The sequence below is a fragment of the Salvelinus namaycush genome, chromosome 5, assembly GCF_016432855.1.
Source record: "Salvelinus namaycush isolate Seneca chromosome 5, SaNama_1.0, whole genome shotgun sequence".
Lineage (NCBI taxonomy): Eukaryota > Metazoa > Chordata > Actinopteri > Salmoniformes > Salmonidae > Salvelinus > Salvelinus namaycush.
In genome coordinates, this window is record NC_052311.1 from 29,007,450 (window position 1) to 29,079,538 (window position 72,089).

The following is a 72,089-nucleotide window of genomic DNA, read 5'->3' on the forward strand; positions in this document are numbered from 1 at the left end:
TAGAAACTCTCATTTTCGTTGTAAAACGTTTTTCATTGGCGTAAACTGTTTCTGTTAAAAAAACTTTTGCAATTGCAACAAACTAAATGTTTTGCAACAGAATTGGCGTAATGAATACACCCCAGGGTTTATGGAGGTATACAGTGAACCTTATTTATAAGTGTCCCAGATACATACTTTTCTATAGGTAGGTTCTGAATGTTGCATCATTGATGATAAGAAGTGAGGTCCAGGTAACAATAAATATAATGTTCATTGTCATTATTTATTGATGATCAATGAACGTTTACCTTGGACAACATAATCAAGCAAATGTATGCCTGTTTTTAATTATCCACTCATGCCAGTACGTCTACCAGTTATTACAGACATAAGAAGGCTCTCTAAAATGTTATAATGACAGGGAGGGTACCAATGCTGTAGAAATCACATGACCCGCATTTCAGCGGCATGTAGTTGGTATTAAAATGTTTCCAGGACCACCTTCTGTCCACTGCGTACATAGTGGCAATATTGCGAGAAAATACACATGTCCCTCGGCTCTTTTTTAACTAGCGTTATATTTTATGACATCGGGGCTCGGTCACGTTCCCGTAGAACTTAGCAATTAGTGGCCGTAGCTAGCTGTACCTTGCAGCTGTTATTATTGCTCCGATCCAAAAGTGACAGAGGCAGAGAACGAAAGTGCGAGGGGGACTGCGAATTCGCTGGGTTAGCTAGCTAAGTAGGAGGGCTGAAGCCAAGTAAGGCCTGTGACCGAGAGGATCGTGTTCCCTTCCGACAGAAACACGGCGAAATCATGGCCAACATCGCGGTTCAAAGGATAAAACGGGAATTTAAAGAGGTTCTCAAAAGCGAGGAGGTGGGTTATTTATTTTCTTATATCAACCGTGAATGCAACGCTAGGTAGCTAGCAACGTTAGCAGAGTTTGTGTCAAACACGATTGCCTGTTGTTGGAAAGTAGTGTTTTGTTAGCTAACAGCTAGATAGCGGTACCAGCTGTTAACAAAAGCGAAGGACAAGGCGCTAGCTGGCTTGCAAGCGAAGGCCAATGAAGGAAAATGTGACTGGCTTTTTGCTAACTACGTTATCGTTAGTTATGGCTGCTAGCCTACAGGAAACCCCCTGCCTGGATGCCAGCTACTACTATACAGATAGCGTTTCTAGCGAAGGTAGCAACCTAGTTAGGCCAGGGGTAGTGAAATAAGCCACGCAAATACGCTCACCCTGGCTTGATATGATTAGAGGTGAAGACGTTAGATATCTGGTTATTTAGCCACCAAGCTAGCTAAAAAGTATATTTGCCACACACCGCTAACGATATGTTACCACCAATGATTGTTATATACATAATTGGTTACCACCAGGGTGCAACTTCTGCCGCAGAGGGTTCGAAAGCTAACGTTAGTGTGACATTTTCTACCTGTCCTGTTGCAGGCTAGGTTGAAGAGAAATCATCATCAAATATTAGAACTACATGGTTTGGTTCAGGTGTTATACTTTGCATTCCATGTTATAGATGCTTCTCCCAGAAACGCAGAACACTTTATTTCATGAGGATAGGATTTACCATACATCTTATTTTCAAGTTATTGAAAAAGGTCCCGGACAGGTCCATGTTAATCCCTAGTCGATAAAGGCATCAAATCACCTGTCTGGATTCTTAAATTCAACATGTTTTGTCCAATATCTCAAGATAGGGTGGTCATATTGTTATGACGTCTTTTCAGTTCAAATGCTATATTATGTAAATGTGGCAGTACGGACACAGATGAACACTTCTCACCTAAGTCTGAACTGTAACACAGACGGTTCCTAGTTGGATAACATGGTTTACTTCTACGGTAGGCCTACATCCGAGTTGGGTTACATTGTAATGTTATTTTTGGTGTTGATGAGTTACTCTGGTGATGGGAGGATAAACTGCAGCAAATAGTTAGCCTAAGCACAGAACAGTGAGCTGCATGCAAGAACCAGCTGCACAAAAGACAAGATAGGACATATTTTCAATTCACTGGTATTTAGCTATGTTTTTATTGATTGTAGGCTGTAGCCACTGAATTCTGGTAGTTTTTACTTGAAAGAATAAAACCATTAATCACAAAATTTGCCACTGGCACAATACAGCCAATGACGCGCAGTGCTGCCGCTCTTCTGGCTCGTTGTCTCAGCGAACGGCGTAAGGCACTCCCCACACCGCTAGCACTAGTCATAGAAATGGGGGTGGCGAAATGTGATTTTGGACCAATCCCTCACAACCCATACATAAAAATGTAGATACGAAGCTCTACTTTGTAACCTGCTGTTTTCCCCCGTGTCTCTGAAAACATCTGAATGATAGAAGAAAAAAGTTTTACATTATACTCAACAAAAATATTAACGCAACATGCAACAGAGGCGTTAGAGGCTTATGGTAGAGAAATTAACATCAATTATTTGTCAACAGCTCTGGTGGACATTCCTGCAGTCAGCATGCTCCCTACAAAACTTGAGACATCTGCGGCATTGTGTTGTGTGACAAAACTGCACAATTTAGAATTTCCTTTTGTCACCAGCACAAAGTGCACCTGAGTAATGATCATGTTTAATCATGTTCTTGATATACCAAACCTGTCAGGTGGATGGATTATCTTGGCAAAAGAGAAATGCTTACTAACAGGGATGTAAACAAATTGTGCACAATTTGAGAGAAAAGCTTTTTGTGTGTATGGAAAATCTCTGGGATATTTTATTTCAGCTCATGAAACATGGGACCAGCACTTTACATATTGCGTGTATATTTTGTTCAGTCAAGACGTCCGTTGACCGTGAAACACCCTCAGGATTTTCCCATAGCTCTTGGCAATACAATGTCACATCGATCTTACTCAAGGTTGAGGAATACCCATCGCCATTATAAACACAACGATTTGTGGAGTTTCACTAAAAGGGTTGGCCCACAGATTTGAATGTTCTTGGCACAGTATTGGGATTTTTACTGCCACATTGTTTTCAAATGATTTATGTATTTTGACGACCACATAATTTACATTTTGGGTGCGTTCGTAAATTTGCACTGGCTATCTACTCCGATTTCAGAGCACTCTCGTCCGAGTGTGCCAGAGCGCAGAATAGTTGATGAATTTACGAACATTTAACAGCTGTTGAATATGGCCGGTGTCAGTAAATGTCACCAAAAAAGCTCAATTAAATTGCTGCCAGCAGCACACTTACAGTCACCAATGCTCTGGATAACATAAAAACAGCATAATCAGCTCTGCTAGGGCAAGTAAAACGGTCAGTGAGGTGTTCTCTTGTTTATGTCTGGAAGTAGCTAGCGAACGTTAGCCGGTTAGCTTGGATGCTTGACTACCGTTGTGAGGTCCGAACGCTCGGATCAACCCCACTCCTCGGCCAGATCGTCCAGTGTGTGCTCTGAACTCTCCAAGAGCGAAATGCTCTGACTTTACGAATGGACAATCTGACAACGCACTGAATTTACAAACGCCCAGAGCGCACTCTGGCACTCCAGATTGAATTTACAAACACACCTTTAGTGAAAACAGATTTGTTTACTGCAGTATTTTGTAGAATTATTGCATTGCGTCCATTGTTTGTTGGGTCACCTAACACCCAACTAATATCAACATTTATATTTAGTTTAGCAGAAATTATTTGCCTTCTATAAGTTAAGAAATATTGCCTGGTGTCTTGTCATTCTGTTGTCAAAAACCCACATCTTTAAGTTATTTTCTAGTTTCTCTCCCTCATGAGGAGGGAGGATAATGAAACTTCACAGAAATAACAAGTAAAGGTAGACCTACCAATTAGTTTGTTTTTACTGATACAAATGTGGTTTATGATTTATGAAGTAATTCAAATGCATTATTCTGTTACCAAATCGGTAACAGAATGACAAAAAAAATCTGTTAACAGAATGACTGCAAACTAAATCGGAGACAATGGAAGTTCATAGTCACAAACCAAAGGAGGTTGGTGACTCCATAATTGGGTAGAATGGGCTTGTGGTAACGGCTGGAGCAGAATGAGTGGAATGGTATCAAATGCAAACATATGGTTTCCATGTGTTTGATGCCATTCCCATTCGCTCTGTTCCAGCCATTATTATGAGCCATCCCACCCTCGGCAGCCTCCACTGCCGCAAACCCAGTAGTGTAGTGCGATCTTATTTAGGTGATGGAGCGCAATTTTTGTTTATGACGTTCTTTCCTTTTGTACCGACAGATGTAACATATTGAATAGCCTATCATTAAAGAAAATGCATCCTCCAATTGCAAATTGCCTATACCCACACATAGATTGTCTCATGTTTTCTATTTTTAATACCCTCCAATACCAGGTTAGGCATAGGCTACCTAATTTCAAAATAGGCCGTCACTGTCAATCGCGAATGATAATTCTTCACGTTTTACTGGTGACACGTCACCTGCGTCTGCGTGCAAATCCATTTGACTGATCTCATGGGAATATGCATTTAGATGCTCTTGAATTACTGTTTCGTGAGCAGATTAGAGCAGATGCGTTTTCTTGCATTTTGTTTCAGTCGAAGCATGTGTCCCGCCTAGTGGCGCGCTCGGTTGAGTTTTGGCGCACACCAGAAAAATGGACAACGGTGCTTCAGCTGACCATCGTAAAATCTCATTAGAAATGAGGTGTTTTTGGTGTAACAGTAATGTTCTAGGCCTGATATGCTATTGTAGTCGGTTCTGTTACGTAAAATGCTAATTAATCGTTGATCTTGCAAGACATTGATTAAGCTTTTATCTAACTTTACTCAGCACCATGGTGAGAAGTGATGACCTGTTTGTAATAATAAGTGATGAAGTAAGGACTATTAGGCGTAGCGTTTATTTGAAGCGGTTGGTGCTTAAAGGACGGCACCAGTGAAAGAGTGTGACCCGTCTTTAGTATTTTACCCGGCTCTATGGATGTGACTCAGTGACACCACCCCTGGTTAGAGGGGAATAACGCAGCCCAAGAGTTAACGCCCACACGGGAACTTTATTTAAACACACTGAGGAAGATGAACATGGGATGTACACTACATGACCAAAAGTATGTGGACACCTGCTCGGCGAACATCTCATTCCAAAATCATGGGCATTCATTTGGAGTTGGTCCCCCCCTTTGCTGCTATAACAGCCTCCACTCTTCTGGGAAGGATTTCCACTAGATGTTGGAGCATTGCTTTCATTCAGACACGAGCATTAGTGTGGTTGGGCACTGATATTGGACGATTAGGCCTGGCTTGCAGTCGGTGTTCCAATTCATTGCCAAGGTGTTCGATGGGGTTGAGATCAGGGCTTTCTGCAGGCTAGTCAAGTTCTTCCACACCGATCTCAACAAACCATTTCTGTATGGACTTTGCTTTGTGCACGGGGGCATTGTCATGCTGACACAGGAAAGGGCCTTCCCCAAACTGTTGCCACACAGTTGGAAGCACAGGATCATCTAGAATGTAATTGTATGCTGTACCGTTAAGATTTCCCTTCCCTGGAACTAAGAGGTCTACCCTGAACCATGAAAAACAGCCCCAGACCATTATTCCTCCTCCATCAAACTTTACAGTTGGCACTATGCATTCGGGCATGTAGCGCTCACCTAGCATCCGCCAAACCCAGATTTGTCCGTCAGACTGCCAGATGGTGAAGCGTTATTCATCACTCCAGAGAATGCATTTCCACTGCTCCAAAGTCCAATGGCGGCGAGCTTTACACCACAACAGCTGAAACTTGGTATTGCGCACAGTGATCTTAGCTTTGTGTGTGGCTGCTTGGCCATAGAAACCCATTTCATGAAGCTCCCAACGAACAGTTGTTGTGCTGACGTTGTTTCCAGAGGCAGTTTTGGAACTCTGTAGTGAGTGTTGCAACGGAGGACAGACAATTTTTACGCGCTTCAGCACTCGGCGGTTCCGTTCTGTGAGCTTGTGGCCTACCACTTCGCGACTGAGCCGTTGTTGCTCCAAGACGTTTCCACTTCACAATAACAGCACTTACAGTTGACCGGGGCAGCTAAAGCAGGAAAGACATTTGATGAACTGACTTGTTGGAAAGGCGGCATCCTATGACTGTGTCACATTGAAAGGCACGGAGCTCTTTAATAAGCAGGGCCCCACAGAGGCGGGCCAGGATGTCCCCTGTGTCCATGGCCCGGGAGGTGAGCAGGCTCAGCGGCTCCCCAACTGAGGCAAGCCAGGCCTCGGCAGCGGAGAGCAGGCGCGGCAGTGGTTCCTCCACAGAGGCAGGCTGTGCCCCAGTGCATGAACCAGAGGTGGACCCAGGGCAAGCCCCAGAGAAGGTCCCAACGGTAGACCCAGAGTTCAGGCCAATAATGGTGAGTCCAAGGCAGATGGTGGATCAGCTCAGACCCCAGGAGCAGGAATAGGTAGTGCCCCTGGGACAGGACACTGGGTGGTGAAGTCTGGGTGGTCGGCCCCAATGAGGTCTGTTGTGTCCCCCACAGTTGAGGGTTGAGTCCAGCAGGACCAGGACTGGAGCTGGGTCAGGTGGTGCACGCTGGGGACCCAGGGCTGGTTCTGTGTCAGGTAAAGCTTTACTATCAGTAGCTGGTGACACCAGTGTGGCTGTATCCCCCCCATGGGCACAGGTCATGGCTGGACCGGTCATCGGAGGTAGCAGCAGACAGGTCCGGTGCTGCTGGAGGGTCCCCTACTGCAGGGACAGAGTGTCGGATGGGCAGACAGGCTCGCCGTGTAGCTTTGACTGGTGATGATCTGGCGGCAGTGAGGAATAGGGTCCAGCCAGCGACATAGGCTCACTACCGTGTGGCGATGCTGCTGGAATCACATAGGAGAGGGTTCCCCCCAGACTCCACAATGGTGGAGGGGGGAATCGGGAATGACATCTGTTGTGGGCTCAGTCTCTGTAGCAGGCAACTCGGCGGGATCGGCGGAGGCCGAGGACATGACGTGTCCCTGCCCGGTCTCAGTCGCAGCCGAGCCCGACAACGGTGCCAGTACCGGAGAAGCAATATAGTCACACCCGATGGTCACAGTCACACCTGGCAACGGTGCCGGGGCCGAAGAGACACATTCCTGCTGCTGTCCTTCATATGACTGTCCCACGTTCTCTACTGCAACCTGTTGGAGAGGGCTCCCCTGACAGGATGAACCCTGGGATCTGGTCTTCTGTTGCATAATATTCTGTTCAATACGGGCGAAACTGTACTCCCTATGACGTATGCAGCCATGTCCAATGCACAGCAACTCCCTGGTACTCCCAATGTAGAAGAATAAGTCACACGCTGCGTTGTTGGGGACGCGGCCCTACTTGGTGCTGAGTAGTATCCCAGAGGTGGAGGAGAAGGGACCATGCCCCCAGAGTCATACTCCACTTGTGGTGTTGAAGGATAGCTCTGCCATTCGGCTTGTTCAGGAACAAACAACAATTTGCAGTATAGGCCTATGACTACGCTATAGCCTAATGTAAACACAAATACATAAAGCTGAATAATTGCACTGTTTGCAAGGAGAGCTTTAGTTGCGAGTAGGCATTTCATTGTATTGTGTGGCTTACACTACGCTGGAACATAAATAAACGTTGATTTGATTAGCTAGAACACCTTACATTATTTTATTCTGTAATAGGGTAAATTGTATTTGCATATATTAAACATGCCATCACATCTATTGACCATTACAACGTGAAATTGCAGGAAATTCATTTTAAAACAGCCAATTGATTGTTTATCAGGCTGTTTGTGTGGCGTATTCATGCGTCTTAATAAACTATAACCTAAATGCATTTATTCCACATTTCCAGTTGCCCACCCTGACATACCAAGCTGGAACGGACCCTGCGTCTCATCCAATAGCCAATATAGTGTAAATATCCCAAGCAGGGTTACAGCAACTTCCAGAGAGGGTTAGGCTGCTTGGGCTTTGCGGTGTCTACTGGTTTGGGTGTCCTCGGCAGAATGGTGTCCCCGTAACCGAGTGGTCACACACAGTTCTGGGTTCCACAGCTTAATAGTGTTGCACGGTATACTGAAACTTGGGTCGTTTTTTGATACTATGACATAAAAAAAAAAAAAAACGTTTCGGTTCAAAATTTTATTTTTTACTTTCGGTACTTCTGTCAAATGTGTCTCACGGATCAAGCCTGTCTATCAGCACAGCCGACCACTTATTATAGCGCACCGTGCCTGGTCCACTTACGCATTGCTAGGCTGCACTGGGAGTCTGGGATACATCATGTTAGCTCCCAGCTCATGCTGCACAGAAGTTAACACACTTGAATAATGCGACACGGCATGTAGAAATGTTCATAACTGTTTGCAAAATAATTTCTCTACAGGCTAGAACACTTCACGATGCAAGAAGATACCGGTAGCTTTTGGCCCTTTTGGATATCATATCAGAATCTATAGCACAAGTCACTACTTTCAAACGTCTCAATGTTGCTTGTGATCAAGGTATCTGTCATACTCAAGTGCAAGGAGACCGATCATGTGAAAGTATTAGTTCTCACTTTTCCGTGAGAATGTCTGTGTTGAGAGGTAGTTGGGATGAGGTACCCTCTGACGGAGACCCCTCCTTTCCTTACACCCTGGCCCGTGCTCTGTGACAGAACTAACCGATGACCTCTCTTCTCTCTGACAGACGAGTAAAAACCAGATAAAAGTGGACCTGGTGGATGAGAACTTCACAGAGCTGAAGGGGGAGATCGCAGGGCCACCGGATACACCGTATGAAGGTGAGAGGCCCAGGGGAGGTTATTGTCGTCTATTCAGACAGACCTGACTGCTTTACCTGGGACAGACTCGCCTGGGGTTTACTTGAGGGCTGAGGCAGACTACCTGACTTACCACAATAGGATTCAGAGCACTTTTACCTCGAGTGAGCGTGGTTCATGTCATGCAAAAGGATACAGGTTTCTTGCTGTGATTAAATATTTTCCCCCAAAATGTTTTCAGGTGGTAGATATCAACTAGAAATAAAAATTCCAGAAACATATCCCTTCAATCCACCAAAGGTAGGTGGGTGTGTGTGTATCAAACATATTCTGATGTTTGTCATTCAGTTTTGGATTTTGTCAACATTGACCTGAGCCAGGGTGAAGTCCTTGCTAATTTATTTGCTTGTTTATGTGCTTCCCGTGGCCCCCCAGGTACGATTTATCACGAAGATTTGGCATCCCAACATCAGCTCAGTCACAGGTGCAATATGTCTGGACATCCTCAAAGACCAGTGGTGAGTCACTTTATTTCAATACACTAAAATTCAATTATTTCTTTCATTGTCATGTCTTGGTTAAGGCTACTCTGTGTACCCTCCGTGTGTCTGACAGGGCGGCAGCTATGACGCTGAGGACAGTGCTGCTGTCACTACAGGCCTTACTGGCAGCTGCAGAACCAGACGACCCACAGGACGCTGTGGTGGCCAATCAAGTGAGAGGAACACTGTGTGCATGTGTGGGAGAGAGAGAGCATGCATAAGTATGCCTGGAATGTCTTTGTAGATTTTGTAATGTGTTTTTTTAGACTTGCTCTGTCTCCTCATTGTTTTATTCTGCAATGGGTTGGTCAAAACAAGCATTGTGATTGGTTGAGACGCGTTCTAAGCCAGCCATACTAGAAAAAATGTTTAGCACGGGTAAGCCTATGACGCAAAAATGGGTATCTTGTGTTCTGATCCATCTGAGAAAACTCTGCTCATCCACTGTCCCATCTGCCCAGCCAGCCAATTCATTAAGTTGATCTCCACTGTAAAACGCATCTAGACATTATTTGCTTCTAGCTTAACATTTGGTTTGCAACAAGGGGGGTTTGTTGCAAATGTTGCTGTCTGTCTCTCGACATTTGCAACATTGTGTTGATATTGAAATTCGATCTCCACTGTCCTATTGAGAATTAGTGTCAGGACTAGACGGACATCTTTTCTCAGCCAGTCAAAATCATGAATCAGCATAATCCTCAAACGCTGATTTCTCACAGTGCATTCTGAAAGTATTCAGACCCCTTGACTTTTCCCACATTTTGTTACGTTACAGCCTTATTATAAAATGTATTAAATTGTTTTTCACCTCAATCTACACACACTACCCCATAATGACAAAGAAAAAACAGATTTGTAGATTTAAAAAAAAAAAAATTGATTAAAAAAAATGAAATATCACATTTATAAGTATTCAGACCCTTTTGTTGAAGCACCTTTGTCAGCGATTACAGCCTTGAGTCTTCTTGGCAATGACGCTACAAGCTTGGCACACCTGTATTTGGGGGGTTTCTCCCGTTCTTCTCTGCAGATCCTCTCAAGCTCTGTCAGGTTGGATGGGGAGCGGTGCTGCACAGCTATTTTCAGGTCTCTCCAGAGATGTTCAAGTCCGGGCTCTGTCTGGGCCACTGGAGGACATTCAGAGACTTGTCCTGAAACCACTCCTCCATTATCTTGGCTCTGTGCTTTGGGTCATTGTCCTGTTGGAAGGTGAACCTTCGAGGTCCTGAGCACTCTGGAGCAGGTTTTTATCAAGGATGCTTTGCTCCGTTCATCTTTCCCTCGATCCTGACTAGTCTCCCTCTCCCAGTCCCTGTCGCTGAAAAGCATCCCCACAGCATGATGCTGCCACCAACATGCTTCACTGTAGGGATGGTGCCAGGTTTCCTCCAGATGTGACGCTTGGCATTCAGGCCAAGGAGTTGAGTCTTGGTTTCATCAGATCAGAGAATCTTGTTTCTCATGGTCAGAGTCCTTTAGGTGCTTTTTTGGCAAATTCCAAGCGGGCTGTCATGTGGCTTTTACAGAGGGGTAGCTTCCGTCTGGTCACTCTACCATAAAGGCCTGATTGATGGAGTGTGATTGTGGAGGCCAGGTAAATATGGTCAAATAGCCCTTACACAGCCTGGAGGTGTGTTTTGGGTTATTGTCCTGTTGAAAAACAAATGATAGTCCCACTAAGCGCAAACCAGATGGGATGGTGTATCGCTGCAGAATGCTGTGGTAGCCATGCTGGTTAAGTGTGCCTTGAATTCTAAATAAATCAGTGTCAATTCTTGACATTTCCCGAATTGACTGACCTTCATGTCTTAAAGTAATGATGGACTGTCATTTCTCTTTGCTTATTTGAGCTATTCTTGCCAGTATATGAACTTGGTCTTTTACCAAATAGGGCTATCTTCTGTATACCACCCCTACCTTGTCACAACACAACTGATTGGCTCAAACGTATTAAGAAGGCAAGCAATTCCACAAATTAAATTTTAACAAGGCACACCTGTTAATTGAAATGCATTCCAGGTGACTACCTCATGAAGCTGGTTGAGAGAATGTCAAGAGTGCACAAAGCTGTCATCAAGGCAAAGGGTGGCTACTTTGAATAATGTCAAATATAACATGTATTTTGATGTAACACTTTTTTGGTTACTACATGATTCCATATGTGTTATTTCATAGTTTAGATGTCTTCACTATTATTCTACAATGTAGGAAATAGTAAAAAATAAAGAAAAACCCTTGAATGAGTAGGTGTTTGGAAACTTATTTTTAATACATTTGCAAAAATGTCTAAACCTGTTTTTGCTTTGTCATTATGGGGCATTGTGTAGATTGAGGAACTTTTTTGAAATGTATTTAATCCGTTTTAGAATAAGGCTGTAACAAAATGTGGAAAAAGTCATCAGGTCTGAATACTTTCCAAATGCACTGTATACAGAGAAATGTCAATAGAAAAACAGGTGAAACGAAATGGAAGGCAGCTACAATTTTTCTAGCTGCACGGTTTGATGTGACTGTTAGCCGTAGTTGGCTGGCTGGCTAGCTAGCTAGCTAGCTAGCAAGGGATAAGAGCGTTGCCGGCCAGCATGGCAACGGAACATTTAGAACCAACGACTGGGATATTGAACAGAGTTCACGACTGGGTCGCGTCTCTGGCAGCTTAACCGATAGAATAAACGGCCAGCCGGCTTGGCTAGTAACCATAGATGCGTCGGGACTAGCCTATATTTTTGTTGAGGGATGATATACTAGCTGATGAATAGGTTGATAACCCGTTGTAGAAAAGCAACTGTACACTCGGTTGTGCAAGACAACTTTTTTTAGCACACAATAAGTGCTAATAAAGTAGTTTTAGCATGCCCTCTCGTCTACAATTGCTTTACTAAATTGTAGCGTAGTGAGGTTTTGTATACTGCCAACTCAGTGTTGTGTGTTCTCACCCTTTAGTATAAGCAGAACCCAGAGATGTTCAAACAGACGGCCAGACTCTGGTCTCACGTGTACGCCGGCGCCCCCTCCTCCAGTCCAGAGTACACCCGCAAAATAGACAAACTCTGTGCCATGGGCTTTGACAAAGTGAGTGGGCCCCACGTGACTAGCTCTAATGCTGTCTCAGCGGTCGATACCTTCATAACTCATTTACATTTTATTATGGTTCACCAATGGATCTGTTTTGCGTTTGAATACTGTAGCATAGTTATGACTGTGTTATAAACTTCCTTCTCTACTGTTTGTCCCGTCTCCACAGAATGCAGTAATAGTGGCGTTGTCGTCGAAATCCTGGGACGTGGCGACTGCGACAGAGCTACTGCTCAGTAACTGAGTCTCAACGGTCCCCTGGTCCCAAATCACCCCATCTGACCCCTCCGTACACACCCTCTCCTTCAGTCTCCCTCCATCTGAAGCCCTCCTCTGTTCCTCTGACCCCTCACCTCCACACCTGTTGAATACCCACTCTCAACCTCCTGGCACTTCTCCCCTTAGTCATAATCACCATCGTCTCTGCTCTGTACCACGCTCCAGCTTTCCTGCCATCTTCACATTGGCACTATACCCTTCCATTTCACATACCTCAATCAAATGACTTGAACCAAGTGCCCTTCCTCTGAAGCGCATGCTGGACCCCATTCACACGCTGGCTTTGTCCAAACACTCTTCACTGGCATCCTATTTAACTATACAATCCTTTTACATCAGCTATGACCTTGAAGAAAGTAAGGAAGCAATGCTAGATTGTTTGAACAGAGCCATTTTCTTAATCTCCTCCATCTCCACCCTTTTGGCACTTGCTAGGAAACATTACTGATTTTTCCTTGCAGTAGCCACATCCGTATCATGTCACCTGTCTTAAGAGTTTTAACTTCCCAAACCCCCCTCCCCAGCCCACTCCATCAGCAGGTAGCCCCACTCCCCTCATGATTCATAATCATCACTCTTTCTTCCCCCTTTTTTATTTGGTTCTGGCCTCCTACAGGAAGACATTTGGATTCCCATTTTTAAAAACAAAGAAAACAGTAAGCGGAAAACGCTCACCTCATTGTTCACCGATAACGTTACTCAAGCAAATTGAGACTGGAAGTTAAAAAAATGTAAAGGTTTGAAAAATATGGCATCCACTGAATAATGCCAACAGAGAAAAAACTGTCAAGAATTCATCTGTAAATAAAGCTATTAAAGTCTGTGTAAATTAATCCAAAATGTGTGGAATGTGTATTATGTGCTTTTAAGAAGAGGTTAATATTGTAGAATTATTTTTGTGTGTTTGCATTTGTGTGTGTGATTTAGTAGTCCTCCCTGTGTGTGTGTAAAACTCTAGGGTGAGAAGCAAAATGTATGATGCTGGGGAAACAAAGTCTAGTGGGAATTATATACCTGGGAAAAGTAGAACATGCATATTCATTACAATAGAATTGTGTGCATGTAACCATGCTGCATACATATGCATATTTATTTCAATAAGTGTATTTGTATGCACTGCACCGTCAGTGGCACCAAAGGAATAAATAAATGGGTTCAACCTGTCGGTAAAGATGATTAAAAACCAACATGCTGCTGGATCAGCGCAGGAGCAAGATTGACGTATCGAACAATGGGCTCTCAGTTGCGAAAAAGCCGCAGAGCAGATCGTCTGCGTAGTCAGGCGAGAGTTATTAGTCAGAACACAACCAGATGGCAGGGTAGGTAGCATGTGTCTGAGCCAGCCTCGCCAACAAGTCCATCTTTTATCACAGGAGTGGACCTGGCAGTGCTCTCTTTTACCCATAATGCAGCCTGCGTGCCTGCACTGGGAAGAATGCCCCTACAAGCGTGTGTGTATCAGTCTGTGTCCCTGGGTGTAGTCTATACTGTGTAAGTAGGCCTACACTCTTAGAAAAAAAGGTGCTACGGGTTCTTTGGTTTGTCCCCGTAGGGGAACCCTTTTTGGTGCTAGGTAGAACACTTTGCAAAGGGTTATACCTGAAACCCTCTATGAAGAGTTCTTCCTAGAACACTCTAAAATGGTTCTACCAGCCTTACCTGCATTTTTTTACATTTTTATTATACATTTTTTTTACATTACATATATAATACGGCTTTTCTTTCAGGGCCTACATTACTTAAACTAACAGAGGTCAGAAATTCCTGGTTTACAGGCCACATTAGGCCTGCAAGTCACATTATGCTGACTTGCAAAGTGTAATTCTTATTGGAATCCAGCCAGAGTGATGATATCCAACAAAAGCGGAGGTACATAAAAATGCCTCCATGCACTTACTACAAATGCCTTCAACAGGTTTGCCGTATTGTACATTGCTCTCTGTTACTCTGTTGTATCGTCATTAGCATAGTATACACAATCCCAATTTAAGCTCCAAGATGCAGGCAATTTGAAAAAACTAAAAAGTAGATTTTGCTGATTTTATTGGCGCATTGGACCATGTCGCGGGCCGTAGTTTAAAAACTCCATGGATAGTGGTAAAACCATGACGTCATATATGGATTCCCAAATCTTTATGCAACTTCGCCATTTTAACTTTTAATAACCTACATTCAGAATGACTGCCTGGGAGGGAGGATTGTTTATTGAGACTACCTAAATTATGTAAACTGGAATAACCATCTGACCCAGTAATGGGTGAAGTTACAAACAGATTGGATTAGTTTAGATAAATGGATGCTACTTATCTTTGTGTAGCATAAGATCAATCAATCAGACAATGTGCATGCAAAAACAGATATTGAAACAAACAATTCTGAAAATAGTTGGGTGTGGTTTTGAGTGTTACTCTGCACAGAGTAAAAATGACATAATCACACAACTCTGGTTATTAACGCCACCACGGAGTGTTCATTTAACTATTTACTAGTTAATTAAACTCCTGAATCAACACTATAAATGTTACACTGAAAAATCCACACTAGTTAACCCAGGCCAATTTGCTGTGTACCGTACAATACACTGCTGGTTCACTCAGACTCCCTTCTATTCTTCTACTCTCTGCTCAATGAAAATCACAGAAAATAGTAATTTGAAAGTTTGTCTTTGCCATGATTTCTTTCTATGTCAATACTGTACAAAAGCTCTGACAAAGTCCTTGAGGCCGATACGTAAAGCTTATTAAAGAGCAGTGATACTATCAAGAGCAGAGCGCGGATTATTCAACTGTTACTATGCACCTGCAACAAAGATAGCGCAAATGTGCGATTGCCTTTTTGAATTTTGAAGTACTGTACATGTAAAATGATTAATACCTCTTAAATGTAACTACATGTAATATTAAATGTACCAGTCAAAAGTTTGGTCACAACTACTCATTCAAGGGTTTTTCTTTATTTTTACTACCTTCTATATTTTAGAGTAATAGTGAAGACATCAAAACTATAATATAACAAATATGGATCATGTAGTAACCCAAAAAGTGTTAAGCAAATCAAAATATATTTGATATTTTAAATTCTTCAAAGTAGCCACCCTTTGCCTTGATGACGGCTTTGCACACTCTTGGCATTCTCTCAACCAGCTTCATGAGAAATGCTTTTTGTTCCCACAAATGCTGAGCAATTGTTGGCTGCTTTTCCTTCACTCTGCGGTCCAACTCATCCCAAACCATCTCAATTGGGTTGAGGTTGGGTGATTGTGGAGGCCGAGTCATCTGATGCAGCACTCCATCACTCTCCTTGTAGGTCAAATAGCCCTTACACAACCTGGAGGTGTGCTGTGTCATTGTCTTGTTGAAAAACAAGTGACAGTCCCACTAAGCGCAAACCAGATGGAATGGAGTATCGCTGCAGAATGCTGTGGTAGCCATGCTGGTTAAGTGTGCCTTGAATTCTAAAGAAATCACAGACAGTGTCACCAGCAAAGCACGCCCACACCATCACACCTCCTCCTCCATGCTTCATGGTGGGAAACACACATGCAGAGATCATCCATTCACCTACTCTGCGTCTCACAAAGACATGGCGGTTGTAACCAAAAATCTCAAATTTGGACTCATCCGACCAAAGGGCAGATTTCCACCGGTCTCATGTCCATTGCTCTTTTCTTGGTCCAAGCAAGTCTCTTCTTCTTTAGTAGTGGTTTCTTTGCAGCAATTTGACCATGAAGGCCTGACTCATGCAGTCTCCTATGAACAGTTTATGTTGAGATGTGTCTGTTACTTGAACTCTGTGAAGCACTTATTTGGGCTGCAATTTCTGATATCTTCTGCGTACCATCCATACCTTGTCACAACACAACTGATTTGCTCAAACACATTAAGAAGGAAAGAAATTACACAAATTAACTTTTGACAAGGCACACCTGTTAATTGAAATGCATTCCAGGTGACTACCTCATGAAGCTGGTTGAGAGAATGCCAAGAGTGTGAAAAGCTGTTATCAAGGCAAAGGGTGGCTACTTTGAAGAATCTCAAATGTAAAATGTATTTTGATTTGTTTAACACTTTTTTGGTTACTACATGAATCCATATGTGTTATTTCATAGTTTTGATGTCTTCACTATTATTCTACAATGTAGAAAATAGTCAAAATAAAGAAAAACCCTTGAATGAGTAGGTGTGTCCCAACTTTTGACTGGTACTATATATTCTTTCTAAATATAGTATAATCAAATTATCAAACCACTAACTATAGGATTTCACCTTCCTTATAACTGGAAAATACATATTTGTATGTTTAGTGTTGGAGAAAATGTGCATATTTTGTTAAGATCTCTCTTGATCAAAACATCTGTGAACATCACACAGAGCTCTAGCTTGGCTTCCTGAACTTGTTAGGAACTTGCCTTTCATCGCATATTCATCGTGTCCAACAATGAGAAAACAGAAAGTGTTTTTTGTTTAAAATCTATGAATTATTTTAGATGAATGGCTCTAAGTCGATCTCTGAATGTGCTATAGTGATGAAACCACTCTCTCCTGCTGCGCTACAATGTATTGCAGGCATGTGCTTTGTCAGTGGCTGTGACATAGGGTTTAGCCAGGAGTTGATGGACAGTCGGGAAGAACAAATTAAATGGTAGGAGGGACATCCAAGCTTCAAGTGGTTTCAGATTTCACATCCTATGTAAAACGGGGAACTTTACATCTAAGCGGTTTTTAAGGAATGCCGATACATGTACAAATATTCCCATGTAGGTACAGTTTAAAACAAACTCCTGATGTTTAAGTTTAAACAATGAAGTAAACACTAACGCTCAGGCACTATTTAAAATAAAGAACAAAATACAATTAAAAAGCTTATTCAGATTCAGAAGGGTTCTAGAATCCTTCTTTCCTTTTGTTACAAAAGCCCTAACCTAAAGGAGCAGGCGTGAAATAAACGCCTGAAACTAGATCCCTACATACTGGTCATGAGGAGAACAAAAAAACTGTTGGGGGAGGTTCTCTTCTGCACTGTTCAACCAATACAGTAAATGTGAAGGAGGAGTTAAGATGGAGTGTCGCCTTGTTAAGGTCCAAATGCGGAAGTCGTGTCACTGGCTCTCTTTCCATTTCCCCTGAAAACCGGGAAACATCCGGTTATTGGGGACTCGGAAAACCCCTAACTAGCGTTGTTTTCGTGCTGCTGTGCTGTTTGCTGCTACTTCGCTACCTGCCAAACGTTTTGCTTTTTTACTTTTAATAGCCGTTTAATCAAACTCTGTATTTAACAAGTTTACCAACGTCTTCATTTTTTTCCTCACTCAACTTTTTTCATTCAACTTTATCACCCCGGACAGGTTATCTGGAAATTGATCTGCAGGACCACCACCAGATAAAAAAGTTTGCTACAGTGCCTTCAGAAAGTATTCATACCCCTTGACCTATTCTACATTTTGTTGTGTTACAGCCTCGATTCAAAATGAATACAAAAAAATTAACAATTCTCACCAATCAACCATACACCATAATGACAAAGTGAAAACATGTTTTTAGAAATGTTTGCAAATGTATTGAAAATAATTACAGAAATCTAATTTACATAACTATTCACACCCCTGAGTCAATACATCTTAGAATCCCCTTTGCTGTGAGTCTTTCTGGGTAAGTCAAAGAGCTTGCACACCTGGATTGTACAATATATGCACATTATTATTTTTGAATTCTTCAAGCTCTGTCAAGTTGGTTGTTGATCATTCCTAGACAGCCATTTTCAAGTCTTGCCATAGATTTTCAAGCCGATTTAAGTCAAAACTGTAACTGTAACTCAGGAGCATTCAATGCAACTCCAGTGTATATTTGGCCTTGTGTTTTGGGTTATTGTCCTGCTGAAAGGTGAATTTGTCTACCAGTGTCTGTTGGAAAGCAGACTGAATCAAGTTTTCCTCTAGGATTTTGCCGGTGCTTAGCTCTGTTCCATTTCTTTTTATCCTAAAAAAAACTCCCTAGTCCTTGCCGATGATAAGCATACCCATAACATGATGCAGCCACCACCATGCCTGAAAATATGAAGAGTGGTACTCAGTGATGTGTTGTGTTTGATTTGCCCCAAACATAACACTTTCTATTCATGACATAGAGTTAATTTCTTTGCCACATTTTGTGCAGTTTTACTTTAGTGCCTTATTGCAAACAGGATGCATGTTATGGAATACTTTTATTCTGTACAGGCTTCCTTTGTTTCACTCTGTCATTTAAGTTAGTATCGTGGAGTAACTACAATGTTGTTGATCCATCCTCAGTTTTCTCCCATCACAGCCATTAAACTCTTAACTGTTTTAAAGTTACCATTGGCCTCATGGTGAATTCCCTGAGCAGTTTCCATCTACCAATAGGTTCCCTTCTTTGCAAGCCATTGGAAAACCTCCCTGGTCTTTGTGGTTGAATCTGTGTTTGAAATTCACTGCTCGACTGAGCGACCTTACAGATAATTGTATGTGTGGGGTACAAAGATGAGGTAGTTATTCAAAAATCATGTTAAACACTATTATTGCACACGGAGTGAGTCCATGCAACTTATGTGACTTGTTGAGCAAATTTTTACACCTGATCTTATTTAGGCTTGCCATAACAAAGGGGTCGAATACTTATTGACTCAAAACATTTCAGTTTTTTCATTTTAAATTGATTTGTAAAAATGTCTAAAAACAAAATTCCACTTTGGCATTCTGGGGTATTGTGTGTATGACATAACATTTCTATTTAATCAATTTTAAATTCAGGCTGTAACACAACAACATTTTGAAAAAGTCAAACGGTGTGAATACTTTCTGAAGGCACTGAAAGTAACAATATGCCTTCTCATTGCAGTTGCAATATTCATAATATTCCGGAGAACCATCGCCTTATGGTGAGGATAGCCGAGTTGCAAGCCCGGCTTCAGACGGAATCGTTTGGAAAGGATGAAACAGCGTCTGTGCCACCAGTAAGTACAGGCAGTAGTGTTAATCTCCCTGCACAGTTCCTGCAGCCGGACAATTTTCTCACAGCTTCTGGAAAGAAATGCTGTCAGCATGCTCAACCGGTGTTGCTCATTCAGCCGATATAAACTTTCAACCGGGTTTCCCCACTAAGCAATGAGTTGGAGTCAGAGCCCGAGACTTCTGAGGTCTCTCCTCCACCCGTTACGGGGTTGGAGCCACCAAAGCCTCCAACCATTAGCTCTGACAAATGGAAAACCCTAGTTATTGGCGACTCCATTACCCGCAATATTAGACTTAAAAATAATCATCCAGCGATCGTACATTGTTCATCAGGTACCAACGATGTTAGGATGAAACCGTCAGCGGTCACCAAGCTCAACCTAGCTTCAGCATGTAACTTAGCTAGAAAGATGTGTTGGCATCAAGTAATTGTCTCTGCGGGGAGTGATGAGCAGACTCTCACAACTCAATCGTTGGTTGAAAACTGTTTATTTGCCCCTCCCAAAATATAGAATTTGAAGATAATTGGGCCTCTTTCTGCTGAAGTCCATCCTAGCTGGAGGGGTGCTCTCATTTGATCTATTAACATAGACCGGGCTCTAACTCCTTCAGCTCCAGAATGAGATAGGGTGCAGGCCAGGCAGCAGGCTGTTAGGCAGCAGGCTGTTAGCCAGCCTGCCAGCTTAGTGGAGTCTGCCCCTAGCATAGTCAGCTCAGTGTTCCCCATTGAGACCGTATCTGTGCCTCGATCCAAATCGGCCAATGCTAAACATGACAGTGTTTTCCATAGCAATCTCACTGGAATAAAGACCTCCTCGATTCCTGTCATTAATGAAATGAATTGGGATTCTGCTGCATATCTCAAAATGGGACTACTTAATGTGAGATCCCTCACTTCCAAGGCAGTCATAGTCAAAGAACTAATCGCTGATTGTAAACTTGATGCGACTGGCTTGACTGAAACATGGCTTAAGTCTGATGAATTTACTGCACTAATTTAGGCCTCTCCTCCTGGTTACAGTAGTGACCATATCCCTCGCAATCCCGCAAAGGCAGAGCTGTTGCTAACATTTATGACAGAAAATGTCCATTTACAAAAACAAAAAAAGACTGCGTATTCGTCTTTTGAAGTTCTTGTCAGGGAATCTACACAGCCTACTCAATCACTTTTTATAAATGCTGTTTACAGGCCTTCTTGGCCGTATACAGGGTTCATCACTGAGTTCCCTGAATTACTATCGGACCTCTCAGTCATGGCAGATAATATTCACATTTTTGGTGACTTCAATATTCACATGGAGAAGTCCACAGACCCACTACAAAACATCAACTCATTGGGTTTTGTCCAACATGTCTCGGGACCTACGCATTTCCACAATCATACCCTGGATCTAGTTTTGTCCCGTGGAATAGATATTGTGGATCTAAATGTTTTTCCTCATAACCCTGGACTATCAGACCACCATCTTATTACGTTTGTAATCGCAACAAATAATTTGCTTAGACCCTAACCAAGGATTCTCAAAAGCAACGCTGTATATTTTTCGACAACCCAAAGATTCCTAGATGCCCTTCCAGACTCCCTCCACCTACCCAAGGACATCGGAGTACAAAAATAATTTAATCACCTAACTGAGGATCTAAACTTAATCTTGCGTAATACCCTAGATGAAGTCGCACCACTAAAAACAAACAACAAAAAATTGTCACAAGAAGCTAGCTCCCTGGTATACAGAAAATACCCGAGCTCTGAAGAAAGCTTCCAGAATATTGGAACGGAAATGGCGAATCACCAAAGAGCGGAAGTCTTCCGACTAGCTTGCAAAGACAGTACCGCTCAATATTGAAAAGCCCTCACTCCTGCTCGATCAGCCTACTTTTCCAACCTGATTGAGGAGACTAAAAACAACCCAACAATTATTTTTGATACTGTCGCAAAGCTAACTATAAAGCAGAATTCCCCAAGTGAAAATGGCCTTCACTTCTGCAGTGATGACTTCATGAACTTGAAAAGCATACCACCATGCATCCCACTGCTGGCTTGCCTCTGAAGCTAAGGAGTGTTGGTCCTGGATGGGAGACCAGATGCTGCTGGAAGTGGTTTTGGAGGGTCAGTAGGAGGCAATGCCCCAGGGCTGTGATTGGGGACATTACCCTGCGTAGGGTGCCGTCTTTCGGATGGGACGTTAAACGGGTGTCCTGACTCTCTGTGGTCACTGAAGATCCAATGGCACTTATCGTAAGAGTTAACCGGTGTCCTGGTTAAATTCCCAATCTGTCCCTCATACCATCATGGCCACCTAATCATCCCCAACTTCCAATTGGCTCATTCATTGCACTTTCCTCTCCCGTATAATTATTCCCCAGCTCGTTGCTGTAAATGAGAACGTGTTCTCAATCAATTTACCTGGTAAAATAAGGGTTAAATAATAATCCTGTAATTCTCGATAAATTCACAAAAATAGTAATGGCCTCTAAACCTTCGAACGGTCTACTGGACCATATTCCAACTAAGGTACTGAAAGAGCTACTTCCTGTGCTTGGCCCTCCTATGTTGAACATCATAAACGTCTCCCTATCCTATGGATGTGTCCCAAACTCACTAAAAGTGGCAGTAAAAAAGCCAAACCTCGACCCGGAAATCTTTTACTATCGGCCTATATGGAATCTCCCATTCCTCTCAAAAACGTTAGAAAAGCTGTTGCTCACTGCCTTCCCAAAGACAAATAATGTAAACGAAAAGCTCCAGTCTGGTTTTAGACCCCATCATAGTACTGAGACCGCACTCGTGAAGGTGGTAAATGACCTTACAATGGCGTCAGACCAAGGCTCTGCATCTGTTTCCATGCTCATTAACCTTAGTGGCGCTTTCGACACCATCAATCACCACATTCTTTTGGACATATCAGAAACCCTAATTGGTCTACTCGGACAAGTTCTTGCCTGGTTTAGATCTTATCTGTCGGAAACATATCAGTTTGTCTCTGTGGATGGTTTGTCCTCTGACAAATCAATGGTAAGTTTAAGTGTTCCTCAAGCTTCCATTCTATGACCACCATTGTTTTCACTATATATGCTACCTCTTGGTGATGCCATTAGGAAACACAATGTCAACTTTCACTGGTATGCAGACAACACACAGATGTACATTTCAATAAAACATGCTGAAGCCCCAAAATTATCTAGCCTGGAAGCCTGTATTTCAGACATAAGGAAGTGGATGTCGGCAAATGTTTTACTTTTGAAGTCGGACCAAACAGAAATGCTTGTTCTAGGTGCCAAGAAACAAAGAGATCTGCTGTCGGATCTGACAATGATTCTCGATGGTTGTACAGTTGTCTCAAATAAAACTGAAAGACCTTGGCGTTACTCTTTTTTTCCATCTTAGTAACATCACAAAAATCCAAAATATCTGTCCAAAAACGATGCAGAAAAGCTAATCCATGCTTTTGTCACTTCAAGATGAGACTACTGCAATGCTCTAGTCTCCGGCTACCCAGATAATGTACTAAATAAACGTTGGCTAGTGCTAAATACAACTGCTAGAATCTTGACAAGAACCAAAACATTTGATCATATTACTCCAGTGCTGGCTTCCTGTTAAGGCTTAATTTAAAGTTTTTACTGTTAACTTACAAAGCATTACATGGACTTCCTCCTACCCCTCTCTCCGATTTGGTCCTGCCGTACATACCTACATGTACGCTACGGTCACAAGACGCATTCCTCATTGTTGTTCATAGAATTTCCAAGTAAACAGCTGAAGGCAGGGCTTTCCCCTAGAGAGTTCCATTTTTATGGAATGGTCTTCCGATCATGTGAGAGACGCAGACTCGTTCTCAACCTTTAAGTCTTTACTGAAGTGTTAGCTCTTCAGTAGGTCCTATGAATGAGTGTAGTCTGGCCCCCGGGTGCGAAGGTGAACTGCAAGGCACTGGAGTGACGAACCACCCTTGCTGTCTCTGCCTGGCTGGCTCCCCTCTCTCTGCCTCTGACCCTGTTATGAGGGCTGAGTCATTGGCTTGCTCGCGCTCTCCCATGCCATTCTTAGGAAGGGTGCATCACGTCATACCAGGCTTTTTTCCCCCACTATACTATTTGAGTGGGTTGAGTCACTGACGTGGATTTCCTGTCTGGTTTTCCGTCCCCTCGGGCTCGTGTTGTGGGGGAGATCTTCATGGTCTCCTTAATTAGATTGAGAAAACCCCAACTATCCTCTACATCAGCACAAAACACTGCTGGCTCGAATGCCCCCATAGTCAAAATCAATAGGCTTAACAGAACTAATAAATCGACTGACAAAAGTCACAGTTAGCCATTAGCTCACTGCTAACCAACCTATACATGCATGCGTTCCAAGATCCAGAGATATCCATTCATACCAGGCAAAACCAAACCAGCATGCCATGCACAAAAGCTACAAACCATAGCCACGGTTAGCCACTGGCTTAGCACTAACACACCCTGATTTACCAAAGCTACGTACCATAGCAACCATTAGCCACTAGCCTAGTGCTAACACAAATACACGTGCCACAGATTCCATACTGGGTAAAGTAATCCTGCAAACAGCACTAACAAAAGCTGCCAAAACAGTCAACACACAATGTTCCGGCCCACGAGCAAAACACCTTATCAGCCTTACAGTAGCTAACGACTACCAGCTGCAAACAACTGACTACCTTCACGGGTGCGGCCACACCAAACATTTCTGTTGACCAGAAAAACATGAGCTGTCTTGCTAGCTAGCAAACTGAAACTCAGATTAGCGCTATTGCAAACCTCACCTATCATGCTAGCTCAACACAAACACCTGCTACAAACTTTCTCAACAAATGCACAACCACATTACCGAACCATACCGCTTAAAAACCACCCGGGTTAGAACCACAAATGCCAACATTTATGCTGTACAAGCTCCCATAGGTTATGATACCCATAACTATCCTACGGATATTGTTGCACTTGCTTTGTCTAATGGTTCTAGGCCTAGTTACATGGTCTGTAACTTGAATGAATGTGTGCATTTATAGTGCATTCGGAAAGTATTCAGACCCCTTGACTTTTTACACATTTTGTTACGTTACAGCCTTATTCTAATATTGATTAAATGAATACAAATTCTCATGAATCTACACACAATAACCCACAATGACAAAGCAAAAACAGGTTTTAGACATTTCTGCAACTTTATTAAAAAGAAAAGAATTAAATAACTTATTTACATAAGTATTCCGACCCTTTGCTATGAGACTCGAAATTGAGCTCAGGTGCATCCTGTTTCAATTGATCATCCTTGAGATGTTTCTACAACTTGTTTGGAGTCCACCTGTGGTAAATTCAATTGATTGGACATGATTTGGAAAGGCACACACCTGTCTATATAAGGTGCACAGTTGACAGTGCACGTCAGAGCAAAAACCAAGCCATGAGGTCGATGGAATTGTCCGTAGAGCTCCGAGACAGGATTGTGTCGAGGCACAGATCTGGGGAAGGGTACCAAAAAATGTCTGCAGCATTGAAGGTCCCCAAGAACACAGTGGCCTCCATCATTCTTAAATGAAAAAAGTTCAGAACCACCAAGACACTTGCTAGAGCTGGCCCCCCGGCCAAACTGAGCAATCGAGGGAGAACGGCCTTGGTCAGGGAGGTGACCAAGAACCCAATGGTCACTCTGACAGAGCTCCAGAGTTCCTCTGTGGAGATGGAAGAACCTTCCAGAAGGACAACCATCTTTGCAGCACTCCATCAATCAGGCTTTTATGGTAGAGTGGCCAGACGGAAGCTATTCCTCAGTAAAAGGTCCATGACAGCCCACTTGGAGTTTGCCAAAAGGCACTTAAAGGACTCTTAGACCATGAGAAACAAGATTCTCTAGTCTGATGAAACCAAGATCTTTGGCCTGAATGCCAAGCGTCACATCTGGAGGAAACCTGGCACCATCCCTACAGTGAAGCATGTTGGTGGCAGCATAATGCTGTGGGGATGTTTTTCAGCAGCAGGGACTGGGAGACTAGTCAGGATTGAGGGAGAGATGAACGGAGCAAAGTACAGAGAGATCCTTAATGAAAACCTGCTCCAGAGTGCTCAAGACCTCAGACTGGGGCGAAGGTTCACCTTCCGACAGGACAACGACCCTAAGCACACAGCCAAGACAATGCAGGAGTGGCTTTTTGACAGGTCTCTGAATGTCCTTGAGTGGCCCAGCTAGAGCCCGGACTTGAACCTGATCGAACATCTCTGGAGAGACCTGAAAATAGATGTGCAGCGATGCTCCCCATCCAACCTGACAGAGCTTGAGAGGATCTGCAGAGAAGAATGGGAGAAACTCCCCAAATACAGGTGTTCCAAGCTTGTAGCATCATACCTAAGAAGAGTTGAGGCTGTAATCACTGCCAAAGGTGCTTCAACAAAGTTTTGAGTAATGGGTCGGAATACTTATGCAAATGTGATAACATTTGTACAAACATAAAAAAACAGTTTTTGCTTTGTCATTATGGGGTATTGTGTAAATATAAATTTTAAAACAAGGCTGTAATGCAACAAAATGTGGAAAAAGTCAAGGGGTCTGAATAGTTTCTGAATGCACTGTATGTGAGAAAATAGCATTTGAGGACCGTGCAAAATGCTCATGTGCCCAGGGAGACCGCAACCTTACCTTTGTCCAAGGCCAACTCTGTCTCACTTGACCTCTTGGTTAGCCAGTCCAAGCGGATTATTATTTGTTCAGCTGCAAACTGGGACACTGGGACGATCACCTTAATTGGCAATACCTAATGTGCTTATCAGCCAGGCTCAACAACTGGAAAAGGTTTGCTGCTGCCCCCTGGGGGAATAGTGTGGAAGTGTAACCTGGATAGTGTGTTTGTCTATATCCTAACACCTTCCCCCCATATCATAACACTTGCAAAGAATCATCAAAGAACCCTTTCTTCGAAAAACTATTCTTAGGATGAAAACGGTTCTTGGTAAAATCCTACCCCTCCACAAAGAACCCTTTTGGAACCCTTTTTTCTAAGAGTGTACTGTGTGTGTGGACTCTGGAGTCAGGCCTCAGCACCCCTTTCGCGACACCATGCAAACTCCCCTGCTGCACAACAACAGCTGCTATCAAGCTACATACATACCCAGCCTCAGGTTTCCTAAGCTTGTTTTGTACCTCCCCTTTTCAACCTGATGAATATCTCTCCCCTGGCACACCACCAAGTCTCCTGACAGAGTTGAGACAAGCTAAGGCATTTAGGCTCAAAGTATAGGTCCAATGATACTCAGTAATGTGAGAAGAGATCTGAGTGAATGTCCGGTTGGTAACAGCTTACCCAGCTAGCGCATAAGGTTCTGAGAACCATATGTTTCTCAGAGCCTGGTGAGAGTGTGGTTGTCCTATGGTTATTTTGCATTCAACCTTCCCATAATATTTCCTACAGGTTTCCTCATGTGGCCTGCCGAGTGCCGCAGCGGTCTAAGGCACTGCATCGCAGTGCTTGAGGCGTCACTACAGACCTGGGTTCGATCCCAGGCTGTGTCACAGGGGATTTTCTTGCCCCATCACGCTCTAGCAACTCCTTGTAGTAGTCCGCGCACCTGCAAGCTGACCTCGGTCGCCAACTGGAAGGTGTTTCCTGCAACAAATTGGTGCGGCTAGCTTCCGGGTTAAGCGAGCAGTGTCAAGAAGCAGTGCGGCTTGGCAGGGTCATGTTTCGGAGGACGCATGGCTCTTGACCTTTGCCTCTCCCGAGTCCGTAGGGGAGTTGCAGCGATGGGACAAAACTGTAACTACCAAGTGGGGAGAAAAAAGGGGTAAAAGTATAAAAATAATAATAAAAAGGTTTCCCCATGGTTCTATTTAAAGTCATCTTCTTAAATTGTTCAGAGAATGTTAAGAAACAACGTTTTTCTGTGGGAATTTCAGTACTGCAGCATAACATTTTCTACAGGTTTTCTTATGGTTCTATTTAAAGTCATGTTCTGAGAGCATTAACTTTCCATAAAAAACACAAGTAAACGCTCTCTCTATCCTCTGTCTTGTTAAGTGTGTTCAGGTGCTTGTTTCCTTTGAAAAAGGGTCTGTTTGAATAGACTAAAATGAACAGCTTTTAATGAGTAAAATAAAACCATGGCATTCTTGTGCCGCAGTGGACTAACTCCATGGATAGACAGCAGAGATAGGTTCAAATCTCACTGATGCCATACCGCAATAAAAAATACATGTGTTTGCATGTGTTAATGTTTAAGCAAATTAATGTATATCTGTGCTTGGAGTTAAAAACAGTTTACCTAAGCTAGCAATGTAATTAAAAGTCTTATTGAAACGTTCTCAGAATGTTATTTATAACCTAGAATTTCCATTCTCAGAATGTTAATCAGACCACCCAGGAAAACTTTCAGGGAACCATTGAAACATTTTCTCAGAACCTCCCTGCAACCACAAAATGTACATTCCCAGAACAGGCAAATTTTTCACTTCTGTTCTTGAACGTTTAGAAAACGTTCAGTTTTAACGGTCACGAAACATATGGCTTCGTTCCCAGAACCAATGGGAAACCAAAAACATACGTTCCCACAACTTCCAAGGAACCAAATGTGCTAGCTAGGTAGGTCCCAGGTTGATGTTTTCTGAAGACAACTGTGTGTCTTTGACTTTAATACCTTCATAAGAACACATCTACTGGTTTTACCACCCAGATATTATCCTCCATCTCTTCCCTCGGTGCCCTATTACCCAGGTCCCCTGAGGGCCCTCCAAGGCAACCAACCCCAACATCCAGAGAATTGTAGGCTATAACCATTTGACTACCACAGCATCCATGACCATAAAACCACACAACCATTCCTATGCCATATCCAAACTGGATACCCATGCAATTATGTTTGAAGACTGTTGGTCCACTATTATATTGACTGAATCTTCTGCATTTATCTCATATGACCCACAGCCTGTTGCGAGCCCACCTGCCAAGCGTTTGATTGACAGCTGAATAGATCCTGTGTGCACTAAGCCGATGTGCGGGAGGGCATCTAGTTTCTCTCGGTCTGCGCGTGCTACGTGATAGCTGGGGTCCTATTCCGTGTCTGAGCGGCCATGCAGCCTCTTCTGCCAAGCAATAAGCGCTGCCCTGAAGCGCGAAGAGGACGAACGGAAATTAAAGGATGTGATCAGCAATTGAGTTCAATTGGGGTTGAATGGGCATCATGTAAACCTGAATGGATTTAAACCAAGGAGTGGTTATTTATTTTGCTCCAACATCCGCCAGTTTCCTTCTGGACTTATTCATCCAAAATGCAGAAGATGGTTCCAGTTGTGTGCTTTGCGACGATGTTGCTCCAGGGTAAGTCAGTGACACTTGTGTTGTACTTTGGACATTTTGTGGAAAGCTTTAGGAGTTTAGTCTATGGAAATCTAAAGATGATATTTCTCTGTCTCATTTTATATACTATTGCCAGTCAATTTTTTTCTGACCTAGATCGACATTTTTGCTTTTATAGTTCACAACATAAAGTATTTTTATAAATCTAAGTGCTCTCATTTTACACATTGGATTGTTCGCAGAGGTGGAAAAATTATTCAGGTGTCATACTTGAGTAAATGTAAAGATACCTTAATATAAAATGACTCAAGTAAAAGTGAAAGTAACCGAGTAAAATACTACTTGAGTATCACATTTTAAATGTACTGTACTTAAGTACAGTGGTGGAAAAAGTACTCAATTGTCATACTTGAGTAAAAGTACAAAGTAAAAGTAAATGCTACACATCAAAGTCCTTATATTTAGCAAACCAGATGGCACAATTTCGTTTTTTTATAACTTTTTTTGACAGCCATGCATGGGCACACTCCAACACTCAGACATCATTTACAAAGGAAGCATTTATGTTTAGTGAGTCCACCAGATCAGAGGCAGTAGGGATGACCAGGGACATTCTCCTGATAAATGTGTGAATTGGACCTTTTTCCTTTACTGCTAAGCTTTCAAATTGTAACTAGAACTTTTGGGTGCCAGGGAAAATGTATGGAGTTAAAAGTACATACTTTTCTTTAGGAATGTAGTGAAGTAAAAGTAAAAGTAGTCAAAAATATAAATAGTAAAGTAAAGTACAGATACTCCCAAATCTACTTAAGAAGTACTTTAAAGTATTTTTACTTAAGTACTTTACACCACTGATTGTTCAGCATGCCCCTTGGGCACTTCGACCCATGCATCACACATTCTCCAGACCATACCCTCTCCAAACAAGGTCATCCTTTAATTGGTGCTCAGGTGGATTAAATGGGGTAGCTGTGAAGGGGGGCTTGAACCAGCATTCCATGGGGCCAATATCATGCCACCTGTGCCATTAAGGCTTTGACCCCTCAGAGTCTACACCTATAAAGGGAGACTGCAACAAATAACTTCTATATTCTCCTATCGCAGTGGCTCACTCGGCTCAGGGCCGGTACGCTCAACAGCTGCTCACCGACCTGATGGAGAACTACTCAAACGCCCTGCGGCCGGTGGAGGACACAGACAAAGCCCTGAACGTCACCCTGCAGATTACTCTCTCCCAGATCAAAGACATGGTGAGTCTCAGAGATTACTGACTGTGTCTCGACAATGAGCAGAGCACCACTGGCAATCTATGACTGGCTTCTCTCACAATGAGGCTTTGACAAAATGTAATCCTTGATCAAATAGTTTGCACGTGTATAATGAGGATAACTCTTCTGAACGATATTGTAGAGAGAGATCATGTACTTTTGATCATTAAGCATTGTGAGAGAAAGGCATCAATTGCCAGTGCTGCTCTGTTCATTGGTAAGACAGTATAGTCTGTATATAGTATAAAGTCAGTCATCTCTGTGACTCACCTGGTCTTTCACCCAAGCATGAAAGGCATATGTACTGTATCTTTAACATGCATCCGGACAGGGCAGATAGGTCCGCCAAGATGCCCTCACTGTATTAGTTACCCAGTTGATTGTATTGGTTCCTCTGTTGATGTGCATGAGAATCAGAATCACCTTTATTCGCCAAGTACATTTACACATACCCAGAATTTGCCTTAGTGAGAAGGTGCTGCCAGCAATAGACGATAATTGAACAGAATACAGACACAAGTCCAGATGGACGTCATACAGAATATACAATATCGGAACAGTGACCATAAACCAAAACTCTGGGGCATAGGCTGATTATAGTGGCAATACACCATTTACAGAGGGGATCTATCTACATAAGCAGAGGGAGGGGTGTTGCCATGGTGAATATATACAGTGTTGTGCGGAGGTGCGCATAGTGCAAATGCAATTGAGTGCAGATTAGTATTAGAGGTCACTGATGACAAGGTGCAGTAGTCAGCCAGGAGGTCTGAGAGACGTCAGACCTCCTACTGTACAGGCCTACAGTTACTCAGCCATCTCCTGTTTCAGTCCAGCGGAGGGTCAACCTCCCGTTCTGTGTGTCTGTGTGTCTGACTAAGTAACTAAGTGTATCTTGTCCGGTGCACTCTGAAGAGAGATGAGACATCTGTCCTACTGCCTTCATCCTCGTCTCTGTGATGATGTCATCCTGCCACTTGGAAACGCAGACAGACTCATTACGCGTGTGTGACCTGTGTGTGTGTGTGTATGTGAGTGTGTGTGTGTGTAGTGAATGTTCCTTTACTCTCCTTGGTTCCCTGCTTTGGTTAAGCAGTGCATCAGGTTCTGGCAGTGATACTCCCTAAACCCCAGCTGGGTCTGGATTTCACTGTTTCACTGTGTCTGACAGCTAGTCTGAGACTTTAGTGGGTTATTGAGTGACAGAGAGAGAGAGAGAGAGGAAGAGAGAGAGAGAGAGAGAGGAAGAGAGAGAGAGAGAGAGAGAGAGAGAGAAAGGGGAAGAGAGAGAGAGAGAGAGAGAGATAGAGGGGAAGAGAGAGATACACATGTACAGTAGCATATTGCCCTTACCTGTGTGTGTCCACATGCTTTGTGTGTGTGTGTGTGTGTGTGTGTGTGTGTGTGTGTGTGTGTGTGTGTGTGTGTGTGTGTGTGTGTGTGTGTATGTGCGTGTGTGTCTGCGGCATCTGTGTGTGTGTGTGTGTGTGTGAACCTGCATCTATCTGTATGTTTATTACTGTGTCTATGTATGCAGGACGAGAGGAACCAGGTATTGATAGCGTACCTGTGGATCCGTCAGACGTGGCACGATGCCTACCTGAGGTGGGACAAGGAGGACTACGATGGCCTGGAGGTCATACGTATCCCCAGCAGCCTGGTGTGGAGGCCTGACCTCGTCCTCTATAACAAGTACGCCCGTACGTCACACAGATATATACAGCCACAGTATCATGATATCGGAATGACTTATACTATCTAGAAACAACCTCCCTTATTCACAATAACTGTTGGTCCATGAATTGGTCATGTATTAATGCAAAGTATATATATATTGAGGAAGATGGTCCCATATACAGTAGAAGGATGTTATACTATAGTAATGACATGGTAAGGCGGCAGGTAGCCTAGTGGCCAGTAACCGAAAGGTCGCTGGTTCAAATCACCGAGCTGACTAGGTGAACGATCTGTCGATGTGCACTTGAGCAAGGCACTTAACCCTAATTGCTCCTGTAAATCACTCTGACTAAAATGTCAAAGATAATAGCCATGTTATTACAGTGTACAGGTACTATTTTCCCTGTTCCTCCTCAGGGCGGATGATGACTTCTCAGGGCCGGTAGACACTAACGTGGTGCTGCGCTATAATGGGGAGATAACATGGGATGCTCCGGCCATCACCAAGAGCTCCTGTGTGGTGGACGTGTCCTACTTCCCCTTCGACAGCCAGGAGTGCAACCTCACCTTTGGCTCCTGGACATACAACGGCAACCAGGTATACAGGATGGGCATCCATCCACAGATCATATATATATATATTTGTATTTATTTAACCTTTATTTAACTAGGCAAGTCAGTTAAGAACAAATTCTTATTTACAATGACGGTGTCACGAACGTCGTAGTGAGGAGACCAAAGCGCAGCGTGATGTGAATACATCTTCTTTTTTTATAATGAAGAACACTTAACAAACAATACAAAATAACAAAACGAACGTGACCGCTATAACACTGAGTGCAAACATGCAACATCACATAGACAATCACCCACAAACCAAACTGGAAAATGGCAACCTAAATAGGATCCCCAATCAGAGACAACGATAAACAGCTGCCTCTGATTGGGAACCAATCCAGGCCACCATAGACCTACATAATGCCTAGACTACACACACACCTAGACATACCCAAAACCCTAGACAAGACAAAAACACACATACCACCCTCGTCACACCCTGACCTAACCAAAATAATAAAGAAAACAAAGATAACTAAGGTCAGGGCGTGACAGACGGCCTACACCGGCCAAACCCGGACGGCGCTGGGCCAATTGTGCACCGCCCTGTCCTACTGCTTCAGACTGCCCTACCGCAGACATGCAGACACACACGTTCCTCGGTGTGTGGTGATATCATTCTGCCATTATCAATGCAGACAAACTCATTGTGTGTGTGTGTGTGTGTGCGCGCACTACACATGTCCTGCTAAAACACCGCTATTACGCTCCTGTTATATTTCACCCTCTATTCCTATGTCTCTTCCCAGGTTGACATAGCCATGGGCATGGACAGCGGGGACCTGTCTGATTTCGTGGAGAACGTTGAATGGGAATGCCACGGCATGCCGGCCACCAAGAACGTCATTATGTACGGCTGCTGCTCCGACCCCTACCCTGACATCACGTACACCGTCCTGCTCCAGCGCCGCTCCTCCTTCTACATCTTTAACCTTCTCCTGCCCTGCTTTCTCATCTCCTTCCTGGCTCCGCTGGGCTTCTACCTGCCGGCTGACTCTGGGGAGAAGGTGTCCCTGGGGGTCACTGTGTTGCTGGCCCTGACTGTCTTCCAGCTCATGGTGGCCGAGAGTATGCCGCCGTCCGAGAGTGTGCCGCTTATTGGTGAGCATGTACGCGTTTTCTCACCCCCCCCGTGTCTTAATCTTTCTCTAACTCTCTCACACGCACCGCAAATCTCATACACACGTGACGTCTCATACACGCATGCATCTCATACACACATGCTGTACATGTGCATGAACTCATTTATCCCTCTCCTGTATGTCACAGGAAAGTACTACATCGCTACCATGACGATGATCACAGCCTCCACGGCTCTCACCATCTTCATCATGAACATCCATTTCTGTGGGGCCGAGGCCAAACCCGTCCCCCACTGGGCCAAAGTCCTCATCATCGACTACATGTCCAAGATCTTCTTTGTCTACGAGGTGGGAGAGAACTGTGCCACTGCCACCTCTTCCTCCTCCTCATCACATTTTGGCCAGGACGATGTCCACCAACCCAACATCAGCCCCCACCACCAGGCCAATGGGAAACCGGAGGGCAACAGCGGCCGAGAGAACCAGTACCGACACAAACACCCCAGACCCCAGACTCCTGGACCCCAACGTCACTCCAAGCCCCGACACCAACACCACATCACCAGAGATGAGAAGAACCATCTCTCCAGCTCCAAATACGAGGGCTTTGAGTCCAACAGGAACCTCCCCCTGGGGGACTGCTGCAAGGAGGCTCCGCCCTGCTGTCCGGAGGATGAAAAGACAGCCGTGGTCGCTGCTGCGGTGGCCTCAGTAACCTTTGTCCCCTGTGTGTTCTGTAGTCACGGCAGCAGCTTACCCGGGGTGGACTCCAAGCTGGTGCGGAACGTGGAGTACATTGCCAACTGCTTCCGGGAGCAGAGGGCCACCTGCGCCAAGGGGGCGGAGTGGAAGAGGGTTGCCAAGGTGATGGACAGGTTCTTCATGTGGATCTTTTTTATTATGGTCTTCCTCATGAGCATTCTAATCATCGGCAAGGCACCATGACAACGCTGGCTACCCACGTGTTGTTATTGGAGACTGTTCTGCGCACGGTTTCCCAAAAGCATCTTAAGGCTAAGTTCTTCGTTAGAACCATATGATCCTATGGTTCTATGATAAACTTAGCCTTGTGCTTTTGGGAAACCAGGCCCTGTTCTTTTGTTCATCAAGAGAGTATTTGCATGTATATTATGTGTGTAATATGTCTTACTGATGGAACTAAAGAAGGTGCAATGAGAGATGGCTATTTTGATAGATATCTATGTTATTTCCTCATTTCTGTTAACCTTATTGGAGTTTTAACATTTCGACAAATACAATGAACTGCATTGTGGAGGAAAGACTATATCGCACTCTTGTGATCAATGTCCTGATTATCATAAGCACGATCAGTTTACTGAAGTTTGTCAACTCATTTCACTCTTTCTTTTCATCTCTGTACAGAAAAGACATGTTATATTAAAAAACATAGCAAATACTGTGTATAAGTAAACTCAAATATCACTACAAGTGTATACCATACTGTGTGTGAATGAACGGCACACACACCAATCATTGTCTGTTGTTTCTGAACTCCATACACCCTCCCCGTACTAATATCTCCCCGCTAAATAAAACCAGTAGAACTATCACATATTACTCACCAGACTGAAATCAGACTCCAGGGGTTTCAGCGACAAATGACCCGCTCCGGATCCACACGCCCGGAATCATTTTTCACTTCAAAATCATCCAGTCAATAGTTAATGACTGCTTTTGTTTCCAAACAAACAGGCACTGTAAAGATGTAAGGTAATATGGAACATAAATTATGCAACACAATGAGTTTACCCCCTCCAACAACACATACCAAGAGGTTGGTAACATTCAAGTGTTTGTGAGTGTGTGTGTTGTGTGTGTGTGTGTGTGTGTGTGTGTGTGTGTGTGTGTGTGTGTGTGTGTGTGTGTGTGTGTGTGTGTGTGTGTGTGTGTGTGTGTGTGTGTGTGTGTGTGTGTGTACTGTATGTTTGTGTGTGCTGGCAGGAAGTGGTTGGGGTGGTGTGGTTTACTTTGGACTCGTCTGCACACCTCATAGAAGTAGTCAACCACTCAAAGGGCAAAGTATTTGACCAGAGTGCCCCCCTTATTTGTCCCTATGGATCCTTGTACAGTTTGAGTTTTTATTTGCAGAATTGTCGCTACTACCTTGTATATCCAGCAGAGGGCAGACATCTCTCACCAATTATCCTCTTGAACGGCACCGAAAATAGGAGACAGTGAATTTGAAATCAGATGTCTTTACAACAGCCACCTTTAATACTTTACATATACATAATAAAAAACGAATGTTGATTGTAAAATAAAGATATGATCATTACATTTCATTTTGAGTGAATATAGAGTGGAGGATTATGGATACATAACCAACCAGTGTTAAAGAAACTAGTTCATCATCATAACTGATACTAAACCTGTCTCTTGAACCTATCCTCTGACATTAATGAGACCCTGAGTTCACTCAGACAAGGAAGCCTGAGCAGTCATCATCCTCTTCAGGGAAATGATTGTCATGCTGAGTCTGAGAGTGAAATCTCTCCTATTTGCATACTGGGGAAGCCTGTCTCTGGTCCTATTAGTGTACGTTGAGCCGTGGAGCCGATGCATGCTAAGATCACCCCAGGAGACAGTGAAAAGTGGGAAACATGTAATTTGCACAGACAGGAGAGCGGCTTGGGAGAGACTGCTGGGGAAATTGCCAGGGTCTTTTTTATTCCACTTAAAGAAGGTTGGGGGAGCCTATCCACACCTGTCTGCAATGCTGTACAGCAGGATGGATCATCATGATATGGACTGTCTCATGCTTCATGACGTGACTGTTCATTATGGCATTCTGATGACTAATTAATGACTCATCATCATTTAGCACTGTAATAAACATCAGTGAATGCGCTGGTTGACTGAATAAAAATAAAACAATGCATTAAAAAATCCATAAATGTGTAATTCTTGTGCAATTCATATCTATCGGCTAAATTGAGGTTTTTCAATCATCGTTTTTTACCTGGCGTTAGTGCGTAGCCTAAGCTTTATGGCCTAACTGTAGCGCGCCAAATACATACCAATTGCCAAATGCTTTTGGGAACTTGGGAAGAGAACGTCAACGTTAACGTTAAAGTTGTAAAAGAGGATGATAGCAGTGCCTGCTATGTTATGCGTGATGATTGTGAGGCGCTATACAGTCTACTGTTCCGATGGGTTAATTGAATAATAGTCTGACATCTGGACACTGACTGTATGTATAACCTCTCACATAGGCTACTATAATATTAACTCCTGCAGAATGAAGCATTTCTTGCGGTAAAAAAACAAATGTCAATTTTGACTGAGGACTATTTTTCTTCCGTCATACGGGAGTAATAAAGGCCTACTTCACTATTTTTGTGGGATTTTTCTGTTGTTGATATATATATATACATATATTTGTATTATTATTTATTTCATTTTGATTTATCAGGGGGTGCTGTAGCACCCTAGGCACCCCTACTTCCCGCTGCTGTGCTAATATCCATGGACAATGGATGAATGTTAATGTGATCCCATACAGTAGGTCTGGCTAAAGACAATCACAGACAAAGACATATATATAAACCAACCTGACTGCAGAGGGCTCGTCCATATCACACGAAAGTAACAAAATGCTCGCAGTTGAACATCAAATCATAGCCGTCTAAGAAGATCACTGAAATTCTGTCACACTTGTGCCTCTGGAGATGGAGGGCATTGATGTGTGTTGTTGCCAATCCTGATTTTTCCAGTTGAAATGTTGCTTTCAGAAATGTGTTGTAGGCGAAGAACTTGTCATTAAGAAAGAAGGCCTCATTCAGCAGTTGTTCTCTGTTCAATAAAAATGATTGAGACAATAAATGCAACCTAAACATCAGCAGGCCTAATGTTACATAGGATGCCACCTTTCCAACAAGTCAGTTCAACAAATTTCTGCCCTGCTAGAGCTGCCCTGGTCAACTATAGTGCTATATTTTATGCCTAAAAATTGGGAAATTATATATATTATATTTTATACTAATACAATTGCACAGGGAAAGAGATTTTGTTTAACAAGTAATATAAAAACATTTTTAAGGTAGGGATCAAAATTCCTTTCAATACCTCACCTTGTGAGGATAATGGCACTGAGCCTTTAAAAATGTATATACACTGCTAAAAAAAATAAAGGGAACACTTAAACAACACAATGTAACTCCAAGTCAATCACACTTCTGTGAAATCAAACTGTCCACTTAGGAAGCAACACTGATTGACAATACATTTCACATGCTGTTGTGCAAATGGAATAGACAAAAGGTGGAAATTATAGGCAATTAGCAAGACACCCCCAATAAAGGAGTGATTCTGCAGGTGGTGACCACAGACCACTTCTCAGTTCCTATGCTTCCTGGCTGATGTTTTGGTCACTTTTGAATGCTGGCGGTGCTCTCACTCTAGTGGTAGCATGAGACGGAGTCTACAACCCACACAAGTGGCTCAGGTAGTGCAGCTCATCCAGGATGGCACATCAATGCGAGCTGTGGCAAGAAGGTTTGCTGTGTCTGTCAGCGTAGTGTCCAGAGCATGGAGGCGCTACCAGGAGACAGGCCAGTACATCAGGAGACGTGGAGGAGGCTGTAGGAGGGCAACAACCCAGCAGCAGGACCACTACCTCCGCCTTTGTGCAAGGAGTAGCACTGCCAGAGCCCTGCAAAATGACCTCCAGCAGGCCACAAATGTGCATATGTCAGCATATGGTCTCACAAGGGCTCTGGGGATCTCATCTCGGTACCTAATGGCAGTCAGGCTACCTCTGGCGAGTACATGGAGGGCTGTGCGGCCCCACAAAGAAATGCCACCCCACACCATGACTGACCCACCGCCAAACCGGTCATGCTGGAGGATGTTGCAGGCAGCAGAACGTTCTCCACGGCGTCTCCAGACTCTGTCACGTCTGTCACATGTGCTCATGTGCTCAGTGTGAACCTGCTTTCATCTGTGAAGAGCACAGGGCGCCAGTGGCGAATTTGCCAATCTTGGTGTTCTCTGGCAAATGCCAAACGTCCTGCACGGGTGTTGGGCTGTAAGCACAACCCCCACCTGTGGACGTCGGGCCCTCATACCACCCTCATGGAGTCTGTTTCTGACCGTTTGAGCAGACACATGCACATTTGTGGCCTGCTGGAGGTCATTTTGCAGGGCTCTGGCAGTGCTCCTCCTGCTCAAAGGCGGAGGTAGCGGTCCTGCTGCTGGGTTGTTGCCCTCCTACGGCCTCATCCACGTCTCCTGATGTACTGGCCTGTCTCCTGGTAGCGCTTCCATGCTCTGGACACTACGCTGACAGACACAGCAAACCTTCTTGCCACAGCTCGCATTGATGTGCCATCCTGAATGAGCTGCACTACCTGAGCCACTTGTGTGGGTTGTAGACTCCGTCTCATGCTACCACTAGAGTGAGAGCACCGCCAGCATTCAAAAGTGACCAAAACATCAGCCAGGAAGCATAGGAACTGAGAAGTGGTCTGTGGTCACCACCTGCAGAATCACTCCTTTATTGGGGGTGTCTTGCTAATTGCCTATAATTTCCACCTTTTGTCTATTCCATTTGCACAACAGCATGTGAAATTTATTGTCAATCAGTGTTGCTTCTTAAGTGGACAGTTTGATTTTACAGAAGTGTGATTGACTTGGAGTTACATTGTGTTGTTTAAGTGTTCCCTTTATTTTTTTGAGCAGTGTATTTTAGGAGGGAGAACACATTGAGAGGGATCTTAGACCATTCCTCCATACAGAATCCTTCCCGATCCTTGATATCCTTCGTCTGCGCTTATAGACTGCCCTCTTCAATTCAAACCGTAGGTTTTCCATGGGTTTCAAGTTCGGAGACTGAGAGAGCCATTGCCAAATCTTGATTTTGATATGTGCTTGGGGTTATTGTCTTGCTGGAAGATCCACTTGCAGCCAAGTTTCAACCTCCTGGCAGAGGCAACTAGGTTTTTGGCCAAAAATATCCTGGTACTGGGTAAAGTTCATGATGCTGTTGACCTTAACAATGGCCCTCAGGACCAGTGGAATCAAAATAGCCCCATAACATCAAAGAATTACAACCATATTTTACAGTAAGTTTGGGCTTTTCTTCTCATGCATTCTCATTTCTACGCCAAACCCACCACTGATATGCGTAGCCAAAGAGCTCTATTTTCATGTCAACCAACAAATGTAGACTCCTGGAGTTCGCTAAATGGTATTGGTTCTTGGATTGGAACTGGTGCTTTGGTCAGATGACATGAAAATAGAGCTCTTTGGCCACGCACACCAGTGGTGGATTTGGTTGATGGCTTTTTTTAAATCCAATGAATTTTCCATGTAGATTCCACTTCACAATACATTGGCAAATTAGGTTGAAACAACAGTGATTCAACCAGTTTGTGCCTAGTGAGATATAATACAATTAGTACAAAGAGTGTCGTTTTAGTATGTAGTAGGCAAGAGATGATTGGGTACAGCCTCTGTAATGATTGATTTGAGATATCAGCTGATGTAAGAAGGGCTATATAAATACATTTGATTTGGTTTGATTTGTAAAATGTATTTATTTGTAAAATCAAATCAAACATGAATTTAAAGTTTTTTAAAGTTTGATTTGATTTAGTCCTACTCTTTAGCTTTGATTTTTGGTTGAGACGGAGACGTGAATCCAACATATTAATTATTAATTTGTAAACAAACTGGAATTAAAGCCAAACTAAGTCAGTGGCACAGATGGAACTATCCAAGCAGAAGATACAGTGTACATCTCATTCAAATGTTGAAATTTGGTTGCATTGACAAACACAATCCAATATTACAAAAAAGCATTACATTTGAAATCATTCAGAGGTAGAAACCCTAGGATAATATACAGTATATTGTCTATTTTTAGTTGATTCCTGGGTTGAATTGAAACAATAGCTGTTGATGACTTTGCGTTGTAAAAAGGTTTGTATTTGGTTGCGTTAACAACCAAACACAATTCAATATCACATTTGAAATACAGTAAATAGCCTAAAGTTAAAGCTATCTTACTAACTAATGTAACATTCAACCTTAAAATGAGGCTACAGTAACTATACATGTCTTCTTATGTAATCATGTAAAGCATCTATGTTCAAGTTACCATGCATAGGTCATCGCAGGGTCTGTGGAGATCTTCACGATTATCCCGAACGCATTGATCACTTGCACTATGTACTTTTAATGTCATCTCAACTGAAATCCAGGTCATTTGGTTCTGCTATTAGATAAAGCACAGTGATAACTTATTAATCTTTTGAATAAAATAAATGTATTTACATTTAAAATGATCTGTGCTTTTAAATGGTTGAAAGCACGGTGAGAGACATTTGGGTGTCAACTAAACCAAAAATCAGACATTGTTTTGGAAAACCTCCCTGGTCTTTGTGGTTGAATCTGTGCTTGAAATTCACTACTCGACTGAGGGACCTTACAGATAATTATATGTACAGAAATGAGGTAAACATTCAAAAATCAAGTGAACCACTGTTATTGCCCATGCAACTTATTATGTGACTTGTTAACCCCTTTTTTTTCTGAAAGTATATAGGCTTGCCATAACAAGTGGGTTGAATACTTATTTGATTTCAGCTTAAATGTTTTATTAATCTGTAAAAATGTCTAATAACAAAATTCCACTTTTGGGGTATTGTGTGTAGATCAGTGGCACAAAATCTCAATTTAATCTATTTTAAATTCAGGCTGTAACACTACAACATGTGGAAAAAGTGTTTAATATGAAAAAATGTTTAATAACAAGAGAGAGGTAGATTCCCACAGCAGTATCTTCTAGGCTGCATTTGGCTGAAACCAGGGTTGAAGTCACTCTTCAGGAACGGGGGGTGATGACATGTTGAAGTTGGCAAGCCATCACGGTTTGTGGAGCTTGTGATGAGGATGCTGAACGCCACACTCCTTTGGGAATACCATTAAAGACCGAGCCAACAACATAACTGTTAACAATGGATTGACCCCATCGTCACTCACATAGGTTTTAACGACCTTCATTTTAGGTGATCAGAGGGAGAACTACACATTTTTTTAAACACCCTCGCGAGCACAGGGAAGAGAATACTTATCGCTGGCCCTCTCCCGTGCTACTGAAGAGGTTCGGAACATTTCAGCCTTTTCTTTACCCTGAATGAGCACCTGAATAAGCTTTGCAACGACAGGAATGTCCCTTTTTGTGACAACTTTGATTTGCTGTGGGAGCAACCAGCACTTTTTTAAAAGAGACGGGATTCAACCTAACCGCGGTGGTTCCAGGATTATTTCCAGCAACATCGCAAACTGTTTTAGAGACTGACAGACGTGGTCTGGTAGTGCTCTAGTCCTCCCTGTCAGAATGAGCAACAGAGGATTTGGAAAGCATATCAACTCCTGTAGAAATGGCACTATGGTTATTGTGAGTAACCTAATTTATGTTCCTTCATCTCGGCCTTCATGTGAGCTTATACATACTGTTATCTCCTACCATTCTGATAGATTCGAGACTGTCCGAAAACGTGGTTATAATGTTAATAATTCGGTTGTTATTCCTTTGGCTACCTGGAGGCAGACACCCCAGAGGCAGAGTGGCCCACACTCATTGAATATGGCGCTTTGAAATGTTAGAGCAATCACAAGTAAAACCTTTCTCGTGAATGACTTCATGACTGAGCGCAAAGTTAATTGCATGTTTCTCATTGAAACATGGCTGTCATCAGACTGTAGTGCCGCTCTTATTGAAGCCTCTCCTCGGACTACAGCTTTTCATACTCTGACTATTGTCTATTGTCCTTGAGAACTAAGATAAAATCATTGTGTTGGGCGATTTTAATATTCATGTTGACAAAGAGACTGACTCCAAGGTCATTGAATTTATTAATCTTTTGAGCTTTATGGACTTTATCCAACATGTTACTATGCACACCCATAACCGTGGCCATACTCTGGACCTGGTTATTACCAAGGGGGCTTTCTATTAACATATCCTCTATTGTTGATGTTGCTTTATCTAATCACCACTGTGTATTTTTTATTACATTGTTGCCCATAGCATTATTGAGAAACACTATCTTACCTCTGAAGTTGATGCAAATTGTATTGAATGTATGAACAATACTCCACCACCTATTCTGCCTTCCTTTTGTGATGATTTAGTTGAAACTTTAATAACAAATTAAGGGTAACCATTGATGCCATAACTCCAGTAAAGTTGAAAAAAGGCCACATCCAAACGATGATCCCCTTGGATGAGTGAGGAAACTAATAAATTAAAGAGAAATTGCAAAAAGGCAGAGTGGAAGTGGAGAAAGTCAAAGTTGCAGGTCCATTATGATATTCTGAGAGAGCAACTTGGCATATACAATCCATTCGGAAAGTATTCAGACCCCTTCACTTTTTCCACATTTTGTTATGTTACGGCCTTATTATAAAATGTATTAAATAAAAGATATTCCTCATCAATCTACACACAATACCGCATAATGACAAAGAGAAAACAGTTTTCAAATATTTTTTTCAAATGTAAAAAAAACAAAAACAGAAATAACTTATTTACACAACTATTCAGACCCTTTGCTATGAGACTCGAAATTGAGCTCAGGTGCATCCTGTTTCCATTGATCATCATAAAGTGAAAGGGTCTGAATACTTTCCGAATGCACTGTATAAGAAGGCAATTAGAAATTCCAGACGGGCTCATTTTTCTAACTTTATCACTATTAATCAGAATAATTTGAGAGTGCTCTTCTCGACAATTGATGGCCTGATAAGTTCTACCCCCGCAAACCTATGTGAACTTTCCTCCACATCTAAATGTGAGGAGTTTACAGCACATTTCAGAGATAAGACAACCAACAATAGGCTGGGTATGAGTCAAGCAAGACCTGATGAGAAGTTTGACATGTGCCCTTTAGTTAAAGTGGTAAATGATCTTAGAGCCAACACAGATGCCAAACAGCTCTCTGTCCTTAGATTAAAGTGCTGCATTCAACACTGTTGACCATGATGTCCTTCTGGACAGGTGGGTTTGGCCTCTCCGGTGCAGTTCTAAATTGTTTTAGGACTTATTTAACCGGTTGAGAGTTTTTTGTCACCCTTGGTGAACATAACTCAGAGAAAATATATATCACATGTGGCATTCCATAAGGTTCGATTTTGGGTCCGGTACTGTTCAGTTTATATATGTTACCCCTTGGCAGCGTTATCAGAAAGCACGGCATTGATTTTCACTGCTACGCAGATGATACACAACTTCACATTTCTATGTCACCAGAGGATTTTAGCTCCATGGATAAATGATTAGACTGTATTAGTGATTTTAATACAACTTCCTTCAGCTAAACTAAGACGAGACCGCAGTACTTGTTGTTGGAGCCAAAGCACAGAGAGAAAATCTAGCCGCACATTTTAGCAATAAAGATAAAACACCAGGTAAAAAACCTAGGTGTTATTTTAGATTCTGAACTAAATTTCGAATCACACATTAGGAATGTGACAAAAATAGCTTTTTACAACCTGAGTTTCTCTCTCAGGCCGTTTCTCCCTCAGGCTGATACAGAGAGACTCATCCATGCTTTTATTACAAGCAGGCTTGACTACTGTAATGCTCTCATGGCTGGTCTACCCAGAAAGCCATTGGTCAACTGCAAAACATACAGAATGCTGCAGCATGGGTACTGACCAGTTTTTTACACCAATTTTAAGGTCTCTGCACTGGCTGCCTGTGAGTTTTTATAATTAATTTAAAGATTATTCTATTGGTTTGTCAATAAATAGACATTCTTGTGCACCCCAATACATATCAGATATGCTTTAAGTTATGTACCCAGTAGGTCCCTCAGGTCCTCTGGCACTTGCCTTTTAACTATCCCAAAGCCTAGGACCAAGAGGCATGGAGAGGCAGCCTTTAGTTATTATGCCCCCTGCCTCTGGAATAGCCTGCCAGAGAACCTGAGGGGGGGCAAAACTGGACATATTTAATAGATATCTTAAATCACATCTTTTTAGCTTTGCTTTTCCTTAGTGTGCTTTTTAGTTGTTCAGTTTGTGTCATTATTTTGTTATTTGTCTTGTGTTTTATGATTTAACTGTTTTATGCATTAGGCCTAATAGTGCAGTGATTTATCAAATTTGGAAGCCTTTGCATAATAGCTGGGAAATTGTTGATTTTGCAACAACAAAAAATAGGATCGCAGAATCGCAAAATCCTGGATGGACTGGCAAATGCATCCCATAACATTTTCACACGCAAATAACCATTGATTTATTTTTACATGATACATCTGTACTTCTCAAGTTATGACTCAAAGGCAGAATGAGAGTTCATCAGAGCGGTCAGCACGCAGTCTCTTTCAACAAGATGGCAAATTCAGCACTATTCATAGTGTGCGACTTTCTTTCTTTTTATACCTCTGTTAGTCAGCACCTCTACAAACGTTTTTGGATCTGCATTAGCTCATGCTTTTTAATAGGAAAGCTGCACCATCAGAATGCAATTTAGTGAGGGCCCAAAACAATGACAAATGTTTTTTTTTATTGTGAAACACTATAATTCCATTACTGCAGACGTATTTTGGACCTTTTCTGAAATGATAATGCAACAATGTTCCAGGAAGCTCCTTTAACAATGGGAGTTTTAACAAGGGTAGCTTTATAATGTATAAATGTTATGTTATCAAAAAGCTGTATACAAGAAACGTATTCCAGACCGGTCTGCAAGTTTTTAGGTTTTTATGGCTTTTCTAGTAATGCTGTACAGTAAATAGCGTTCCAAATAATAATAATAACTATAAAAAAGTTAGAAATATGTTCAAGATTTAAAATGTGACCGCTGAAGCAATTATTAGGATTATTAGTCATGTGTGCCCCAAAGATGATCTATTATATTGCGAAGATAGTCCACTAAGCACTAACAACAGAAATATAAACGCAACATGCAACAATTTCAAAGATTTTACTGAGTTACAGTTCATATAAGGAAATATGTCAATGGTGGTGGATGGATTATTCTTGGCAAAGGAGAAATGCTCACTAACAGGAATGTAAACAAATGTGTGCTCAAAATGTGAGTGACACTTTACATGTTGCATTTACGTTTTTGCTCATTCTAGCCCATGAGAGGGCAGATAGCACAGGGTGCAACCTACACAACCAGTTTTTTTCTCAAAGTTGCCAGAATGCCACGTGCGTCCACTTATAGCAATACATTTCTAACAACATAATCATTACGAAACTTCTATTAGATCAAATAAGCCTTACGTAGTAAATTAGTATTCCATTTTTTTGCTTACCAAATTAGACACTGTCATATACACCACTTTGTCTTCTTATTGCTGTATTCTCGCGCCGACAGATTTTGGGCGTAGTTAATCCTCTCGCTTTGCCCCTTCCTCTCTGGCGTGGCGTAGTTTCGGAGATGCCTAGGCAGATGAAAGAGACTGGGTGCCACCTATTACCACTGCCAGGTTTTGGGTCCGGGATGGAGGCCATGTGGAAAGCAATGAAATGCCAGAAAAGGGGCATTAGACTAGAGAGATAGTAGGCTATGCTATGGCAAATTTGATTAAACATTCAAGTCGTGTCCTAGGTATTCTTATCTGTCAAATTGAACGTAGTAGGCTACTCCCGCATAAATCTTGGATTCCAGGAAATTAGCATATAGTTACCATGGTGATGGTAGCTCGCTGATCCAAGGAGTTCCACAAAAATACTGCTAGCTACTCGAGGAAGTTTTCTGATTACTTCTAGCAAGCTAGCTAGCTTTTTAATTTGCTAGTAGATCTACTGTGTCTCACTTTTGAGAGTAAAACGACTAGGTTTCTTTCCAGCATTTTTTATTGCCAAGTTAAAGAACATCTCCAGGAGTCCGCCCATCGCGAAAAGAAGACAGCCAGATTGTAGGTGCTCAGGTTAGGTCTCAGTTTTGGTCACGTAGCCCAAACATCTGCTTCGACATAAGGAAATATGACTATGTTTGCTGCTGGTTACTGGATACCTGAGACAGAAAAGTTCTGAAGACGTCTCCCCCTCTGAAGGTAAAGACCGCAACCACTACGTTTACTATTCAAGAAAATCGTACTGTAGCCTACCATTTGTCTCTAATTGTTGTTACGTTGTAACGTCAACACATTTCAGCAGCAGCGTTGCAATTGTACAATTAGAAGCCTGTATTTTTTGTCACGATTGTCTTTGTGTCATAAGTAGTAGTAGTAGTCCTGGTGGTTTATTATTATACTTTTATAAAAACTTTTTTTTTTAACATAATTTTGTATATCCTATCTTGGCTTGAACCCTTAACTCACTGTTACAGTGTGTCTCCAGTGTACAGTATGTGGGTGTTTTTGTCTTTTCAGGGCCTGAGTGGAGGGACAGGAGTTGGGTCGTGTTCTTGAGGTGAGCCTTGCTAGAACCAGGCAACCATAACAAGATGGTGAAAAAAAACACAGGACACTCACGACAGTCGTCCATATCCAAGACAGCTGGTGGCTCCCAGATATCCAGCCTCAAAGACCTGAGCCTGCTGGATGGATCTGGCCTTGGGCAGGAGGAGACCACAGAGCTGCCTCCAGAACCCCCCACACCTGACGAGGGCCACTTGGGCTTCCCAGACCCTGTCTACCTGCTGGCAGCAGTCATCTTTCAGAACACTCACCTGGAGAAGCCTGCTGCCCACCGATTAGTCAGTTATGGCAAGCGGGCGGGGCTGCCCCTGCCTGAGGCCAAGGATGAGGCGTACCAACGCAGCTCGTATGAGCTGGCCTTCAACACACTCAAATGTAAGTGAACAGCAGATAGGACTGTAGGCTATGGGGAAATGTATACTTAGAAAGGTTTACTATCCTTCCTCCTTCATTCTATATTTTCCTCCTTAATTTATTACAGTATGTACGTATGTATGATGGGTCCCCATTCCGCTGCATATGATTGGACGTGGTTGTCTTGAGCCACGCATGCAAGAGAAAAGCAACAAAAGCAAACAAACGGCCATTTGAAAATGAGAATGAATAGTGTTAGGGACATTAATTGACAGGTGGAATTGAATCCTGATAGATTGATGGAGTGAAAAGTGCAAGGGAAAATCCCTTTGAATGGCCATGGGGAATTCAGTGGGATGTTACAAATCAATTGTTTACATATATATTTATTTATCCATTATCTGTGAAACCAATGACGGGGGGGGCAGGTCTGCAGCTGCCAAACACACAGGGCGTGTAATCACCATGGCGTTAAGGGAGGGGAAGGTTAGAGGACTGTCAGTGCAGCCCAGGAGATGGAATCGATTTCTCCTGCTCTCCCCATGTGAGAGGGGCTTTCATCTCTCTAGATTAGGCTTGCTTGTTGAGGTCCGGGTTTGCATATCAGACTAACTCGAGCTCCATTGCTTCCCTGCTGCAACTGTAAAAGTGGTTGTGAAAGCAGGGGTTACGTTTCCTGGCTACCCCAGACTCCTTGCTCCGGCCAAACGTTACGCCACGCCCACAGACGTTAGTTTCTTCTCCGCAGTGAGTCTGGATCTGAGTACCTCCCCGACCCTTCACCGAGTGCGAATAACATTCAGGGCCATCTGATTGGTCCAGAAACCAATGGGTTGGGCCAGAGCCAGAACACACGTGGTTAAAAACGGCAGTTTGAAAATGTGTCATTGGCTTTGATACTCTGATTGGTTAGAGACGATCCTATCACTCATGACTTTGTTTTGTACAGCGCCCCTCGTGCCCCTCATCACCACAAACAACTTCAATGATGGCAGTCTCAGACTAAAGTACACTACATGAGTATGTGGACACCTGCTCATCAAGCATCTCATTCCAAAGTCATGGGCATTAATATGGAGTTGGTCCCCCCTTTGCTGCTATAACAGCCTCCACTCTTCTGGGAAAGCTTTCCACTAGATGTTGGAACATTGCTGTGGGGACTTGCTTCCATTCAGCAACAAGAGCATTAGTGAGGTCAGGCACTGATGTTGGGCGATTAGGCCTGGCTCACAGTCGGCGTTCCAATTCATCCCAAAGGTGTTCGATGGGGTTGAGGTCAGGGCTCTGTGCAGGCCAGTCAAGTTCCACACAGATTCCGACAAACCATTTCTGTATGGACCTTGCTTTGTGCACGGGGGCATTGTCATGCTGAAACAGGAAAGGGCCTTCCCCAAACTGTTGCCACAAAGTTGGAAGCACAGAATCATCTAGAATGTCATTGTACGCTGTAGTGTTAGGATTTCCCTTCATTGGAACTAAGGGGCCTGGCCCGAACCATGAAAAACAGCCCCAGACCATTATTTCTCATCCACCAAACTTTACAGTTGGCACTATGCATTCGGGCAGGTAGTGTTCTCCTGTCATCCGCCAAACCCCGATTCATCCGTCGGACCGCCAGATGGTGAAGCATGATTCATCACTCCAGAGAATCTGTTTCCACTGCTCCAGAGTCCAATGGTGGCGAGCTTTACACCACTCCAGCTGATGCTTGGCATTGCTCATTTTGATCTTAGGCTTGTGTGCGGCTGCTCGGCCATGGAAACCCATTTCACGTTTCTTCCAGAGGCAGTTTGAAACTCGGTAGTCAATGTTGCAACCAAGGACTGATGATTTTTACTTGTTTTCTGCATTCGGCGGTCCCGTTCTGTGAGCTTGTGTGGCCTACCAATTCGCGGCTGAGCCGTTGTAGCTCCTAGACGTTTCCACATCACAATAACAGCACAGTAGACCAGGGCAGAAAATTGCCGAACTGACTCGTTGAAAAGGTGGCATCCTATGATGGTGGCACATTCTAATGCCAATGTTTGTCTATGGAGATTGCATGGCTGGGTGCTCGATTTTCTTCACCAGTCAGCAACGGGTGTGGCTGAAATAGCCAAATCCACTCATTTCAAGGGGTGTCCACATACATTTGTATATATAGTGTATGTGGCGAACAACAGAACATTGGAAGAATTTAGTGTGAGTCGTCAGGCTAGAAGTTCAAAGGTCATACAACAAAATAGGGCACACCGTGTTGGATGGAAGAGGTCTGAGATCCTATCTTACCTCTATATTTAGTATAGTATCGCTTGTCTCTATTCATTTCTATGGCTTGGAGTCCTTATTTCCAGAGGAAAAAATAGGTAAGTCGATTTTTTCTCTCTCTCATTTCAATCCCATTTTTTGTTTAATAAGTGTCATGTTATCAGTTCCACCTCATTCTGATTCTCCCCCGTCTTTCCTACCCTCATATCCCTGGAATGAGTTCATTTGGAGAGCACCAGATAGTGGGATAATGTTCTGGAGATAAAAATGTACAGCAAATGAACAGGGTATTGACTAGCAGAGGCTGACGTTGGGTAGGTCCGTACAATAATCACCACAGATGTGTCACATTTTTCTCCCCTCCTAATTTTAGTCGTTTACAATTTGGATGTGGCTCACTGTTTATAATGGGACGTGCCTACAATGTCTGCGGCAGAATTCATTTGCAAAATAAGGACATATTCTGGCTGGTCGATAGAATGTCCGTCATTATTACAAAAGACAAAAGGAGGCGGATCGCTACATTGTAATTGTGTCTGAACTGTGTCAATGCTGTCCTACTGTAGCCAAGATTGCTTGGTGTGGTGGAAGATGTACACAGCCTATTTGTCCGGCACATCAGATTCGGTCACATTTGTTGCGTTTCAAAAAATATATTGCTAACCAATGAAACGACACAGCTGAGAAAGACGCCTTAATCTCCCCCACTGTCCTCCGATGAGCGGGATGACTTCAGGTTGCAGAGATCGATATACACAACACACTGGATGCATCTTACACGCACAGCCTGGGAATGACAATGATCCAACATCGAGCTGAGGTCAGTTGTTAACATAAAAAAACAACAAAAAAAGCTTAGGCAGCGAAAACCCGGCGAGCAAAATGCCAATGAGCCCTTGTATTGATCATGTGATTATAACTCTTATCCATTCAAATCAAAAGTAGCCCTAAACCCCATAACGACACACAGAGGACAAAGTCAAGTGTTTCCGTAATGCAGTCATTATTACAGTAATGTAAACTTGTGTGTTGGGCAGTGATTTCTGACGACGTCACCCCACTCATTCACACAAAAGAACTGAACTGAATCGAGCATAGAGGAGGCGGATGGCCTGATGTTCATTGGATGGAGGTGGTTTAGTTTAGAGGGGGCCTGGTGGTAGTGTGTGTTGCTGCAGTGTACGAGATGACCCACTGTGAACCTCTTAAGTGTGAAACCAAAGGGAAATTATTACCAGGGTATCTAGGAATATCTAGATTACAGTGATCTATTTCTGTGTCGTTCCCCCTCCTCCCTCATTCTAGTTCTCTCTTGTCCTCCCCTCTTATTTTATTTCTTTCTGGCTCCGTCCCACCACTCCTTCTCTTTCTCCTCTTTTTCTCTATACTTCACCAGCGCCCCAGTCATCACCTTGAATCTTGGAGGGTTGATCACATCTCTTCATGTCCCTGGTCTCAGACAAATCATTTGCTCAATGGAGAGAGAAAGAGAGAGAGGTGGGTTCCCCCCCCATCCATCCCTCCCTCTCTCCATTCCCTCTCTCTGTTCTCCATTCCTCCGAGGCCCACTCCTGTCTCTTTGTCCGTAGTAGCCAGCAGCCATGTCACAGCACAGAGCTGATATGTGGCCGGAGTAGGCAGGGAGTAGGTTTATTTGACTTGGGGGGGGGGGGGCTCCTTGTTTCAGACCGTGGGAGGGAGAGAGCGAGAGAGAGGGAACATGTCATTTCTGCCCTTGGCTAAGAGCATGGCACTTTACCCCGAGACGCTTCAGCAAATATCAAACATTGCAGGTTGATAATATGTAAGCTATTTAACGCTGCCATCCTGTCCAAGGGTTCTGCTCAGCTCGCCTGAATAGAGACTCGGGGGTTTGTTGGCAGAGCTTCTTTTAGATTCATGTGAAATGGAGTGTACCGATGTGGAATACTGCGAGACAAAGAGCTGAATAAGGCCAAGTGGGGTTGTATTCAGGCCTTCTAGCGCTCCTGTGTGGATTTATTTGACCGGGTTCATCATCACTCACTGGCCTTAGTTAGTTTGTTACCTGGACGAGGGCCACACGACACAAACTCAAACAATTGGTTAGAGAGTAGCGCCTCATCCTAGGTTGTCATGAAGTTGCCCCTAGACACTGGTATAAGATCAGTTTGGCATTTTTACCCTTAAAGGTTAAGGCTAGGATTTGGGGAGGGTACGCTGATCCTAGATCTGTGCATAAGGGCAACTCCTACCCGAAGCTTATAGGTCGATATTTAGGTGCTTACACCTCAGCTCAGCGCTGCCCCTGATGTGTAATAGCTTCTGGTATGAGAGATTTATATGTGAATTTACTGTGTTTTACTCCTCAGTCCTCCCTAGGCTGATTTATAGACCAGAGAGGATAATGACCTCCACATATATATATACCGCATCATCATCACACCATCTCCTCCCCTCTGGGTCTGTGCTTTCCTCCTGTACTGTAGGGTCAGGCAAGGCGGCCATGTTGCTAGGCTTATCTTTAAGACCTTCTGCTGCTATGATCGAAACACTCATTGACCTGACGCTGCCGTAAATCATGCAAGGAGTTTAGGCCCAATCACTGACACTGTCTTTAGTGTGTGTGTGTGTGTGTGTGTGTGTGTGTGTGTGCGCGTGCGTGTGTGTATACATGTGTGGTTTTTTGCACCCTTTTATCTAGCCTTCATCTGTTTAGCCCGTTGAGCAGACGGTTGGCGTGATTTGTGATGTTATGGTAGGTTAACAGCGGTGTATGTTGTTGCCATGGCGTCCCAGTAGCAGTTAGATAGGACTCAGGTGTGTCATTTAAGATTAGAGGTTAATCAGGGCAGCACAGCCATTGTGTACACACACGTCACACACACACACACACACACACACACACACACACACACACACACACACACACACACTCAAAACCCTTCCCGTCTGTCCCATTTCATTTTAGACTTGAATGCATTCATAAGCACACACGCACACATGTACGCACACAAACACACACACACAGACACACACAGACACACACAGACACACACTCATACACTCAAAACCCTTCCCGTCTGCCCCATTTCATTTTCGCCTTCTCAATGGGATAAAGAGGATTTTGAAAATAAGGAAAATGCTGTTCTATCAAGATTACCTGGAACATGTGCATTTTGGATAAAGCTGCCGTGCTTCCCTTTCCAATATGTGGTGAAAACACATTGCAAAACTGAGGGGGTTTAGAAACAGGTGTTCCCTAATCCAAGATAAAGCAGATGTGTTGCTGTTTGCTCTCCCTTCTTTGGAGTTGAAGGAGAAAGCCTGTGGTTCTGGGGACACTGGGAACCAGAATGTGTGAGTCTGTTTGTTTGTGTGTGTGCGAAGCTGTGTGTGAGATTGTGTGTGTGACTGTGTGTGAGGCTGTGTGTGTGTGTGTGTGTGTGTGTGTGAGAGGCTGTGTGTGAGCGAGGCTGTGTGTGAGCGAGGCTGTGTGTGAACGAGGCTGTGTGTGAGCGAGGCTGTGTGTGAACGAGGCTGTGTGGGAACGAGGCTGCGTGAGTGAACGAGGCTGTGTGTGTGTGTGTGTGTGAGGCTGCGTGTGAGCGAGGCTGCGTGTGAGCGAGGCTGCGTGTCCGAGACTTCGTGTCCGAGGCTGCGTGTGTGTGAGACTGTGAGTGAGCGAGGTTGCGTGTCTGAGGCGGCGTGTGTGTGAGACTGTGAGTGAGCGAGGCTGCGTGTCTGAGGCTGCGTGTGTGTGAGACTGTGAGTGAGCGAGGCTGCGTGTCCGCGGCTGCGTGTGTCCGAGGCTGCGTGTGTCCGAGGCTGCGTGTGTCCGAGGCTGCGTGTGTCCGAGGCTGCGTGTGTCCGAGGCTGCGTGTGTCCGAGGCTGCGTGTCCGAGGCTGCGTGTGTCCGAGGCTGCGTGTGTCCGAGGCTTCGTGTCCGAGGCTGCGTGTGTGTGAGACTGTGAGTGTATGTCAGAGTATGTGAGCGGAGTTGAGAGGTCAGAAATCCCGCTCCTCGCTCAAAGGAGAAAAAAAGCTGCCGCTCCAAATTCGCTCCATAACATTAAAATCACAATTTAACCAACACCCATCTATTTTTGTGACTACCTGGACCTACCATTTGGCTTTGAAGTATTGAAACCAAACCATATGATTTGAATGAAAAAGTAGACAACAGGGAAACAACAGGAAAAGGTGCTCATCATTTCAAATAAGCTGCATGTCGTATTAAACAGCATATAAACACTCTAAATAGGGAGCCAGACAGGGAGCCAAAGAAGGAACGAAAATGAATGATTTAGGCTATATTATTTATATTATTTCAAGGCTATAGCCTACAAAAAAAATACGTTGTGAAGCATTTGCGGGTGCGACACACTAGGCTGGTAGGGGCATTAAGCGCTCAGCGTTTAAACAAAATGTTGTTGTTATTAATAGTATATACAGTAAATTGCACATATAGGCTGTGACTCACTTAGAATTCATTACAAATTAAACGAAAAATGATTAGGCTCCATCTATAGTGCCTTTGAATTCATTTTTAGAAACATGAGTTTGTCCGGAGTCTCTGGCTTCAGGCTCATGCGATGGTGCATGGAGATCAGGCCAGCAGTGGAGAATGCCCTCTCAGTGCTTGCAGAGCCACTGGGAATACTTAACACCGTTCGGGCCACTCTTGCCAGGCTGGGCAGGGATGCGTAGTTGTTTTCAGTTTCTTCTGTAGGTAGGCCTAAAGGGTTTTAGGTACTATAACCCTATCAAAACGGAAAGCTCCTTGAAAGAGGTAAAATGACAGGCCTATTGGGCCAAAATCAAGGATGGCCTATTGTGTAGATAATAGAATGAAAATGAATGAAACTTTTAACAGATCAGATTTTTAGTTAATAAATACTTTGCTACAGTGATTCGCTTTGCTACACTTAGCTAGCTACCCACCTGGTTCCTTTCTGTTGGCATGTGCACGTACTAAGGACACCATCATGCTTTCGGGATACCTGTCTTTTCAGATTCCACAATGGTTCTTTAGTTGTGGACACTACATCACCTCACTCCCTCTCTTGCTCGTGGTCCTCCTCGTCTTTGTTCACCTGTGTGTTTTATCAGTTTCCTTATGAAAACATTTAGAGAACTCCATGACAGGAGCTAAAGCATGGGGCCATAGCAACACACGAGTAGATTACAAATGCATGCTGGGCCGGCATGCCATGAGCTCCTGAAGTGCTCGTGAAGTGCCCGTGAAGTGCCCGTGAAGTGCCCGTGAAGTGCCCGTGAAGTGCCCGTGAAGTGCCCGTGAAGTGCTCTTGAAGAGCTTGTGAAGTGCCCGTGAAGTGCCCGTGTAGTGCCCGTGTAGTGCTCGGGAAGTGCTCGGGAAGTACCTGTGAAATGCCCCTTGAATGGCCCGTGAAGTGCTCGTGAAGTGCCCGAGAAGTGCCCGTGAAGTGCTCGTGAAATGCTCGTGAAGCGAGCGCTACTGGAGCGGGTGAGAATGCCGACGCTCCAGTCAAATTTGGCACACTCCACTCCTCGCTCCGCTCACATACTCTGGTGTGTGTGCGAGGCGGTGTGTGTGTGTGTGTGTGTGTGTGCGGCGTGCGCGAGGCTGTGTGGGTCAGAATAAAACATCCTGTTGTCAAGGGAGACAGATGTTCCCTTCATGATATCTCAGCTAGGGCAGAGAGAAGAGAAAAACACATTAGGAACTGCAGATCTCTCTCAGATAGCTGGTAAGTAGCCTACAAGACCTTGGTCTCTAATGAGAGCAATGCACAGGGCATGTATCCTGGTATTACAGCCACTGATTACATGACCAGCAATGTGTGATTAATAAGTGTCATCAGTGTCACAGAGGCTCTAATTTCAGACATAGTAAATGAATTATGGTAAATTAACTCAATTAAATCTCTGATTAACTCCATTAAAATACAAATGAGCGTTTAATCGTGTGAATAAAAAAATCCTCATCTAATTGAATTAGCTTTTCAAATTATAGTGAGATTATTCCTGCTGCCTGCGAGAACTCTCTCGCTGTCTCTCCCTATCTCCTTTCTAGACAAGAGCTCAGTATTAGATATGGAGTCTCAGCCCTAGTCATTTATTTCATTGGGTTAGGTGTGTAATTCTATCAGGCATGTTCCAAATGATCCTGTCTGGTCTGGGCTGGTCTGTGGAGATAATTAGAGATAGAGATAATAAAGATAGAGATGAGATTGGCAAGATCCTGAACCATTATCTCCATATAATGGAAATATTAATTCTCACCTTCTTCTTCTTAATCTCTCTCTCTCTCTCTCACATGACCTCTTACTTACCTGTCTACGAGTTACACTATTGAAACATTCTCTATGCTCCTCCCCCCACAGACCAAGAGCTCCTGGAGGACATCATGATTGACAGCTGCTTTTACCTCTCTCAGCCAATGGTGAGTGAAACATAGAGCTTCACCCAGGGAGGTGGAAGTTCGAGATCTGTTTCAACCGGTTTTGGCTTTCTCTAACTAACGTCCTGACTCCACAGCGGTACTTCAAAGCTCTCAATATTCATGTCCCGCTGTTCTCCTTGTTGTACAAACTCTTTGTTCAGCTCCGCATGCTTTTCATACCACTAATCTGTAACTGTGATACCGATTATTATATATCGATGGAACACCTTTTCTTCACATCACAAAGCAATTTGGTGCCGCACATCTGAGAGAACAAAGAGAACTCGGCTAGTCGGTTGTTTGTTGCTTTGTTGCTTTTCTCAAACAGAAACACTCCATTAGTGATGGGATCAGGATGCTCTACATGACGCCCTGGGCTGCTCAGGGCTGTGTCTGCGTGCCCGCCGCTCAGCGGGTCTGAGTGTATTCTGGTCGATACGTATCCCTCCTCTCTCTGTCTCTGGGAGCGGTTGTCTGGGCTGTGAGCCCAATACAATTAGCAGTGCACTGTGTAGACGTAAAGAGAAGGTTCCCACGGCAGCCATGAACCGAGAGGTAGTGGCACTAAAACAACGCCTCCCTACTCATTTACGTAAATCAAGATTGGCGTCTGGGATGGTTTTTGAGTGTACTTTTGCCCCGCTGTAGTTTAAAGAAACAGGCTTGTGATGTTAGAGTAGAGATGATGGTAATGATATTGATGGAGATGGTAATGTGAGGGCAAACTGGAATTCATCCATAAGCACGCACACACACACACACACACACAGACACACACACATGCACCAAGCACGCACCCACCCACACACAGACACACACATACACACATACACGCATGACACGCACAGACTTACTGTAGTACCTGTGTGAAATATGGCCTTGCCTGGAATGAATGGGTCTTCTCTATGGTGGGGTGGCAGGTCGTTATTCTGCATCCCACCAGGAGACAATAAAGGCCAGACACAATGAGGCTCTCTTCAGAACTCACTCTCACCTCATTTTACACCCCTGGCATCTATAAAGTTCAACCTTGACAGAAAGAGGAGGAGAGGGGTGCCGAGGGAGACGTAAAAAGGAGAGAGGGATGGGGATAGAAACGAAAGGTGCCATCTAGAACCTAAAAGGGTTCTTCGGCTGTCCCCACAGGAGATCCCTTTTGGAAGCCTTTTTTCTAAGAGGGGAACTAAAGTCTGGAGTGTATTTGATTGCAGTGAAGAGAGAAATGTGGCTTAGATCTACCTCACTGCGGCTGGAAATAGAGGGAAGTGACCATGCAGTGACCAGAGAGACAAAGCATAGGAGTTGAACTGACGCAGTGAAACTGCACAGTATTCTTCTGATGATAGACCATGCATAGCAGCTACCGCTGTATTTTGTAGACCTCATCATTTTATCATTACTTGGTCCATCACATCCATCACGGCCAGTGTTAAGTGGTCAGTGTTGGGTGTTAAGGCCTGATGTCACAGCGTGGCAGCAGGGGTGACGCGACAACACAACAGACTTGTTTACTTCCATCCACGGGACGCTGTTGCCAGGCAGCCCAGGACAACCCCCCCCCCCCCCCCCCCCCCCCCCCCTTGGGTTCAACCTTGGCAGAAGGCGAGCGATGACGGAGGGAGGGGAAAGAGGAATGCAGGGAAAGGAGAGGGAGATAGGGACGGACCCAGCACCTGTTTCTGATATCAACCTTTCCAAAATCTGATTAAAAGCCCCTGAGTGAATAACGAGCTGGCGCTAGTTCTTTAGCCGAGCAGTTAGCGTTAGCCTAGCGTAGCGTCTCGCTCCATTAGCCTTGCAGCGGCGCCATGGCAATCTGTTGCTGCCGAGCAACACCATCTGCCACTAATGTGATCTGTGTCCCTCGACCCCTTGAGGGAGAGAGAGGAAGAAAGGGGAGGGATAGAGCGACAGAGGGATAGAGTGACAGAGCGTGAAGGTATGAGAGGGAGAGGAAGAGAGGGTGATAAGCTGGTGGGAGAGGTAGAGGGAGAGATGGAGTGTGTCTTCCTGCTGGGTTTAATTAAGAGGTAGGAGCCAGGTCCTGGCAGGGCGTCCCAAAGCTGCTCCACCACCCTCCCTCTGCCTCTGACTGGAGGACTGGGGACCGCTGGGTAACTGCCCAAAACAACCATAGGAGTTACACGTCTCTGTCAATCACTTAGCCTAATCAATAAACCCATCAAACTGCCTTCTCAGGGGATATCTCTTGAGGGTTTCTGCAGGTAGTTACTGTGTATAGCAGTATTGAATTATCCTTACTGTGTCTCGGCGATCTCTGGGGTTTGATGATAAAGAATGTTGATTGTTGAACCGTGTCAATTCGTTCTACTCTCTCTCTGTGCTCCCTCTGGTGTAGGCATCCAACTGTTGAAGAACAACTCCTTCATCCGTCCTATGCTGTATCTGTTGTTTTCTGTCTTCGGCCGACTGACAGTTTGTTGGCAGTTGACTGTTAGAGCGTGACATTTCTATCTGTAGATACTCTGGTGCGGTTGATTGTTGAAGCAAAACTTCTCTCTCTATCCAGCCCCAACTCTGCTGTTATTTCCGTTTCTGGACAAGTATACAGTTGGCTTTTGAAGTGTGTCTGATCTATGGATTCTAACTCTACGCTGCGTTCTTCCTCCAGCCTGATGACCAGATGAGTCTGGTGGTGGTGATGCTCTACGACTTCCAGGACAGGAAGTTCCTCCCTCGGGAATGCCAGGGGGAGGAGCTCGTACAGGAAGTCAGGGAGGTGGAGAACTGCCTCCTCAGGTAAGAGGGAAAGGGAGGGGGGGGGTGTACTGTATTTGTGTTGTTTTGGTAGGTAGCTGAGGGGTATGAGTGTCTGTTGGAACACCTTCTCTCTTCCTGTGTGTGTTGTAGGTTTAAGACCAAGCTGGCAGCCTCCCTGGCTCGCAGTAGGATCAAACATGACCTCCTGACCATCGACTGCATCCTCCCCGAGGCTGTGAGGAAGAAACAGGAGAGAGCCAACAGGCTGCTCCTCTACGCATGGGTCAACACATTCAAGAGCAGGTCAGCACACACACACACACACACACACACACACACACACACACACACACACACACACACACACACACACACACACACACACACACACACACACACAGGTCTGAGATTGTGGGTGTTGGCCAATGGTTTATGATCCAGGTGCCATGCAGACATCCCATTAAACCATAGTGCGCGTGTGTGTGTGTGCGAGAGAGAACGGAGGAGAGACGTAGAGAGACGGGGAGAGAGAGAGAGAGATTAGGTTAGATATTTCTTTGTCTGATTTTCCACAGATAGATGCTTTACGTAGAAGAAAATGCACTGCGAGAGAGTGAGAGACATGGCATAGACAACATCATACATACACATTCATGAAAAACAAAACAGAAATGACAGCTTAAGGACTCCTCCCTTCACCATTACAATCACTGTGCCCCCCCTCATCCCCCCCACATCACTGTGCCCCCCCACATCCACTCAATATAACACATCCCCTTAATGTCCAAGTTCCCTGAGCGTTGCACATCATGTTATTGCACAACCCTATCATTACAATGTCCACGATTCCATGATTATTTTACACAGTTACATTTCCCTTATCACTTTTAACAATTGCACGTCCATCCCCATGTCCTCCTTATTCTTCATAAGGGTCAGTGCGTGTGGCACAAATTTGTTTTTGTACCCGACCAGTTTAGACTCGGGAGTCTGTAGTGTTTCCTGGATGGCAAGATCACAAACTCGGAGTTGGGAGGAGTCCTTCCTCTGCTATTTTGTTTGCCGTCCTCAGCATGTTTTTGTGGTAGCTGTCCAGAAAGGTTCTTTACGCAGTTCTCAGCAGACTTGTCACCCTGGTTTTTGTCTGTACTGTGACACTGTCGTACCACACTGTAATGCAAAACGGCAAAACACTCTGGATACTGGAGCATAATAAAAGATAACAATACGAGTAAACCAAACATTTAGAAGTGTCACGCCCTGACCGTAGAGATCTTTTTATGTCTCTATTTTGGTTTGGTCAGGGTGTGATTTGGGTGGGCATTCTATGTTCATTTTCTATGTTTTGTATTTCTTTGTGTTTGGCCGGGTGTGGTTCTCAATCAGAGGCAGCTGTCTATCGTTTTGTCTCTGATTGAGAACCATACTTAGGTAGCTTTGTCCCACATGGTTTTTGTGGGTAGTTATTTTCTGTTTAGTGTTTTTGCACCTGACAGGACTGTTTCGGTTTCGGTTATTCTCTTTGTTATTTTGTTATAGTGTTCAGTTTCAATAAAAAGCATGAACACTTACCACGCTGTGCTTTGGTCAGATTCCTGTTCTTCAGACGACGAAAACCGTTACAGGAAGACCTTCCTAATATTGAGTTGCATAATTATAATACAGGAAGGCACAATTTATACTACAATATTTACACAAGTATTGGGGGTGGGGGGTGGGGGAGGCATTGTATAAACTGAGCAGTATAATAAGAGTCTGGTAGCAGTAGTTGTGATATGTGTGTGTATGTCTGTGTGGGTGTGTGTGTGTGTGTCTGTGTGGGTGTGTGTGTGTCTGTATTATCATGACACAAGGCGAGACCCAGATGCAGACACAGGAGGAAGATGGTTGGAGTATTACAATGTTTATTCATCCGAAAAGACTAGGCAAGAGAATGGTCGTGGACAGGCAAAAAGGTCAAAACCAGATCAGAGTCCAGGAGGTACAGAGCGGCAGACAGGCTCGAGGTCAAGGCAAGCGGAATGGTCAGGCAGGCGGGTACAAAGTCCAGGAACGGGCAAGGGTCAAAATCGGGAGGACTAGAAAAAGGAGAAATGCAAAAAGCAGGAGAACGGGAAAAACGCTGTTTTTTTTTTTATTTTTATTTTTTATTTTTTTTTTTTTTTTTTCTCCCATTTTTCTCCCCAATTTTCGTGGTATCCAATCGCTAGTAATTACTACCTTGTCTCATCGCTACAACTCCCGTACGGGCTCGGGAGAGACGAAGGTCGAAAGCCATGCGTCCTCCGAAGCACAACCCAACCAGCCGTACTGCTTCTTAACACAGCGCGCCTCCAACCCGGAAGCCAGCCGCACCAATGTGTCGGAGGAAACACCGTGTACCTGGCCCCCTTGGTTGGCGCGCACTGCGCCCGGCCCGCCACAGGAGTCGCTGGAGCGCGATGAGACAAGGATATCCCTACCGGCCAAACCCTCCCTAACCCGGACGACGCTATGCCAATTGTGCGTCGCCCCACGGACCTCCCGGTCGCGGCCGGCTGCGACAGAGCCTGGGCGCGAACCCAGAGACTCTGGTGGCGCAGTTAGCACTGCGATGCAGTGCCCTAGACCACTGCGCCACCCGGGAGGCCCCGAAAAACGCTGGTTGACTTGGAAACATACAAGAGGAACTGGCACAGAGGGACAGGAAACACAGGGATAAATACACTTGGGAAAATAAGCGACACCTGGAGGGGGTGGAGACAATCACAGGGACAGGTGAAACAGATCAGGGTGTGTGTGTCTGTGTGTCTGTGTGGGTGTGTATATGAGTATGTCTGTGTGGGTGTGTATATGAGTGTGTGTGTGTGTGTCTGTGTGTGTCTGTGTGGGTGTGTGTGTGTATGTCTGTGTGGGTGTGTGTGTGTGTCTGTGTGTATGTCTGTGTGGGTGTGTATATGTGTGTGTGTCTGTGTGTGTGTGTATGTCTGTGTGGGTATGTGTGTGTGTCTGTGTGGGGGTGTATATGAGTGTGTGTGTGTGTCTGTGTGGGTGTGTATATGTGTGTGTCTGTGTGGGTGTGTGTGTGTGTGTATGTCTGTGTGTGTGTATGTCTGTGTGGGTGTGTATATGAGTGAGTGCATGTGTACTAAGGTGTGGAGAATCAGAGCAGGTGGTCAGTCCAGTTCAAGTGTTCAGCAGTCTGATGGTTTGTAGATAGAAACTGTCTCTGAACCTGTTGGTATCAGACCCCATGTTTCGATAATGTCTGTCTGACGTTAAGGGAAAGAACAGCTTGTGGCTGGGGTGCGTGGGATCCTTGATGATGCTGCATGCCTTCCTCAGGCACCTTTTCGACTAGATGTCCTGGATGGGTGAGAGCACGGTCCCAGTAATGTACCGGGCTGTCTTCACCACCCGCTGGAGAGCCTTGCGGTTGTGGACGGAGCAATTCCAGTACCAAGCCGTGATGCAACCGGTCAGGACGCTCTCGATGGTGCAGCGGTAGTATCTGGAGAGGACCCGGGGTGGCATGCCGAATTACTTCAGCCGCCTTAGGAAGTAGAGACGCTGCTGCGCCCTCTTGACAAGAGTGGTGGTGTTGGTTCATGTCAAGTCTGAGAGGGTGTGTGTGGGTGTATGTCTGTTGCTGCAGTCAGCCTGATTTAGTGGTGTGTAAATCCCCTTGTAGTGGACAGATCCAATCAGCAACAAGCCCTGAGACTCAGGTTACCAGTGGTGTGTGTGTCTGTGTGTGTGTGTGTGTGTGTGTGTGTGTGTGTGTGTGTGTGTGTGTGTGTGTGTGTGTGTGTGTGTGTGTGCGCACAGGAAATTACATTTCACTACCAGAGGTGACATCCGCGGTAGAAGCTTTTTAAAAAGCCATAGAGGGATTTGACCTGCTATAATGACCCTCACATCCTGTCCCCCCCCCCCCCCCCCCCCCCAGCTTTGAAGAGGTGTGCGGCGTCCTGAAGCGAGGGGGATTCTCTCAGGTGAATTCAGTCGGGCAGTTGGAAGGGCAGTCCTTCTGTCAGGACCTCCACTGTGCGGACGTGTTGGTGTTCCACCCCCAGCTCAAAGCTGACCTGTACCGCACCAAGCTGCTCAGCGACAACAAGCTCGTCATACAGGTACTGCTGCAAGACTGCCTGGGAAATGGCACCTATTCCCTGTATAGTGCACTACATGTGACCAGGATAGGGTGCCATTTCAGACACACCCCAGGGCTTCGTTCTAAGCCAACAATTGAACAAAACAATGAAAGAAACATATGGCTCTATTGACCAGCTTGCATCAGCTTGCATCCATAAATCAAAGTAAACTTTTCGATGCAAATTCTTCCCCATCCATTGTGAATACGGAGTAACCAAAGCCCATTTTATGCCACTCTATAAAACCCTCCTCCTTGTTTCTGGGAGAGTATTCTAATGACTAATTCTATGTCTGCGGAGCTATAAGCTTCTCATTTTAATTTCTAGTCCAATAATGTCAAGCTGCTGCCTGCCACAGCTTCTCTGAGCGTCATGCCACACAAGCACAGTGAAATGTGATTACGAAGCCAAATTCAATTAAGCATTCAATACCACTGCTAAATTAATCACTTCCCCTCTCTCCTCGTCTTCCTCTCACTCCCTCTCTCCTCCCTTTCTCCGTGTCCTTGCTCTTGCCTTCCTCTCTTTCTTTTTTTCGTACAAAGACCGTGATATGGACACTAACTAAAGGAAGTCAAATTAGCTGGCTCTGTTATGCTATGTTCAGCACTGTCTCTAGAGGGGGGGCTCTGCTGGTTGAAGGACATCGCCATTAATCTCTCTGTCTGCTTGCACTCTCTCTCTCTCTCTCTCTGTCTCTCTCTCTTCTCTCTCTCTCTCTCTCTCTCTCTCTCTCTCTCTCTCTCTCTCTCTCTCTCTCTCTCTCTCTCATCCCATCCTCTCTCTCTCTCTCTCTCTCTCTCTCCCATCCTCTCTTTCTCTCTTTCTTTCTCTCTTTCTCTCTCTCTCTCCTCTCTCTCTCTCTCTCTCTCTCTCTCATCCTCTCTCTCTCTCATTCTCCTTTGTGGAAAAAGGCTGTAGTCAAGTTGTAACCCTACCTCTCTCTTTCCTTCTCTCCCTCCCTCCCTCCCCCTTCCGCCCCCCTCCCCTCCCGTCTCCCCCCTTCACTCTCTCCCTTCTATCTTTCCCTTCCCCCTCTACCCCCTTCTCACCCACCCTTCTCTAGGATAAGTGGTGTAGCGTCGGTCCCTGTGTGGTGCGCTTTCTGTTGCCCCCAGATGGGGACGTCCTGATGGCTGGCTCCTCCTCCAGCCTTACCATGTCACACACCGCCTCCCTGGTCACCCACGGCAACGCCCATGGCAACAGCCAATCGAAAGTGTTCGTCTGTGTTGGCGACCGCCCACCCGCCCAGAGGGAGGAGCTACAGGAGGTCCTTGCCAATATGGCCTGCAAGAGTACGTGGGAAACGTGTGTGTGCGTGTGTGTGTTTGTGTAAGTCAACTGTCGCTAGCTACTTTCCATTGAAGCGTGTAGTGTTGGCACGATATGGTTGTGGTCCTCTGTAGATCAGTTGGTAGAGCATGACGCTTACAACGACAATTTTCTGGGACCACCCATATGTAAAATGTGTGCACGCTTTAATTAAGTCGCTTTGGATAAGAGACACGTCTGCTAAATAGGTATATATTGGTATTACTATTGTGGTTGTTTTCTTGGGAGAAATGTTATTGAGTCCCAGTGTGGGTTGGTTCATGCTACAGACTTACTGTATATGTGTGTCTGAGTGTTTGAGTTTGTCTGGTCAGACGTGAAGCTGATCCCTATGAGTTTCCTGTCTCTGGACCCATGTGACCTGAGACTCCAGCGGGTCCGGGTCATCCTGCTGACCCCCCAGTGCTCCGTGTCTGCAGTCAGCAACCCTGTTGAGTTCATACTGCAGGAGAACGGAGGTACTGCTTCACATACCCCAACACACTACACCCCATATACCCTCCATATTACCACCTATATACCCTCCATATTACCACCTATATACCCTCCATATTACCACCTATATACCCTCCATATTACCACCTATATACCCTCCATATTACCACCTATATACCCTCCATATTACCACCTATATACCCTCCATATTACCACCTATATACCCTCCATATTACCACCTATATACCCTCCATATTACCACCTATATACCCTCTATATTACCACCTATATACCTTCGATATTACCACCCCTATACCCTCCATATTACCACCCCTATACCCTCCATATTACCACCTATATACCCTCTATATTACCACCTATATACCTTCCATATTACCACCCCTATACCCTCCATATTACACCCATATACCCTCTATATTACACCTATATACCCTCCATATTACTACCTATATACCATCCATATTACCACCCCTATACCCTCCATATTACCACCTATATACCCTTCATATTACCACCTATATACCCTCCATATGACCACCTATATACCCTCCATATTACCACCCATATACCCTCCATATTACCACCTATATACCCTCCATATTACCACATATATACCCTCTATACCCTCCATATTACCACATATATACCCTCCATATTACCACCTATATACCCTCCATATTACCACCTATATACCCTCCATATTACCACCTATATATCCTCCATATTACCACCCCTATACCCTCCATATTACCACCTATATACCCTCCATATTACCACCCCTATACCCTCAATATTACCACCCCTATACCCTCCATATTACCACCTATATATCCTCCATATTACCACCCCTATACCCTCCATATTACCACCTATATGCCCTCCATATTACCACCCCTATACCCTCCATATTACCACCCCTATACCCTCCATATTACCACCTATATACCCTCCATATTACCACCCCTATACCCTCCATATTACCACCTATATACCCTCCATATTACCACCCCTATACCATCCATATTACCACCTATATACCCTCCATATTACCACCCCTATACCCTCCATATTACCACCTATATATCCTCCATATTACCACCTATATACCCTCCATATTACCACCTATATACCCTCCATATTATCACCTATATACCCTCCATATTACCACCTATATACCCTCCATATTACCACCCCTATACCCTCCATATTACCACCCCTACACCCTCCATATTACCACCTATATACCCTCCATATTACCACCTATATACCCTCCATATTACCACCTATATACCCTCAATATTACCACCCCTATACCCTCCATATTACCACCTATATGCCCTCCATATTACCACCCCTATACCCTCCATATTACCACCCCTATACCCTCCATATTACCACCTATATACCCTCCATATTACCACCCCTATACCCTCCATATTACCACCTATATACCCTCCATATTACCACCTATATACCCTCCATATTACCACCCCTATACCCTCCATATTACCACCTATATGCCCTCCATATTACCACCCCTATACCCTCCATATTACCACATATATACCCTCCATATTACCACATATATACCCTCCATATTACCACCCCTATACCCTCCATATTACCACCTATATACCCTCCATATTACCACCCCTATACCCTCCATATTACCACCTCTGTACCATCCATATTACCACCTATATAACCTCCATATTACCACCTCTGTACCCTCCATATTACCACCTATATACCCTCCATATTACCACCTATATACCCTCCATATTACCACCCCTATACCCTCCATATTACCACCTATATACCCTCCGTATTACCACCTATATACCCTCCATGTTACTACCTATATACCCTCCATGTTACCACCTATATACCCTCCATATTACCACCTATATACCCTCCATATTACCACCTATATACCCTCCGTATTACCACCTATATACCCTCCATGTTACCACCTATATACCCTCCATGTTACCATCTATATACCCTCCATATTACCATCTATATACCCTCCATATTACCACCTATATACCCTCCATATTACCACCTATATACCCTCCATGTTACCATCTATATACCCTCCATCTTACCATCTATATACCCTCCATATTACCACCTATATACCCCTATACCCCGTTCCTACTGTAGGAGCACGGAGGTACAGCTTACCCTTGAATTGGCTTCTGCTTAATCCAAAATCAACCCAAGTTAGATTGCAGATGAGCAGACGTGTAAAGACATCTCGGTTTCAGACACAGATCTGCTCCAGGACCTGTCCCAGGGTTCCATAGCCCAGACCAAGCTGGACACACTGGTGGCCCAGCAGAAGAGAGACATCGTCCATGCCCTGAAGTGTGAGTGTGAGAACGTACAGAGAGAGAGAGACAGTGTTTACGTGTGTGTACACACACCCCTCTCTCTCACAAATGATCTAATCTCATCTGCAATTAGGGCTGAGTTCCCCTCTGAGAGGCTCTAAGTCTTAATTAGAAATGCTAATGTTTCCTGGTCTGGTCAGCATGACTACTGTTAGCTACAAAACAACGACTCAGTAACCTTCCCATGCTGTGCACTTTCCCTCATACAGACACAGGGCTGGTTTAAAGAGACAGGTTGAAGAAACACAACAAACCCAACCAGTTATTCATGTCTTATTGTATGAACTCTGTGTGGGCTGGATCATGTTAATCTAGGGGGAGTGTGTGTGTGTGTGTGTGTGTGTGTGTGTGTGTGTGTGTGTGTGTGTGTGTGTGTGTGTGTGTGTGTGTGTGTGTGTGTGTGTGTGTGTGTGTGTGTGTGTGTGACAGAAACCCATCTTCTCTAATCACACGGTCATTGATCGGGCTCAAATGGTTTTGCCAGCAGCGGCAGATCCTCTCTAACGGGCCGTTAATGAATGGCAGATGGCTATCGACCCACCCGTTGGCACGGTGACTGGCGGTGCTGCATCTCTCTTGATGTTTACACTATTTTCTTATTGGATATTGTAACGGCACACATCTGTTGTGTTTATTACCATAGGTCAAATATTTGGTCTCATTAACGAAGTATATTGTTCTAACTTAGCAGAAATGGACTTGGGGGGGTCTAAGCAGCCAAAGAAACGGTTGGTGCAAGGCAACAGGGGAATGAAATGAGAAATGCTTCATATAAATGAACTGTTTAAAGAAAAATAGAATTTATGCATGCTCTGCTTCAAAGCACTTGGGTGAGGATTTGTGTGCAGTGGAATGTGAAAAACAATTGTAGGCTTAGCTGTCTTTTTGCCGTCATCCGCTGTGCTTCGTTGGAGATATATTCATTGATGTTCATTCGTGGTTGTGCTTTGTGTGTGAACATGTGTTTCATTTGCATGTTGAATATGTTATTTTACGTGTGTGTGTTGATATACCTTGTGGGGCTGTGTGCTAATACTGTAGGTGTGTATTTATTTTACGTGTGTGTGTGTGTGTGTGTGTGTGTGTGTGTGTGTGTGTGTGTGTGTGTGTGTGTGTGTGTGTGTGTGTGTGTGTGTGTGTGTGTTTGCACGTTTGTGTGTGTTTGCCACGTGCGTGTGTGTCCAGTCCCCAAGGTGCAGGTGGTGGTGTACTCTACCTGCTCCTTGTACCCTGAGGAGAATGAAGAGGTGGTGAGGGGAGCTCTGGAGCAGGCTGGGCCTACTGAAGGACCCAAACTACAAGCCTTCAGGTCTCTCTCTCTCTCTTTCTCTCTCTCTCTCGCTCTCTCGTTCTTTCTATGGCTCACCTCCCTCCCTATCTACAGCTCTCTGTCTCTCTAACTTTAGCACCCCAGGTAGAACCTAAAGGACTGCCATTAGAGATGAAATCATTATCAGCTCCAAAACAAAGAAACTCTTTCCTCGTTATCTCGTGGGTAGTTTTCCCTGTGTGAATATTGTTCTTGAAGTTAGACTATTTTACAACAGTTCTTCGGAAACCCAGGCTTAAACAGCTATACCTAAGACTATTGGTAGGGATTGTATTGACTTGTGGCCTGTGAATTATTTATTAACTCTGTCTGTAAATGTATTAACTCTGTGCATTTATTAAGTCTGTCTGTCTGTCTGTCTGTCTGTCTGTCTGTCTGTCTGTCTGTCTGTCTGTCTGTCTGTCTGTCTGTCTGTCTGTCTGTCTGTCTGTCTGTCTGTCTGTGTGTGTGTGTGTGTGTGCGCATGTATCCCTCGCTGCATGCGTTGTGTGTGACTGTGCGTGCGTGTTGTCCAGGCCGAGCTCTTCCTTACCCACATCTCTGGGCCGAGCTGAGGAGAGAGCAGGGGGTCCGTTCTTCAGACTGGATCCTTCAGACGAAACTAACGGCTGTTTCCTAGCTGTACTCACCAGAGAGGTGAGACAGACGGAGAGACATGGAGAGAGAGACCCCTGTTGGGATACAGTACTTGTAATTCACCAACCATTCTGAGTCAAGATCACTTTCGCAGTCAAAAAGCAAGCCGAGATTTACCGCTTAGAAAAAAAACAAATACAAAAACATGACTTAAAAAATGTACGCCTATGTAACATGCACCTAATAAAAACAGTTTTGTAGGAATGAGGTTTGTGCAGTAGGCCTAATACATTATCACAGCATATTGGCTATGCTTGGCCTGCCAGTACTGTTCTTCTCAGACCATATTATATTTCAAAACTTGATAACAAAATAGATCGGTTGTCGTATCACTTGCGAGGCACAGCTGAGAATAAATGTAAATCATTTGCTAATAATTAGCTTTTTTATTTGACTGGACTGATGGTACCTGCATCTGATGGACAGTCTCAGCGGGGGGAGGCAGAAAGCAGCAGAGGGTCTGCCTTTCACAGTCCCTGCTCTCTCCTTTCCTCCGGTGAGACTGACCAGAGAGAGGGGACACCGTCACATTATTGCATGCACAAATTCATGTTGGTCCTATGACCAGAGAAAGTTAAATATTCCTCGATATTAAAATAAACACAACGAGCTGCGAATAATACAAACTCAGGCGTATTGATACACTTGGCTACTCATTCATTGCAACTGAAGCGCGAGTGGAAGTAGGGAGAAGTAAAAGTTAAAATAAAAACAGTGTTGACAGTGCTGAATAAAAACAGTGTTGACAGTGCTGAATAAAAACAGTGTTGACAGTGCTGAATAAAAACAGTGTTGACAGTGCTGAATTAAAACAGTGTTGACAGTGCTGAATTAAAACAGTGTTGACAGTGCTGAATTAAAACAGTGTTGACAGTGCTGAATTAAAACAGTGTTGACAGTGCTGAATAAAAACAGTGTTGACAGTGCTGAATAAAAACAGTGTTGACAGTGCTGAATAAAAACAGTGTTGACAGTGCTGAATAAAAACAGTGTTGACAGTGCTGAATAAAAACAGTGTTGACAGTGCTGAATAAAAACAGTGTTGACAGTGCTGAATAAAAACAGTGTTGACAGTGCTGAATAAAAACAGTGCTGACAGTGCTGAATATAAACAGTGCTGACAGTGCTGAATATAAACAGTGCTGACAGTGCTGAATAAAAACAGTGTTGAATAAAATCTCACTCATAATAAACAGCAGCTCTTTGCTGTATTCTTTGACAGTCTCCCTGGTCATGGTTTTAAAAATGATTCAATCTTTCGTATGCTGTGGGCTCGTTGAAGCTGTAGGAATGGTGATTTGAGCTATCCGATTGGCCAGCGCAGTAGGCACACTTGATGTAGCCACAGCTCTCCTGGTCCGCCAAGTAGGCAGTTTGTTCCTTCAGACAACTTATATGACTCAAAATGGGCACAATTTGCCTACCTGGTGCGCAGGACTTCTGAATCAAGTGCACCTACCACCAACAGCCCAATATGATTTTTTTTTTTAAATGAAAGGATCACAAGGCTTTATCGAAATGTTTGGTGATCGACTAGGAATGCCTTGGCGATCGACCGGTTGGTGACCACTGAGCTAGACTGTGTATTCCCCTCTGAGAAGACCCAATGTGCTGTTTGTCAAACAGTGTAACTATCCCACCACTATCATCAGCAGTATGCTACATCAGCAGTACGACCGGTGTCCTCAGCCATCTGAGCCACTGGGAGAAACTTATACGCTATACGTGTTTTGGCTGCAGACTTGTTTGTTTACTTAGTCGTTCTGGTCAATGTTCAAAGAGCTGGAAGCAGAGAGGGAGAAAACCCCCCCATGAGTAACCTCCCCGGGGGTCTCGATGTACTCCTCCCCCTTGCCCGATTTCCCCCACCCCGTGATGCACTGAGCCGTACACATCCTTCCACACATCCCCTGACGGATCCCTGGCTCACGTCTGAGAGAGAGGAACTTCCCCGTCCTCCACATACATTCATCTGGCCACAGAAATAGCACCACACAGCTGAGAGAGAGAAAGAGAAAGAGAGAAAGAGAAAGAGAGAGAGGGAAAGAGAGAGAGGGAAAGAGAGAGGGAAAGAGAGAGAGAAAGAGAGAGCGAGGGGGGAGGAAGATGGAGAGAGAGACAGAGAAACATAGAGAGAGGTCTCTAAGAACGGATGCGACAATATGGAGGGAGGATATTTAGGGACCATTCAGACAGAGAAGAGTCGGGTTGAGAAAGGCAGCCTGCTTCATGTAAGAAAAATACACAGAAAAGAGAACGTGCTTGTCATCTCTTGTGCGTTTCTGAAGGAGTTTGGAGGTTTACAAAGTCTAGAACATGTTTTGGCAGGTGGAAAGGAGGCTGAAGGGGAGAGGAGCGGAGATGAAAGGGAAAGGGGGCGGAGAAGGGGAGAGGTGAGGTGAAGGGGTGAGGTGAAGGGGAGAGGTGAGGTGAAGGGGAGAGGTGAGGTGAAGGGGAGAGGTGAGGTGAAGGGGAGAGGAGAGGTGAAGGGGAGAGGAGAGGTGAAGGGGAGAGGAGAGGTGAAGGGGAGAGGAGAGGTGAGGTGAAGGGGTGAGGTGAAGGGGAGAGGTGAGGTGAAGGGGAGAGGTGAGTTGAGGTGAAGGGAAGAGGTGAGGTGAATGGGAGAGGTGAGGTGAGGTGAAGGGGAGAGGTGAGGTGAAGGGGAGAGGTGAGGTGAAGGGGAAGGGGAGATGTGAGGTGAAGGGGAGAGGCGGTGAGGTGGAGGGGAGGGGAGAGGAGAGGTGAGGTGAAGGGGAGAGGAGGTGAGGTTAGGTGAAGGGGAGAGGAGGTGAGGTTAGGTGAAGGGGTGAGGTGAGGTGAAGGTGAGAGGAGGTGAGATGAAGGGGAGAGGTGAGGTGAGGTGAAGGGGAGAGTTAAGACAGTTTGAATGAGAGACAGGGAGTAAGCAGAAAGCTGACATCATGGCCTCTGTGTGCGTGACAGAGGGAAAGGCAGAGCTGCAGTTGAGATCAGGTGCAACTGAGAGCAGAGGAGATGACAGGTTCTGGGTCATACCTCTGAGAGAAGGAAGGAGAGAGGGTGAGCGAGAGGAGGGAGGGGGAGGATGGAGAGAACTGAAGGCTAGAAGAAGACTGAGTGTTGGGGCACAGAAATAGGCGGCAGGACTTCTTTCCATCTACTACCTGAGATAGAGTGCGG

The 72,089-nt window shown here is 44.3% G+C and overlaps 3 protein-coding genes across 3 annotated transcripts in view; all 3 read left to right on the forward strand.

The window, feature by feature from the left end:
- The first annotated feature begins 443 nt into the window (after positions 1-443).
- LOC120048167 (ubiquitin-conjugating enzyme E2 K-like) lies at positions 444-13,433 on the forward strand. Its single transcript, XM_038993918.1, has 7 exons — positions 444-862; positions 8,625-8,718; positions 8,939-8,997; positions 9,133-9,215; positions 9,313-9,412; positions 12,183-12,311; positions 12,484-13,433. The coding sequence occupies exons 1-7, from the start codon at positions 800-802 to the stop codon at positions 12,556-12,558; spliced, it is 603 nt and encodes a 200-aa protein (XP_038849846.1). The 5' UTR covers positions 444-799; the 3' UTR covers positions 12,559-13,433.
- A 15,407-nt stretch (positions 13,434-28,840) lies between these two features.
- On the forward strand, positions 28,841-34,458 carry LOC120047484 (neuronal acetylcholine receptor subunit alpha-9-II). Its single transcript, XM_038993017.1, has 6 exons — positions 28,841-28,889; positions 29,973-30,118; positions 31,674-31,828; positions 32,231-32,411; positions 33,181-33,532; positions 33,701-34,458. Exons 1-6 carry the CDS (start codon positions 28,841-28,843, stop codon positions 34,456-34,458), a joined length of 1,641 nt encoding a protein of 546 aa, XP_038848945.1.
- Positions 34,459-45,935: 11,477 nt separating this feature from the next.
- The window catches only part of LOC120048168 (putative methyltransferase NSUN7), a 31,360-nt gene continuing 5,206 nt past the window's right edge, over positions 45,936-72,089 (forward strand). Inside the window, exons 1-11 of the mRNA XM_038993919.1 lie at positions 45,936-46,550; positions 46,869-47,291; positions 55,865-55,923; positions 58,556-58,683; positions 58,795-58,947; positions 62,573-62,756; positions 63,844-64,075; positions 64,427-64,570; positions 66,839-66,940; positions 68,150-68,273; positions 68,810-68,930. Of these exons, the coding sequence (XP_038849847.1) occupies positions 46,943-47,291; positions 55,865-55,923; positions 58,556-58,683; positions 58,795-58,947; positions 62,573-62,756; positions 63,844-64,075; positions 64,427-64,570; positions 66,839-66,940; positions 68,150-68,273; positions 68,810-68,930 (1,596 nt within the window). The 5' untranslated portion in view covers positions 45,936-46,550; positions 46,869-46,942. The remainder of the gene's footprint in view (positions 46,551-46,868; positions 47,292-55,864; positions 55,924-58,555; positions 58,684-58,794; positions 58,948-62,572; positions 62,757-63,843; positions 64,076-64,426; positions 64,571-66,838; positions 66,941-68,149; positions 68,274-68,809; positions 68,931-72,089) is intronic.

Excerpts from the sequence above, each read along its gene's own strand:
- LOC120048167 (XM_038993918.1), top strand. The coding sequence starts at position 800 with ATGGCCAACATCGCGGTTCAAAGGATAAAACGGGAATTTAAAGAGGTT. Across the intron at positions 9,216-9,312 it reads GACATCCTCAAAGACCAGTG|GGCGGCAGCTATGACGCTGA; the intron begins GTGAGTCACTTT and ends TGTGTCTGACAG. Across the intron at positions 9,413-12,182 it reads ACGCTGTGGTGGCCAATCAA|TATAAGCAGAACCCAGAGAT; the intron begins GTGAGAGGAACA and ends CTCACCCTTTAG.
- LOC120047484 (XM_038993017.1), top strand. The coding sequence starts at position 28,841 with ATGCAGAAGATGGTTCCAGTTGTGTGCTTTGCGACGATGTTGCTCCAG. Across the intron at positions 30,119-31,673 it reads TCTCCCAGATCAAAGACATG|GACGAGAGGAACCAGGTATT; the intron begins GTGAGTCTCAGA and ends CTATGTATGCAG. Across the intron at positions 31,829-32,230 it reads GACCTCGTCCTCTATAACAA|GGCGGATGATGACTTCTCAG; the intron begins GTACGCCCGTAC and ends GTTCCTCCTCAG.